Source organism: Zingiber officinale, chromosome 8A (assembly GCF_018446385.1).
Source record: "Zingiber officinale cultivar Zhangliang chromosome 8A, Zo_v1.1, whole genome shotgun sequence".
In the NCBI taxonomy this organism is placed as follows: domain Eukaryota; kingdom Viridiplantae; phylum Streptophyta; class Magnoliopsida; order Zingiberales; family Zingiberaceae; genus Zingiber; species Zingiber officinale.
Genome location: NC_056000.1, coordinates 3,807,438 through 3,879,526, shown reverse-complemented (window position 1 = coordinate 3,879,526; position 72,089 = coordinate 3,807,438). Strand labels below are relative to the sequence as shown.

General features: G+C 42.4%; 1 long non-coding RNA gene and 1 pseudogene across 1 annotated transcript; one reads left to right on the top strand and one right to left on the bottom strand.

Moving 5' to 3' along the window:
• The first annotated feature begins 40,701 nt into the window (after positions 1-40,701).
• On the top strand, positions 40,702-50,083 carry LOC122008554 (annotated as a pseudogene).
• Positions 50,084-58,582: 8,499 nt separating this feature from the next.
• On the bottom strand, positions 58,583-60,746 carry LOC122011581. The gene is made up of 4 exons (XR_006119978.1): positions 60,602-60,746; positions 59,592-59,652; positions 59,287-59,414; positions 58,583-59,138 (listed from the first exon to the last, which is right to left on the bottom strand). It is a non-coding gene; the product is annotated as an uncharacterized LOC122011581 (long non-coding RNA).
• Between the last annotated feature and the right edge of the window lie 11,343 nt (positions 60,747-72,089).

Genomic DNA, 72,089 nt, shown 5'->3' with positions numbered 1-72,089 from the left:
ATGGCTAAGCAAATGGGAGGACTCTCACTAAAAGATGAAGAAGAAGCGCTCTACACCAACAAAAATAAAGGCAACTTCAAACGGCACACTGGTGGATCTAAAAAGGATGGCGACAAAGGAAAAAACTATCATGGGAATGGAGGCTCTCGTCCAGGGGGAGCCTCGAAGAATTATGGTGATCGTAAAAAATTTTCTGGTGAGTGCTACAATTGTGGGAAGTTGGGCCACATGGCAAAAGATTGTTGGTCCAAGAAAAGGTTCGTTCAAAGCAACACTGCTACTTCCAATTCTAAAGAGAATAGCGAAGATGATTGGGATGCTGAAGCTTTGATGGCTACGGAGGAAAAAGACTTGGCTCTCACAACAACGCCAGAACAGATTGACTACAAAAATGATTGGATCGTGGATTCAGGCTGCTCAAATCATATGACGGGTGATAAAGAAAAATTGCAAAACTTATCTCAATACAAAGGAGCTCGTATGGTGGTTACAGCCGACAACTCAAGGTTACCAATAGCACATGTTGGTAAGACGGTAATTACGCCTCGATATAATTCTAACCAAGTGCCTCTTCAAGATGTCTATCATGTCCCAGGAATGAAGAAGAATTTACTGTATGTGGCCCAATTAACATCTTCAGGTCATTATGTTCTATTTGGTCCTGAAAATGTAAAGGTATATCGAAACCTCAAAATTTCAGAAACACCAACAATGGAGGGTCAACAATTAGAGTCGCTCTACGTGATGCCAGCAAAGTCTGCATATATAGACAAGATAAGAAAAAGTGAGACAGCAATTATATGGCACATGCGGCTAGATCATGTTAGCTATTCCAAATTAAACATGATGATGCAGAAGTCGATGCTCAAGGGACTTCCTCAACTAGACATACGAACAGACACAATATGTGCAGGATGTCAGTATGGTAAAGCACACCAATTACCATATCAGGAGTCAAACTTCAAAGCAAAGGAACTATTGGAGTTAGTTCACTCTGATGTATTCGGGCCTGTTAAGCAGTCGTCAATTAGTGGTATGCGGTATATGGCGACATTCATTGATGATTTCTCAAGGTATGTGTGGATTTTATTTATGAAAGAAAAATCTGATACCTTCTCAATGTTCAAAGAGTTCAAGCAGTCAGTCGAAGGAGAATTGGGAAAAAAGATATGTTGCTTGCGCACAGACAATGGAGGAGAATATAGCTCAAGAGAGTTCTCTCAATACTTGAGAGAAAGTCGAGTATATCATCAATACACTTGTGCCAACACACCACAACAGAATGGTGTAGCAGAAAGAAAGAACAGACATCTTGCAGAAATTTGTCAAAATATGCTGCATGAGAAGAATGTACCTGGACGTTTTTGGGCTGAAGCAATGAGGACTGCAGCTTTTATCATCAATAAACTTCCTCAACCAAGGTTAGAATTTATTTCACCCTTTGAGAAGTTATGGAACAAAAAACCTACAGTTAGCTACTTTCGAGTATTTGGATGCGTATGTTATGTATTTGTTCCTGATCACTTACGAAGCAAGTTTGACAAGAAAGCTATTAGATGCATCTTTGTGGGATACGATAGCCAGAGAAAGGGGTGGAAATGTTGTGATCCAACAAGCTAAAGATGTTACACTTCACGAAATGTAGTGTTCGATGAAGCATCTTCTTGGTGGACCTCAGAGAAGGAGGTCTTGCCAGAATCTAAAGACCTTGAAGATAAAGTACAACAAAAGATAAGGGAGCATATAGTTCAACTTCAATCAGGTTCAGATGAATCAGGAGGTCCAAATGATAATGATACAGAGCAAAGAGTGGCTCAAAGTCCTTGGCAAACCGGCATATATCAACATCCAATTGAAGAAGAAAGCCCTAATGAAGTGGAAGAATTAACTCCACAATCTCAACTCCGAAGGTCAACAAGAACACGAAGGCCAAATCCAAAATATGCAAATGCAGCCATAGTTGAAGAAGCAGTAGAGCCTGAGACGTTTGAAAAAGCATCACAAAGTTCTGAGTGGATGACAGCCATGAAACAAGAGATTGATGCACTGCAACAAAATCAGACTTGGGATCTCATACCAAAACCAAGAGATGTGAAACCCATTTCGTGCAAATGGGTTTACAAAATAAAGCGTCGTCCAGATGGGTCAATTGAAAGGTATAAGGCACGATTGGTAGCTCGTGGCTTCTCTCAACAGTACGGACTAGACTATGATGAAACGTTTAGTCCGGTGGCGAAACTTACAACTGTAAGTTAGTTGGTTACTGTGATGCTGACTATGCAGGAGATCATGACACCAGAAGGTCAACAACTGGTTACTTATTTAAGCTTGGTTCTGGAGCAATTTCTTGGTGCAGCAAGAGACAACCAACTGTATCATTATCAAGCGCTGAAGCTGAGTATCGAGCAGCAGCAATGGCAGCTCAAGAAAGCACATGGTTGATTCAACTATTAAATAACCTACATCAATCAGTTGATTATGCAATTCCAATATATTGTGACAATCAATCGGCAATTCGTTTGGCGGAAAATCTGATCTTTCATGCAAGAACTAAACATGTTGAAGTGCACTATCATTTTATCAGAGAAAAAGTTCTCCAAGAAGAAATTGAGATGAGACAAATCAGTACAGATGATCAAGTTGCAGATTTGTTCACAAAAGGCTTGAGCGCCAGCAAATTCAAAAGGTTTCGTGATCAACTCGGCATAGTACAAAGGGTTGGTGTTGAGGGGGAGTGTTAAATATCAACTCCAACCCAAATAAAGGATAAAACTTATCCAATAAAAGATAAAAGTTATAGATAAGATTTGATATTTAATTATTTATTTTTCTAATAGATAAAGATGACGACTTGGTAAAAGATAAAATTAAATGTGTGGTCAAGAGTGCTTTTCTCATTTCATGGATAAGAATTAGAATTTCAATGGCTAGGATTTAATTTAATTGAACGGTCCAGATTGTATGAAGAGTACTATAAATATGTTACCTTGTATTTAGTTTCATTCATCAATCAAGTATCAATTTGTGAGTCAAAGTTTTTTGTTTTTCTTCTTTGTCTTAGAATTGTGAGTGATCCACAAAAAAAAAAAAGGTGTTGTAGTGTTGTTATTGTTAGTGTAAGATAAGTAATTTATTTACTTGTTTGTTGGTCCAATTTTCAACAAAAGTATCTTCATATAATAGATGTATCGGGAACCGGATTCGGAGAGCTAGATATTCAATTACCACCATTGTATGAGGAAGCTCGAGCTCGCTCCACCATTGTAGCCAGAGAAAATATGAGTAGCATCCTTTTTGAACTCGGATAGTATTACCAACTTAGAACTGGTCCAGGAGAGAGTATTACCAAAGGCTATTTGAATATGAATACCAATGGCTAGACCAGATTTGTTAGATTCAAAAGAATAGGACCGGTACATCTGAGCAAGAAACGATGACAGGGAAGGAGTAACAGTGACTCACTCCGGCTAGCCCCTAGCACCAGGTCTGCATGCATTTACTCTTTGGTCGTAAATGTGACCATTTACCCGCACCAAGTCTACAATATATTGACTCTTAGCTCCAAGTCATGAATGATTCACTTCCTTCCTTTTCAGGTCGTTATGAACTCCTTTGGTGCGTCAGTAGGAGTAGATTCTAAAGTGAGAAACCAGGCTATTGATATACGAAAAAAGGAGTCCGGAAAGAGTCCACCTGGTGCAAAACCAATTCAATCTATGACTGAGAATCTAAGAAGGAAGAGAAGAGTTCACACTATGAATATTCATCTGACTGGGACTATTCATACTAATTGCATAAGGAATCTTAATCCAAATAGCAATAGGAATTGCGAATACCAATGGTGTCTGTGCTATTTAGCTCCTCTTAAGAAGACTTCCTACGCGAGCTAATAAAGTCAACACTTATATCTTCTCTCACCACTAGAAGTAGCACCCGAAATAGCTACCCCCCTCTTGAAATAGCGAATGCATTACGAGGTATGATCAACAACAGATGGGAAGGCGCAGAGGGCTAAAGCAACTTATAAAGATACTGAAATTGGTGCGCATCTGAGATAGAACTATATTGAAGTTCAGAAGCTCTATTAACTGAAGTTCTTTATCTAGACCTTAATATTATATTTGTTAGATCTAGGACTCTGCAAAGCGGAGCCTTCTATACGTGTTAAAGTTGACGAAACCCTAGTGAAAAAACACTCAGTATACCAACGTGGGAATATTCATACCAAGGGCAAAACAATATAAGAAAGAAGTTCTGTTTGGTCCACAAAGAAAGTCTATGAATACAAAGTCTATTCATTTTTGGTATATTAAAGTCTCTTCATACAAAGTGTATTCGACAGCAGGAGTTAATGAACCTCTGGTGCCAGAGTCCCATAAAGGAGGATACCATTTACGACAAAATACTGTCGATGGCTAGTAAATTCAATCTGGTGATAGGTACCTATTAGGAATATGAAGTATCTTCATTTTGGGTAGATGAATATCTTCGATAGCCGGAAGCCGGAGTTAACGACTGGTGCCGAAAAAAAGAGTGAATTAACAAAAAGATGAAAGACTTGGTGCTGGCTAGTAAATTCAATCTGGTGCGATGTCCCAGGTACCAGCTAGCTGCTAGAATAAAGTCTCTTCATAGAAAGTATATGAACATTAGAGCACGATGACAAGGAGTTATGACCTACAGGTATAGGAGTCGACAGATGGGGTCCCGTCCGAGCGGAACCAGAGATTACCCAGCCAAAGGTTTGGGTTTCCGACGCCGAAGCAGAACCAGAGCCGAGTGGCCGAGCGGAGGTGTCCGTTCGGCCGAGGATAGAGAGGCCGAGCGGAGGTGTCCGCTCGGCCGGAATCGTGGCGAGGGAACACTGGTTAGCCGAGCGACCTATTCGCTCGGCTCGGGATATGGTATGTCAGCAAAGGCATGATGATTAGACTGTACGCGAGATGACACTATTAAAGACCCCACCATCACGTCACGGAAAGGTGGATACAGTAGCAGTATGGTCTTATGGATGCCCTTCTGACAGGCCCATACCTGGGCATGGTCGAAGGCAGGTGACTGCTTCGATTGGTGTGCCCAGACTCCTTCGATAGGTCTATATAAGGCCTCCACTTCTTCAACCGGAGGTACGCAAGTCTACATTTTCTAAGCCACTTTCTTATTCCTTCGCCTGACTTGAGCGTCGCAGGGCCGTCGCCGGGAAACCCCCCCCCCCCCCGGCTCGGTTTTGTTGCAGGTTCGCCGGAGCACTCGAGGATCCAGCAGGGAGCGCCACATCCCCAGCGTCCGTTGACTCCTGGTTCGGACATGATCAATTACGAGCTCCGTCGTTAAACATCGAGAGCCGCGCCGACCGACTATAAATATCCGCGCCGACGAGCTCCGTCGTTAAAGATCGAGAGCTGCGCCGACCGGCTATAAATATCCGCGCCGACGAGCTCCGTCGTTAAAGATCGAGAGCCGCGCCGACCGGCTATAAATATCCGCGCCGACGAGCTCCGTCGTTAAATATCGAGAGCCGCGCCGACCGGCTATAAATATCCGTGCCGACGAGCTCCGTCATTAAACATCGAGAGCCGCGCCGACCGGCTATAAATATCCGCGCCGACGAGCTCCGTCGTTAAACATCGAGAGCCGCGCCGACCGGCTATAAATATCCGCGCCGTCGTTAAACATCGAGAGCCGCGCCGACCGGCTATAAATATCCGCGCCGACGAGCTCCGTCGTTAAACATCGAGAGCCGCGCCGACCGGCTATAAATATCCGCGCCGTCGAGCACCGACGTTAAATATCGAGAGACGAGCCAGCGTCTATAAACGTCCGAGCGGAAAACCGACGAGCCCCGTCGTTAAAAATCGAGAGCCACGCCGACCGGCTATAAATATCCGCGCCGTCGAGCACCGACGTTAAATATCGAGAGACGAGCCGGCGTCTATAAACGTCCGAGCGGAAAACCGACGAGCCCCGTCGTTAAAAATTGAGAGCCGCGCCGACCGGCTATAAATACCCCGGGCGGACGAACGAATATCAGAGAATAAGAAACCGCGGAAACCACAAATATTAAAACATTTAGGCCCGCTCAGGCGTTGGTCCTTCGATACTTTGCGTTTGGTGACTTCACATAGGCTAGATACGTGTAGAGCGAGTAGGCCCTCCCGCTCGGACTTTGTTAAATGGGTTAAGCTGATCGGCCGCGTGACGGAGAACACTTAGAGCATGACTGACTCTAAGCATAAACGTTAAACAAACAGAAGAATATTATGGATAATGATCAGGAAGATGTAGTCAAAGACATAATTGCATTAAAAGGAAAGCATGCCGAACGGCACGTAAAAAAAATTTTACATCCGCCGAGCGGATGAAATACAGAGTACTCGGAAGAACCCGCCTCACTCCGGATCCTCAAAATTAAAAAAGGCGTCCGGAATATCGTCAATCATGGCCGCCAGATCAGGAGGAGGAATGCTCAGGTTAGCGGGAAGGTGCCCCCCCTTCTTAAAGTACGCCGTGGTGACCTTGACCGCCTCGATGAAAGTTGAGGAGACATTGCCGCCGAACTTTTCGCCGAACCACTCCGAGTGGAGGTATTCTTGGCGCGCTGCTGCTATGCGATTCGGCTCTCCCTCCTTATATTTTCTGAGCGCCGCCCGGGAGGCAATTAGTGAATCTTGGAGAACTTTCTGGTCCACCTCCGCTTTAGTGCATTCAGCTGAGCGCCCTTCCCGTTCGGCAATTAGTTGGGCTTCCAGCTCCTTGGATCGCTGATCTAGGGCTCGGACTTCAACTTTCATCTTGTCCAGATCAGCGATCGTCTGCTTTTGTCGGTTACTGGCGCGCTTCACGTCTGCGTCGCGCTTCTTCACCAAGCCTTCAAGTCGAGCCACCTCTGTAGCCAGGTCGGCGGCCTTCTTCTGTTCGGCTTCGCGGGCTTGTTTCTCCCGCTCGACCGATGGACCCCCCGAGACTTGGAGTTTTTCCATAAGATCCTCCAACTCGGCCAGCCGATGGCTAGTGGCGATTTGCTCCGCCCAATGCTGTAAGTGAAATAATAAAATCAGGAACCGAACAGTAGCATGGCACAGGAAGAAAAATGAACCTACCTGAGTGGCCTGCTGCATGTGGTTATCGCCGAGCTGCTTGGGCGTCATGAGGGCCACCCGAATCTGGGCGTCCTCGAAAAGTTTGGCAAGCGGACCCGTCAAGGTTATTTCATGAACGGGGCTTGATGGCCGATCGGCAGACAATAAATATTCCGATGGGAATCGAAGGGTAGTCTTGATAGTCGGGTGGCCGGCCGGCATTTCCTCAGCCGCAGTCGCTTGGCCCGAGGACTCCCCTATGGTTGAAGTTTCGCCCAGTCGTCGTAAGCGACGACGAGTCCGTGGAGGAGAGCCAGAGGGCTGTGCGGTGGGCGAGGCCACGGGGGTCCCGATCTGCGACGGCGTGCGATCTGGCGAAGCGACCTCGATCGGCGCCTGTGGTTCGCCCTCTTGGGTCGGCAGAAGGCTGGAGTCTCTTCGACGTTTCCGCCGAACTTCCAGTGGTGAGTCCCTGACCTGGGGGACTCCCAGCTCGGCAGGAGCAGAGGAAACAGGATCCGTCTCCACCTCCGTTGAAGCGGATTGCGTCCCCCCCTCTCCTGCAGCTGCCGGGCGGCTGGGGATAAGACCCCGCTCGGCGAGTTCTTTTTTGGTAGCCGCCTCAATTTCCACGGCCTTCAATTTCAGATGATCGGTAGCCTTGGAGCGCCACATGACTTCAGCTGCAGTGGAAGAAATTAAAATCAGTTAGACAAAAAAGGCGAAGGGAGTAAAGAGTCCTTACCCATGCGGTAGGGGAGATTGGCCCGAACGGGAGATAATCCAAAAATGTACAACACCCCCTTGAGAAGCAACTGGTCGATTTTGTACCGCTGACCGGACAACCAGTTTGCCGCATGAAGGTAGGCCGGATTGCTTCTGGATTTGCCGAGCTCCGGCTGAGTCGGCACAGTAGTCTGCCATTTGGTTCGGAATGCTGGCCGCTCGGGAAGCCGTATATAGAAGAAGAACTCCTTCCAATGCTTGTTGGAGGTCGACATGTTCTCAAAAAATTTGAAGCCTATTCTACTTTGGAAAATAAAAGTACCCAACTCGGATTGTTTGGGATAGAAGAAGTAGTGGAATATTTTGGGTCAAGTGGGATACTGTGCAGCCTAAAGAGGACGACCATCCCGCTCAGTAGCCTAAAGGAATTCGGCACAAGTTGGCCGAGCGGGATACGGAAATAATTACAAACTTCCAAAATAAATCGATGGGTAGGAAACCTAAGGCCGCCCTGGAATTGGTCCAGAAAAAAACAAATGGTACCGATCGGTGGGTTATGGGGCCAGTCGGTCGGGCCGGCTATAACTATTTCATGGTCGTTTGGGATCCCGTAGGTTCTAACAGCGCGTCGGGCGCGCTCCTCATCGAACCTACTCTCCATACTCATATACCATGGACCGTGAACCTCGGTAGCGGGTGCAGAAGTGCTCGTTATGACTAAAAAAGGGAAGGAAGCTTAACAATACTCGGAGAAACAAAAGGACAGCGAAAAATCAAAGGAATGGGAACGAAAGAGAGACAAAACGAGTAGGGAAGACCTAGTAAACGAAGAAAGAAGGCTTACTGAGGAGGAGACGGGCGGAAAAGATCACCGGGGAGATGGTAGCCGCCGAAAAGTAGGAACTGGATCGCCGGAGGCCGCAGCGGCAGAGGAGGCAGAAGGAGAAAGCACGAGCAAGCGTGCGGCAGAGGAGGGGAACTAAGGCTTTATACAGCCGAGGCCGGTCAGCCTCCGCCGTCCGATCCAGGTCACGACAAACAAGGACGCCATCGGGCCGTCCATTTCAAACGGGGGCGTCCCATCGTAAGTGACGCCGCCGCCACACAATGGTCGACACGTGGCGCTCTGTCACCAAGCGCAATTAATGCGCCCATACCGCACACGCTTCGCCTTAATGATGAAAAAGACTTGCACGATTTTCAAGAGGATTTAGACAAGCAAACATCCACGTTGGGCACCAAGGCATGCAAAGCGAAGAGCCGAGCGGCTAAATTTGGCAGGAGGGCCGAACGGCTTAAGGGATATCAGCAGCAGCGATAAGGCGACGACCGCCCGCTCGGACATACAGTCCAGTTAGTCGGACTCACTGCCTCCTTCGACTAGACTTGAAGGGGAGGCAAGTGATCCGGCGGTAAGAATGGGGGACCCACAGATGGGGTCCCGTCCGAGCGGAACCAGAGATTACCCAGCCAAAGGTTTGGGTTTCCGACGCCGAAGCAGAACCAGAGCCGAGTGGCCGAGCGGAGGTGTCCGTTCGGCCGGAATCGTGGCGAGGGAACACTGGTTAGCCGAGCGACCTATTCGCTCGGCTCGGGATATGGTATGTCAGCAAAGGCATGATGATTAGACTGTACGCGAGATGACACTATTAAAGACCCCACCATCACGTCACGGAAAGGTGGATACAGTAGCAGTATGGTCTTATGGATGCCCTTCTGACAGGCCCATACCTGGGCATGGTCGAAGGCAGGTGACTGCTTCGATTGATGTGCCCAGACTCCTTCGATAGGTCTATATAAGGCCTCCACTTCTTCAACCGGAGGTACACAAGTCTACATTTTCTAAGCCACTTTCTTATTCCTTCGCCTGACTTGAGCGTCGGAGGGCCGTCGCCGGGAAACCCCCCCCCCCCCCCGGCTCGGTTTTGTTGCAGGTTCGCCGGAGCACTCAAGGATCCAGCAGGGAGCGCCACATCCCCAGCGTCCGTTGACTCCTGGTTCGGACAGGATCAATAGTATATGTTATGAGGAATGTATCCTCAAAATTTCACAATTTTTGGAATTTTATGTGATTTTTTAGGGGTTTCTGAATTTCGGGAGAAAAATCAGAAATTCCTATCAGAGGTTCGTGGACCGATCAGAAAGGAGCCTGATCGGTCCAGGTGAGTCTGGATCGGTCACTGGACCGATCCAGTGATTCTCTGATCGGTCTGGTGACCGATCAGTGCGTGCCAAATGCTGATTTTCGACCTGATTATCTGAAATTTCAGCATTAGGAGTTGGATTTTAGATTTCTAAAGGTTTGAAACTCTCCAAGACATTGTTGGTGCAATGGTCAAGGGGGAGTTGACCTTTATGGGGAGTTTTACCTATTGGTCAAGGGGGAGTTGACCTTAGGGGGAGTTTTACTAGTGATATGGGATTATCACTAAGTTGAGTGTTGTTTTGAGTATCAAGGGGGAAATTAAGGGTTTCAATGAAAGGTATGAGACTTTCATTAGGAGAAAACTCTTGACCTTGACTCACTTTTTTTGATGTGTGTCAAAAAGGGGGAGAATGATCGGGAAGAATGATTTGGAAGAATGACAATGATCGGGGAGAATGATTTGGAAGAATGTCCAAAGAATGTTTAAGGAAGAACATTGAAAAACCTAAGTTAGGTTTTCAGGTTAACCTAACTTGATTATGGTTTTTGTCAAACATCAAAAAGGGGGAGATTGTTGGTGCAACCTTAGGTCAAGGTTGACCTGGTTGACCTGACTCGAGTTGACCTGACTCGAGTTGTATTTTGATGTTTGACGAGAATAGAAAAGTTCTATTCTGATGTTTGACGAGAATAGAAAAGTTCTATTCTGATGTTTGACGAGAATAGAAAAGTTGTATTCTGATGTTTGACATAATACAAACTTGGGAGATTGTGGGTGCAATCTTTGGTCAAGGTTGACCTGGTTGACCCGAGGTGAGTCGACCTGATTCGGGAAAGTCCTGGTGAGTAAAGCCAGGCAGTTGGAAAGTCCTGGTGAGTGAAGCCAGGCAAGGGAAAGTCCTGGTGAGTGAAGCCAGGCAGTTGGAAAGTCCTGGTGAGTGAAGCCAGGCAAGTGAAAGTCCTGGTGAGTGAAGCCAGGCAAGGGAAAGTCCTGGTGAGTGAAAGTGAAGCCAGGCAAGTGAAAGTCCTGGTGAGTGAAGCCAGGCAAGGGAAAGTCCTGGTGAGTGAAGCCAGACAGTTGGAAGTGTGAGTGAAGCCAGGCAGTTGGAAAGTCCTGGTGAGTGAAGCCAGGCAAGGGAAATCCAGATAGGTCAAGGTTGACCAGACATCTGGTGAAAAGTCCAAGTATGGAGACTTGGCACGAGAAAAGTCCAAGTATGGAGACTTGGCACGGAAAAGTCCAAGCAGGGAGCTTGGCACGGGAGAAGTCCAAGTATGGAAGCTTGGCATGGGAAGTCGGAGAGGGCTTGGCAGCTCGTTCTCCGGACTAGGTCAGAGAGGGCTCGGGAGCTCATTCTCTGGACTGGATGAAGTCGGAGAGGGCTCGGTAGCTCGTTCTCTGGACCGGACGAAGTCGGAGAGGGCTCGGTAGCTCGTTCTCTGGACTAGGTAGGGTTTAGGGCTGAGAGCTCTAAACCTGGATCGGTCTGGTGACCGATCCAGTGATATGCTGGTTGACTGATCGGTCTGGTGACCGATCAGTAACCAAACAGTGTGTTTCTATGAATTACCTGATCGGTCTGGTGACTGATCAGAAGCGAAGAAGATCGGGAGAAGAAAGAAGGGGGATCGGTCTGTGGACCGATCCACCTGAGTCCTGATCGGTCCACAGACCGATCAGAGCTCTCACAGAGAGTGAGAGCAAGTGAGCTGATCGGTCTGGGGACCGATCAGCCTAAGGCCTGATCGGTCCACAGACCGATCAGAGAAGGTCTGGACCGATCAGGGTGGAGCCTGATCGGTCCAGCTCTAGCCGTTGAGTCACAACGGCTAGATTTCTGCTGTGTCTTCTGCCCTCTTCACAGGTTCGCAGGTTCAGGTTATAAAAGAAGTTGGAGGGCCTCTACAGTAGTGCTGCTTCTTCTTCCTCACTCTTGCGAACTGAGCTTTGCTGAGCTCCCTGTTCTTGAAGCTTCGCGTGAGCTCCCCTGCTGGTTCTCTAGCTGCTCTGCTTGGATCCGTGAAGTTGCTGCTTCATCAGCGGACTCCAGTCGACAACGAGAAGGCAAGCAAACTTGGTAGAGTGTATTTACATTCATATTATCCATTGTTTCTTGCTTTATTTCTTGTACTCCTTATTGCTGTTGCAAAGATTGTGGTGAGGTTTCTCCACCCAGAAGGAGATTATATTAGCCGGTTATCCGGGGTCTCATCCACAGACGGATTGATAGGCTTCGTCCACCTTACGGACACGCCGAGGAGTAGGAGTATCATCTCCGAACCTCGTTACATCGGTTTATTTGAGGTTTGTTCTTCTCGTTCTCATTTCTATTATTGTATTTCTGCTGCGCTAACTTGATTTGTAGAAAGAAACGATAAATTGGGGTCGGCTATTCACACCCCCCCTCTCTAGCCGCAACCGAAGGTCCTAACAGGAAGCCCAACGAACGGTCGGGTTGTCTATGCGCTGGCTCGAGAACCACATCGCCCGACCGGCCAGGGTATCCGGTCGGCGAGGGCTGGATGAGCTACCGGCTCGACCAGCTCCTCTGTTTGACCTTGACTTTGACCTCTACGTGTCGTTGACCTCAGCCCACATGGGCCCCCCAGTCTTACCGCGGGATCAACTACTTTTAAGCTATAAAATTATGCTTGCATACCAGTAATATCCTTGATAATATGCGAAGCGTATGAGCGAACCGTGAAGCGTATAAACGAACTTATTTACGACTACAAAAAGAGGGGTTATTTACAACTGACCTGGCTCGTGGTGCAAACGAAGAAGAGTGGCGATAGAGAGAACCAATCTGTCTGACAAATGTTCTTGAATACGAGAGAAAACACTCCTTATGAGCTGCGCTGGGTCAATCATTGAAGATAGCCGATCTGGGAAGGTACGTGAGAGTCGTGCTCACTTATAACTCGTACGGGGACGAGAGTCTGGGATAGCCGACCAGGAAGGTCGTTGGTCGTGAGAGTCATGCTCACTTATAACTCGAACTGGGGTGAGAGTCTGGGACAGCCGACCGGGAAGGTCGTTGGTCGTGAGAGTCATGCTCACTTATAACTCGCACTGGGGCGAGAGACAACCGACCGAGAAGGTCGTTGGGCGTGAGAGTCATGCTCACTTATAACTCGCACTGGGCGAGAGTCTGGGACAACCGACCGGGAAAGTCGTTGGGCGTGAGAGCCGTGCTCACTTATAACTCACACTGGGGTGAGAGTTTGGGACAGCCGACCGGGAAAGTCGTTGGGCGTGAGCGCCGTGCTCACTTATAACTCGCACTGGGGCGAGAGTCTGGGACAGCCGACAGGGAAGGTCATTGGGCGTGAGAGCTGTGCTCACTTATAACTCGCACTGGGGCGAGAGTCTGGGGCAACCGACCGGGAAGGTCGTTGGATGTGAGAGTCGTGCTCACTTATAACTTGCACTGGGGCGAGAGTCTGAGACAGTGGACCGGGAAGGTCGTTGGGCGTGAGAGTCGTGCTCACTTATAACACGCACTGGGGCGAGAGTTTGGGACAGCCGACCAGGAAGGTCGTTGGGCGTGAGAGTCGTGCCCACTTATAACTCACACTGGGGCGAGAGTCTGGGACAGACGACCGGGAAGGTCATTGAGCGTGAGAGTCGTGCTCACTTATAACTTGTACTAGGGCGAGAGTCTGGGACAGCCGACCGGGAAGGTCGTTGGGCGTGAGAGCCGTGCTCACTTATAACTCCCACTGGGGCGAGAGTTTGGGGCAGCCGACCGGGAAGGTCATTGGGCGTGAGAGTCGTGCTCACTTATAACTCGCACTGGGGCGAGAGTCTGGGACAGCCGACCGAGAAGGTCGTTGGGCGTGACTCTCCTTGGAAGGCCCGCCCGGGTAAACTTATTGTCGACCTGGTGATGTACTCCTGATCAGGGAAAAGTCGCTCGTGGTGTCCAGGCATGCTGACTCCACATTGTCTTCTTAACCCCGGAGTGTAGGAGGCTGACCCCCTGACCTCCTGTTTGCAATCAGACAATGTAAAATGTTAAAATCAAATAGAGGTTAAACAAGGTTTTGATCTTACGCCTTCCTAAGTGCACCGCTTTAAGGTTCAGGCTATCCAGTAGAAGTTGTGGAATTTGAATTGAATCCCGCTACCCTTTTCACCCTTTCCCGAGGTATTGCCTTTTTATCTTAATAGTTAAAGCGTCATTCTCTCTGAGTAAGGAAATTCTGCATGCATATCCACCTTTTTTGATTTCCCTGTCACGTTCATCATTAATACGGTTCCTCGCATGATGACATCTGTCTCACACTTTTACTGCTTACGCCATATGACGTCGCCCGCTTGACCCTTTTCGGTACACAACTTCCCCTGAGCGCATGCCCTTCTCTGATCCAACGGTGCTAAGGCGGCTTACCCAACAAATATACTCGGCTCTTCTTTCGATACTTTCCAGGAATATCCCGCTTTATAAACCCTAAAGGTCGTCCGCCGTCGTACCCCTACGATTTCCACTGCCTTGGCCCCTTCATCTTCTACAAATCCCTGTGAGGCTTCGTCTTCTTAAAGTCCTTGCGAGGTAGCCGTCCTGGTTCTTCCCTGCTTCTGACCCGCGACCTCCTTCTTTTTCTTCGATCCCCTACTTCAACCCTCTTACTTCTGACAATGGTGGATGGTAAGGAAACGTTTTGGTATTCTTATTATATTTCTGACCTAGACCGCTACGATTTGGAGACAATCCATTCCAACTTAAAACTCAACCCTGAATATAAACTCCACCTTCTTGCTCCCCATGAGCATCCTGCCTCGCCCCCTTAGGGCTTTATAACTATCTTCAAAGACCAACTACTTGGGGGTCTTCGCTTCCCCATCCATCCATTCATTTCTGCTATCGCTCAATACTTCGGTGTCTGCCTTTCACAACTCGCCCCCAACTTCTTCAGACTAGTATGTGGTACTATCATACTTTGTCGTGTTTACCGAATTCCCCTAACAGTCCAATTATTTCACCATTTTTATTCCTTCAAACGCTCAGAGCTGGGAGTGTTTATGGTGCAAGCCAATTCTGGCTTCAAATTTTTCTCTGACATTCCTTCTTCCAACAAAGGTTGGAAGTCTCGCTTTTTCTTCATTAATTTGTCGAAACCCCCAATATGGCCCCTGCCATGGCGCTCTGACCTTCCCTCTAATATCCCTGCACACCAACACCAGCCTTCCTGTCATGTTGCTTCGGAAGGACTAACTGGTGTGAGCGTCAAATCCTCCATTCTACTGTTAGAAGGCTTTTTGTATCTTTTTGGACTTAGCCTGGTCCCGACCAAGATAGGGGTTCCGCTTGGTAAGACTCTAAATTCTTCCCTACCCTTCTTCGCTAACTGAGGTATTTCTCTTTGATTTGCAGAGGCTACCATGTTGCGGGCTTACTCTTCAACCAAAAAACAACAATCTATCGCCCTCCTCCAAACCCTGCATGAGGAGCTTGAGCAGGAACTAACTGCCACCTCCACCGAAGCCAGGGCCAGTGCTCCCCCGACTTACCAAGCCGTGATACCAACTCCAGGTCTGGGGGAAATTACCGAGCCGGTGGTGCCACCGACTATTTCGGAGACTGACCCCTCTTTGCCAGTGCCCGTTGAAGAGGAAAGAGTCCCATCTCCTCCCCCAGCTACTCGACTGCGTTTGGAACACAAAAGGAAGAGGGTCATCCCTGCGACCCAAGCTTCTCCCCCACCTCCGAAGGCTCGTCGATCCTCGTCAACTCTTTCCCGATCTCCTCCAACCCCGACTGGGCCATCCCCTCGAGGGTCTTTATCGGCGACTGAGGAGTCCGACCTGCCGCTCAGGCTACAGGCTCCTACAAGCATTATCCCCAGAGCGGCTCCCTCCCCCTGCTGAGCAACCCGGGAGCTCGGCGCCCCCATTAGCTTCTTCTCCTGTCGCTGCTTCTCCTTCTGCTGCCAGGGTGAGGTCCCGATCTCACCGAAAACATTCCTTCAAGTCCTTTTGGAGACTTCCTTCTATCGCCGAGCCCTCTACCACCCCTGAGGACACCCCGCCGATCAGTGGCTTGATTCATCTTCACAGCGACCTTGCCACTTCATGGCAGTCAGCTGATCGACATTTTTGGAAGAGTGCCCCTTTGGATGGGCTTGACTCAGCTGTCCGGCGCATAGTGTCTGTAAGTCTCCCCTCTTCTGACCCAACTACCAGTTGTTATTTCTGATCCTTCTTTCATCTGTAGGCTTGTTCCGTTGGTTTAAATGCAGTGTAGCGCGCTACTAACCTCTATAGAGAAAATGAGGTGTTGAAGGCTCACATTCAAGACGCAGAGCTCCTTCTCACCCCACAGGACCCACTCCACTCAACGCTGGGGAGCTTGGAAGGCTACCTCCGATCCATTGGAGAGTCTGCCGATTTGGCCCGAGCTATCGGTCATGCCGCTTTTGATAAGATAAAGATCTTGGAGGCGTCTCTGCAGACCAGCGAATCCAAACTTACTTCTGAGGCAGAGCGTCATCGCTTGGTCGTGGCTGACTTAGCTGAAAGGGAGGTAACATTGAAAACTTTGCAAGAAACCAATGATTCCCTCCAGCAGGATTTGGCAGATGCTCGGGCTGAAGTAAAATCCAGCGTCGATCAGGTGAAAGCTCTTCAAGTTCAGGAGGTCACCAGCCAAGCTACCATAAAATCCCTGCAAGCTGATCTAAAAAAGGTCCGGGAGGAGGCTTCACAAGGTCAGAAGGATTTAGCTCTGGCCCGGGCTGAAGCTGAGAAGGCCAAGGCTGAATTGACAACATATCATGAGGGTGAGGCCAATAGGCTCAAAGCATACAGGGTATCATATGTCACCTCGTCCTTCTTCTTAGAGAAGTTGGGTGACTGGGGCAACTTGATGCTATGTTGCGGGGCAGCTGGCGACACTCAACAGATGTTTCGGCAAGGTCTCCTTCGATCAGCACCCTCGGCGGACTTCTTGGACACTAATCGTCTGACCAAGGAGCTACCAGAAGGATCTTTTCCTTCCTTCAAAGATGACGGAGCCCTGTTCCTACTCCCGGCTCCCCCTTCTGATCCCTCTGGTCCTTCTTCCGACAACCCACCACCTCCTTCTGATGCTTAATTTTTACTGTAAATTTATGTTCTGAACTTATGCTGCTGATGTTAAGCTGATGAACGTTGTCTGCCTTTCTTGCGTCACTGATTCTAGCTTCCTTTTCATGATATGCTGACCCTCCTTATGCACTTACCTTCCTTCAATCGATTATATTTTTGGTGAACTTTTGGTGAAATTCTGAACGTGTTCCATGACTCTGGATTGGCTTTTCCTAACTTGCATGTTAGTCTGAGCCACGCTCACCCCTGACCTGGCTTCTCCTTCCCTATTTTTATCCGGGATGAGCTTTCCCTTCTATCGATGATATTTTTGATGAAATTCAGCGTGTATTTCTCGACCCCGGCTTGGCCTTTTCTGATCCTCACGTTAGTCTGATCGGCGCTTTCCCCTTGACCCTTCTCCTTTTTCCTGAGCCCTTCCATCACGCGCTGTATCAGTATCCTTAGATAGGATAGAATGAGTTAATTACCATACATTGACAACTTGCATCTATCTTGAAGTTGAACTGCTCCGCACTTTTCATGAACAAGTGTCTGAGGAAGAAAGGAAGAGGTGCTAGATCAAAGTAGATCATTTTCCATAGGATAATCAAATAAGATAATTAGATAGGATCCATAAGAACATAAGAAGAAGAACTCAAATACCATGGTAGTCTCCAACAAGAAGTCAATAGCAGCAGGAGGTATTGAATTGATATAATCAAGTAGCTCATTTTCCAAAGGGGATATTAACTATATGAATCTTTTTCACTCAAGTGGCGCCAAGTGCGCCCCAAGTCTAGAATGCGTTGCCAGTGGAGACTCCTTCCCTTTTAGTAGGAGTTCTAGTGTTAACATAATCTTCAAGACTATATATATATTACTATGCATCTCACCAGACGAAATGGTATTGCCATTTTTTGAATAGTTGCTTTACCGAACCGCCAGAGAAAAAACAAAGTGGAATATTCAAGTTCAACTCAAGTGCAATAGGAATATTCGCTTTCTAAGAACTAGTTGCCCGTGAAAGTCCAGGAGAGTTCATTAATGATAGAACTAGGGCCCTAAAAGATATTTATATTTTGGGGAATTCTAATACCAATACTGAATAGGGGGCAAGCTATAATAGTCTCATCTCCGACCCGAACCCCCAAAAATCTAGTTATAACAATTTCTCTTATCCGACCCGAACCATAGATCTGACAGTTCATTAATTCACTACTTGACCCGAACCAGAAGTATACTATGTATGGATATCCGACCCGAACACAACTTAAGAAGTCAGAGAATTCTGAAGATTGATCTTTTTTTGTGAAGTGAATAAGTTCAATTTGAATTGATATTCGATTTTATCTACTTGTTGCCCTTACCCTTTCTTGTAGCTAATTTTACATGAGCGACTTTCTACAAGTGACTTTTAGACGAGAATGAAGTTCGAATTCTCTTTAGCCTCTTGTTCACATGGTATTTGCTCTCCTATGTATCCTATCTCATTGAGAATAAGATACTTGAGTGGAAAAGATATACTTAGCTATTTGAGTACTTTTCTGTATCTCCTTGCTGCTTAGAGGGAAGTTCAGACTGCTACTGCTACTTATCTTTATAATCTTATTTGCTTGGCATCCATAATGAAATTTGTTCAGAAGCGGATCTCCTTGCTGCTTTCCCAGCTTGAGTTCAAAGAAGTCTTATTTTGGTGAAGTTCAGACTGCTACTTATATAATTCATTTAGTTCAGACTCCTGCAATTCTTCGACATGATATACATGGTATTTGAGAGACATGACATGAATAGAAGCTAATACCATGTTGATAGAAGCTTCAGATTGAGTACTAGGGCTGCAGTTCTGAGTCTTCCATAAGTACCTGCTCATAGTTTAGTTGGAGCATGCGAGCAGAAGAAATAGGCCTCAAACGGAGATGCCAGGTAAGCAAGAGGAGTTCATGGCCCGGTCAATGTCAATTTGTCAGCAAGAGGGGTTCATTAAGTAAGTTAACTCTGACGTACCAGTAAATAATGAATGTTGGCTTCCGCCACTTCTCTTACTTGACTTATATAAGAAAGCTGTAGATTCCTCTTTCTTTCTACCCATAATTCAAATAGACCTTTAGCTGGATCCTTCTAAGGAGGAATCGACCCGGTCGAAGTTGCTCATCACAAGAAAGAAACCTCATGGTAAATCCTAGATACCGTTCTAAGATACCGATCTAAAGGGTCTCATCAGTTCTAGGGGGTGCACATTGGGTCAAAGTAACTTGCAGAAAATGAGCTACAGGTACATAAATTCAAGTAGATCAAATATGAATTCTCTTTACTGCAAGTGAAAGTGAAACTCAAGTCTAACTTCAACGCAAGCTAGCGCCAGTTCGTTCATTACTGACTTCTGGAACTCCAAGTCGGCATAGCTGCGCCAAGTCGTTCATGTAACTCCTCGCCTACCCTTAGACAAAATGAACAGTCTGAGATACGCACCAATTCATTATCTTATAAAGAGAAGTCGCTTGAGCCCTGCCTCTGCCTTCCCATCTGTTGTTGATAATTATATATATAATATAATATCTGTTTTATTGGTTTTTAACCGATTGCACGAGTGAAAGTAGACCCATGGAGCTTGGGGAGATTTAACGAGTGTCAATTCTCTACTACTTGATCTTCAGAGACTTTATATGAATCTACTTGATGTACCTAAGTTCTCCATTGGCATTTGTATTCCTTATACCATTTGGATTAATATTCTCAGTACCAGTCTTATGAATATTCATAGTTATGGATTCCCATTTGTATAAGTATGTATAAATAGCTTTCACCCAGGAACTCCGGCTAGCTAATCCACCCAAAATGAGTAATCCTCATATGCCCAAAATGAATCAACTTTATGTAATATTCCAAACCAGAATGACCAATTCCTATGATACCTTGGGTTCATAGCTTGAAGTGGGCGTACTTTAGACTTTAGGACTCTTTTCGTATATAAATCCTAAATAGGGTTGCTCAATTCCCTATAGGGTTGCTCAATTCCACGGATGTTCACTCAAGCTATAGTTGAATCATATATGAACAAAAAAAAGATCTGCCACAGTTCGGATAGCCGACTGGTGCGACGCCAGCTCTCATAGGGATGTAAGAGAAGAGTACTACGAGCTGCAAACTGGAAGACGTAGTTTCTTAACAAAAAAAGACAGACTGCTTACTACTTGAAATTCGCTTCTGTGCTAGCGGCAAGGCGAAATAGAAATACACTTATGAACTATAGAAATAGAGAGAAACCTATTCACTCTTAAGATGGATTCCGAATTCACTCTCTAGCAAGCTGAGTGGTTCATGGAAGAACGCTTCACCACTACTGACTCTAATTCTATTCATATTAGAAACTTATATATTATATAATATGATCTGGCTGCTACTCTTCGTACGTGGATTCGGCTGCAAAGATCCCGAGTTGGCCTCTTCCTGGCTATTGAGAGTGGCAAAGAATATTATGCGAATTGGTAAGGGGCTCGAGCACGCACCCGCTGAGATAGCGCTCTTTCTCTTGGATTCTCTGTTTCGTATTGAGCTAGCTCTTTTTAGAGAACTATCCTACTTCGCATCGTACTTATTTCGCCCAATTAGGTAGGAATTAGGTGGAGCATACATAACATACATATTAGGAGAAAACGAAAACACTAATGAAAGAGACTCCTTGACTGAGCCGCGAACTTAGGCCCACTCGAACGAGTACAAGAACCATTCCCTCTCTCCTACCTTCGGTGTCAGCTTCATATCTCTCGTCTTCGTCCCAGAACTCTAAAGGGCAGCTACTGAAAAGGGAGTGAGTTGCCCCAGTCCGACGCCCTCTCACTAGCTCCATATCTAGTCTAGTCCGGGGGTTTTGGGTAGGTGGGGAGTCAGCATACTAAAGAATAGGAACTACCTACAATAAGGTACGAGTCGACGTAAGAAGAGGATCTCTCGGTATGATGGGATCTAGTCTCATATGGGACTACTGGTAAACGAGTTCAGGGGATTCTCAAATCCCACTCTAGATCTGCCCGTGGGCAAATGTATTTCGTGAATGGCTTACTCAAATAGAAATGAACTCTACCCCTCAGCAACAGGGCAATAATTAATGTTGCGGCAATTCAAAACTAGATCTACTCGTTGCGCTCTTTCCCTCCTCTTATTCAGACGTCTAACTCACTGGTCCAGGTCTTGCTAGCAAAAATGAGTTCCCCAATAGACTCTACTCTTCCGAAAGCAACTCTTCCTCTGTTGAAAATTGGACCAACAAACAAGTAAATAAATTACTTGTCTTACACTAACAATAACAACACTACAACACCCTTTTTGTGGATCACTCACAATTCTAAGACAGAGAAGAAAAACAAAAAACTTTAACTCACAAATTGATACTTGATTGATTGAATGAAACTAAATACAAGGTAGAGTATTTATAGTACTCTTCATACAATCTTGACCGTTCAATTAAATTAAATCCTAGCCATTGAAATTCTAATTCTTATCCATGAAATGAGAAAAACACTCTTGACCACACATTTAATTTTATCTTTTACCAAGTCGTCATCTTTATCTATTAGAAAAATAAATAATTAAATATCAAATCTTATCTATAACTCTTATCTTTTATTGGATAAGTTTTATCCTTTATTTGGGTTGGAGTTGATATTTAACACTCCCCCTCAACACCAACCCTTTGTACTATGCCGAGTTGATCACGAAACCTTTTGAATTTGCTGGCGCTCAAGCCTTTTGTGAACAAATCTACAACTTGATCATCTGTCCTGATTTGTCTCATCTCAATTTCTTCTTGGAGAACTTTTTCTCTGATAAAATGATAGTGCACTTCAACATGTTTAGTTCTTGCATGAAAAATCGAATTTTCCGCCAAACGAATTGCCGATTGATTGTCATAATATATTGGAACTGCATAATCAACTGGTTGATGTAGGTCATTGTTTTTGTTGGTCAGTGACTCTTTGAGAATCTTGTTTTCGTCTTCAGTGGTGCGTAGTCGATCGACGAGAGCAACAGCACCCTTGCTTGATAGATCATAACAGTCCTCTAGAACCGTATCCTTTAAGTGGAAATCTTCAGCCATGGAGCTCGAAGCTCTCTTCCTTGTTTCAATGGACTCAACCTCGCTTCGCATTTTCGCTAAAGCTGTTGGTCCCGGCAGCCTCTTCCTGACCATGATACGCAATCGTTGGCACTCCGTTTCTAGCTTAGCAATCTTCTTAATGCTCCCAAGGTGTTGTCTATGAGCAGCATTTGCTGATCGATGGCTGTATTCCCTCTCCTCGTTTCTGATCTCAATCTCCTTCTGAAGCATGCATAGCTCATACTTCAGCGAAGCAATGAGTTTCTCAGATGAATCAAGTCTACTCATCTCTTCCGTGAGCTTTGCTTCTACATTCGATTTAGACTCACACATTTCTTTGAGCATTTGTTCTTTGACCACTAGAATTCTATTCAAGTTGCTAATTTCAACCATCGACTCGGTGAGCTTCTGATTTGTATCTGCTAACCTCTGTTCTAATGTGCGAATCTTCTCCTGCTCTCTCGATATCTTCAAGGAGGCATTGTTGACAATGAACTGCTGATCTTCCTTGGTCACATGAAGCTGTTGCATGCATTCTTTTAATGCTACATCTCTATCGGCTACTCTTTGTTCAGCAGTTCTCTTCTGAAGTAAAGCATCATCCAGTTGTTGCTTTAAAGAAAGGGCTTCGGCTTCGGCTTTTCGCCATCCTGCAATTGCTTCCTCCGACACTTTTGCTTGTTTTGCCAAGAGATCATCTTTAGTATTGGACTCGATGCGAACTAATGAAAGTTGATCCTTTAACTCTTCGAGGGATCTCTCTAACTCTAGAGTCCTCTCTTTCTCAATGTTATTTTCTAAAGATTTCCTCTTCCACAGCCATTGCTTGTTATCCATGATTCTTGAGTTGTCGGTTGTAACCACCATACGAGCTCCTTTGTATTGAGATAAGTTTTGCAATTTTTCTTTATCACCCGTCATATGATTTGAGCAGCCTGAATCCACGATCCAATCATTTTTGTAGTCAATCTGTTCTGACGTTGTTGTGAGAGCCAAGTCTTTTTCCTCCGTAGCCATCAAAGCTTCAGCATCCCAATCATCTTCGCTATTCTCTTTAGAATTGGAAGTAGCCGTGTTGCTTTGAACGAACCTTTTCTTGGACCAACAATCTTTTGCCATGTGGCCCACCTTCCCACAATTGTAGCACTCGCCAGAAAATTTTTTACGATCACCATAATTCTTCGAGGCTCCCCCTGGACGAGAGCCTCCATTCCCATGATAGCTTTTTCCTTTGTCGCCATCCTTTTTAGATCCACCAGTGTGCCGTTTGAAGCTGCCTTTATTTTTGTTGGTGTAGAGCGCTTCTTCTTCATCTTTTAGTGAGAGTCCTCCCATTTGCTTAGCCATAGCTTCTTGACCTGCAAGTAAATTTTCAAATTCAAGAAGCGATGGTTGTGTTGGCCATCCTTGTATAGCAGCAATAAATCCTCGATATTCTGGCCTCAAACCATGAATAATTATTCTTTTTATCCTTGCTTCCCCAATAGGAGCTGATGGATCTAGCTCTGAAATTTCGCGACATATCAACTTCACCTTGTGGAAGTATTGGGCAATCGTCTTGTCACATTGCGCTATTGACAATAGCTCGTTCTCCAGAAGTTGCAATCTTGTATCATTCTTCTTTGAAAAAAGTGTAGCAAAGATATCCCACACTTCCTTTGGTGTTTTGGCATCTCGGATGTGCTCCAACATTTCTTCTTCAATTGTGATCTTTAAGGCAAACATTGCTTTACCTGCCTTAATCTTCCATTTTCGCAAAATGCCAGCTTCACTACCACCAACAACCTCCCAAAGATCTTGACCTTGTAGGTAAGACTCCATGCATGTTGCCCACGTGTTGTAGTTTTTGTTGTTGAGCTTCTTGATACCTCCTACTACTTGAAGGTCCCCCATCACGTCGAAAAGCTTTGATTATACCAAACAAGTTTGATTAAAAAACTTGTAAAGCATAAAACTCCTCACAATCTAAGATAGCTCCACCAAGAATAATCCCTGATTAACCTGGCTCTGATACCAATTGTTGAAAATTGGACCAACAAACAAGTAAATAAATTACTTGTCTTACACTAACAATAACAACACTACAACACCCTTTTTGTGGATCACTCACAATTCTAAGACAGAGAAGAAAAACAAAAAACTTTAACTCACAAATTGATACTTGATTGATTGAATGAAACTAAATACAAGGTAGAGTATTTATAGTACTCTTCATACAATCTTGACCGTTCAATTAAATTAAATCCTAGCCATTGAAATTCTAATTCTTATCCATGAAATGAGAAAAACACTCTTGACCACACATTTAATTTTATCTTTTACCAAGTCGTCATCTTTATCTATTAGAAAAATAAATAATTAAATATCAAATCTTATCTATAACTCTTATCTTTTATTGGATAAGTTTTATCCTTTATTTGGGTTGGAGTTGATATTTAACATCCTCAACTGTAAAAGATCTGAACTCTTAGTAAGTATTAGTAGTTGTGCCATTCACTTCAATAAATTAACTGACTCCAGTTCCTAAGGCTCAACGAAAGAAATAGAAATGCTCGGGTAGTTATCACACGTTCGAACCATCACTCACTTCGACATGGTAGGTCGGATCACTACATAATTTCACACTCAGGCATGTTAGTGAGGCACCGACATCTACTTCTTGAGGGAAGCTAGAAAACGATCGCGTCGAATATTTTCTCATTCGCTCCTTTCTTTCCAATTCGCCCTTTCTACCCTTTCTACTCAGCTGTCTGACACTGTTTGATCTGTTGTTGAACATTGCCATATGTCTATTCCCAGCGCCAAGCGAAGAGCTACACCCATGCAGTGGATATGTCTTTAAGCTAAACTGCTCCCCTCGCCCGGTTATCCCGGTTGGACCACTTGTCGGCGACGACCGATAGGTTGGACGGTGGTCAAGAGCTTGTTCTTTCGCGCTTTCTCTTTAGCTTGGCTCTTTAGTAGGCTTGGTAGACCTATGTTTCAGGCTCCTAGTGACTCAAGAAAGGGAACCAAGACTGTGTGCTTTAATAGCGGGCTGCCATTGGGCTCGTTAAGGCCTTTCTCTCTGTCACCATTTTCTTGTGTGGTGTGCTGCTGAGGATGTATATCCCGATCGTCGTTTTCTAGACTACGTCGGTGACGATATTGTCATTGGGTTCAGAAAATAGCTCTGCGTTACAAACAGTGGTTTGCTGATCTGGGAGTCAGTGTCTCGATGCCGAATGGTCTCAGATATCGACGCCTTGGAATGAGCTAAGAAATTCTGTGTTAAGGGCGTTGATCTCTCTCATATCAATATCAAAATGAGTTGAGCTGCTACCCACGCTGTTGGGTCAGTAAGCTATGTTGCCGAAGCCACGATGCCACTCTGGTATATGATGGAACCCCATAAAGCAGGGGCTGGTTCCATTCCATCTAGCTCCAGAGTCATCGACCTCCATTTTCCACCTGATGGGAGAGGGCCGACCAAAGGGGTATGTTTAGATATTTACCTTTCTACATTTTCAATCAAAGGAGGTAAATGGAAAGAGTTCATTAGAAGAACGTCTCACTGCCCCGTGGGGTTTTCCTTAAAGTAGCTAATTCCTCCACGAAATTGAGGTTTGAGAGCTTTCCAGGGGTTCTTGTTCTAGGCCTAATCTAACTCAAGCTCTTTCTGACCGAGTCCTTTCTGTTCTTGATTCACCTAATCCTATGTATTCAAGAGTACTCAAAAGTGCCTACCTCGCGGGCAGCCAGTTTTCAAGGAGAAGAAAAGCGACTGGTAAGAGGGCTCTTGAATGGAATTTCCTAACCTTTCCGAACCGCAAGAAGAGGGACGGCTGAAAGGACAGGATTTGCTACTACTAATATAATAAATAAGTAGAGGGAAAATGCACAAAAGCTCTTTAAGTTCATTTATCGGAGTGAGACCTGCAGCTGCATATTCTTAGTCTGTTCCCGGTAGACCGACTCCACTAAGTCGTGCCTAGAATGACCCGACAATGATCATCTTCCGTAGTGCGCCTAGAAGAGCAGGTCTCCTTCCGCGTACAGGGTCTGATATATGCAATCTTAGAAGACGTGAATCTCAATCATTAATATAAGATGAAGGTGCGTAGCCAACTGATACCTAGAACGGCACAGCAGCTTAATTGAAGTCAATTTCGTCCCTGAACCAAAACTCAGAAGGGGACCAGCGTAAACATGGATGTTGTGCCAGAATGACTCCTCGCTTTATCCGGTGTGAATGCTTCAACTATATGTCATTTTTGCCGTACTCATGCCCTTTATTGAACCATTCTGAACCTACTCCGCGCAATGAAGAGAAAAAAGCGGTTTTAGTTCATTATACCCACACTACCATCTCATATTAGACTCATCAAAGGCAACGCTGCTAAGATATTAAGCTGCTGTATCTGCTCTTCTCTTTCCTTTCTCCCCTGGCACCCCATATGAGTTCTGCTTCTTAAGAGGCTTCGCTCCTGATTCTTGCTCGCCCAGCGGGACAGGATAGTAAAGATAGGCTCGACCGGAAAGGAGGAGGCCGAAAGCTCATCTCCTATCTCAGAAGAAGAGATAGCCACTCTTTCCAGCGTACGAAAGGAAGAAACTCAGATTGCCCGCTCAGGTTCAGCGAGAGGGCCGAGGAACGACGGGCTCGAGCGATAGCGAGAGGGCATGAGGAGTGAGAGTTCCCCGTTCGTGGCATAGAATATGAGTTTCTGCTCTGCTCCGAACCTAGGTAGTTCTCATACGCTCCCCACTCGGGTACGGAGAGGAAGGGAAAGGAACGAGGGACGAGAGAAGCGACGTGCTCGACCTTACTCTAATTTAAGGAGAGAGATTTAGACGTCTCGAGCGATTCTCTTGCTCGATTTGCGGGTTCAATTCATCCATCCCTTTGCTGCAACTCAAGGAAAAGCAAGCGGATTAAACTAATCAAGGAAGGTCGGAGCATAGCGAGAGGGCGACCAATGGGAGGGCTCGACCGTCAGGGCCGAAGTATAACGAGGCAGCGATCATAAAGGAGATTGTAGAACTGATAGGCTCGACTAATATATTTAAGGAGAGGGGCGAAGAGCTGAGTCGAAAAATGAAGGGGCAAAGTACAATAGAATAAATGCAGCGACCGATAGGTCGATTTACGAGTCAAGATAGAGCTCGAGCGAATATTATGCGAGAGGGCCGAGTGTAACGACGGGATCGACCAATAGGGAGATAGTAGGAGTAAGAATATGCTCGACTAATATATTTAAGGAGAGGGGCGAAGAGCTGAGCCGAAAGGCGAAGGGACGAATTAAGTACAACAGAATAGAGGCAACGACCATAAGGGAGATTGTATGAAGTAAGGATAGAGCTCGAGCGTATGCGAAAGGGCCGACAAAAGAGGCAGCGACCGATAGGTCGATTGTAGAGACAGATAGAGCTCGAGCGAGCTCGAGCGAATATTATGTGAGAGAGTATGTAATAGCTCGACCATAAGGGAGAGGGTATCGTCAGATAGCTCGAGCGTATACGCGAGAGGGTCTCATCCCTGATAGGCTCGACTAACTGGGCCAACTGAGTTGGGCAGATCTTGAGTAGTTTTGAATAGTCATTTACGCTGTAATCTGCTTGGGCCGACTACAAGAATAGTTGGTAGATCAGTAGTAGTATTAGTTTTGAATAGCCATTCACGCTGTAATCTGCTGAGAGAGAGGAACGATCTTACTTCCATAGGGTGCGATAGTGACGTGGCGGGCCATTTATACTCCTTCCATTTAGACAAAATACTGCTAATGGTGCATACTGCGGAAAATAGGCCACCGAGAGGGTTGGATAGAGCAGAGCGACGTGCGCATGATACTTTATCGAGCGAGAGAGAATGCCGGTGAGGTTGCGACTTATCACTTTCCCAATCTATCCTATTTTAGGGCATTGCCCAACCCCAAAGGCGAAAGCCCAACAAGCAATATAGAAGGGCAAAGCCCCTCAAGCAAAGGGGCCCCCTACAGACGAGCCAAGCCAGAATGCATGGTCGTAGTGGTCTCAGTCGAAGGCGGGTTCCATTCACTCCCGGTGCATGAAGGGAAGGGCATTGCGCCATTCACGACGAAAAAAAGCACATCATGTGCGTATAGACGAGTGAATGTGCTATAGTGTGCGACTCCTCTTATGGAAAGCGAAAGCTAACTGGAAAAGCACGAAAAAAGTGAAGTGAAAGTGCAAGAGAGGGAATATGCGATCGTATAGCGACGGGGACAGAAAAAGCACATCATGTGCGTATATCGGACTAGGCATTGCGTGAATGTAGAGTGAACCATTCAAGACAGAGTTGAAAACGGAGATTCCTTGATGTCGTTCGCTTGACGTGAGGTCATTCCGCCTATACCCATCATATGATGAGCTTTGGATCAAATGGTGCCTAGCCGGGTCTGTACACACCTTATGAGTCGAGTGTACCAAAAGAGATCGGATAAAAGCACGATGTGCGTCCAACAGCAACAAAGACCTTGACCTAGCTTTCCCACCTCAATCTCCTTGGATTCTTTCCATAAAGAAGAAACTAGCTTACTTTTTCCAACCTGCAGAATGCGGGCTCTAACCGGTGGGGTGGAGATCTCAATAAAATCTGCTTGATGCGTGTCCGAATATGGACTTTGCTTTCTTTATGTCTTCTTTCGACCTGCGCCTTGCAGAACTACATGATGCTCTCCTGAACTCTTCCTCTTTGGGCTCACTTGCTTGTGAAATGAAAGACGTGGCGTATGATATGAGATGGAAGCCCCTTCCCGGCTCACATAACAATAAGCCATGCACTTGTCTTGTCTGATACTGAAAGAAAGCAGGTATACCTCGCATAATTGAATGACCTGCCTTCTCGCTTCCTCTTCCTCATTTCATTGTTGTATGATTTCTATGTCATAATCGAATTCTCTAGACTATAAAATGAGTCTGATCTCTAGATTTGGTTGTTGGTAGACTGGAATTTCTAACAAGTGATGGGAGTAGCGCGCAGTGAATAGTGGAACCTGCCAAGAATCAAAGGAAAAGAGAAGATGAGAGTTCATGGCCATCCGCAACTTAACTTACTAACTCTAACTTAGGAAAAAACATATTAGTAGTCGGATAGTTTAATAATAAAAAGTTGGTAGATCACTTAAGATAATATTTTGGACTTCACTTATGCTTATATGTAGGCGTCATTTACCTCCTTATTAATACTTAAGTGTAAGAAGCAGCAACTCTATAACACCTAGAACTCTTTCCATTCACGACTGCTGCTCCTCATGCTCTAACTACTATAGCCCACCTGAATCCAACTTAAAGAACTTTCATTAATGGCTCTTCACTCTAGCCTATCCAAAGGCTATCCATCAGGCTCGAGCCTCTCATTCCTAGCCCTAAGAGCTCAACATTTGCTCAGGGAGCCCGGCATTCTCCCCTAGTGGTCGAGCGTATATCCCCTTTAGCTCAGGGGAGCCAGTCCAACCTCGAGCATTTCATGCACACTCGCCGGTTCGATCGTCGATCAACTTCCTTCGTCAATCGTATCAATCCCTGAGTTCTGGGCCTTCATCGTTCGCTGCGCTCGAAACGAGTGATGGGAATAGCTCTCACAGGGCTTCGATGGTCAATGGTCGATCCTGAAGTCGTCGAGTGATTTAATGGTTCGAACTCTCCCGTCCCACCTTGGCGATGGGGCTGGGGGGTGCCCTGTCTTTCGGACTCGGGATGGGTTTGGATGATGGGAAAAAGAGGGGTGCAGTAGCGCGCCCCTTCGTTCTAGCCTTCATCGTACGTAAAGGTGGGAAAGAATGTGAAGGGTGGTCTCGGGGGATGAAGATGGTCAATGAAGGAGGGCCTAGTTGAAAACGGGGTTGAGTACGGACGCCTCTTCGTGAAAACTTGAATCGTTTGCTTGGGGCAAAAAGAGGCATCAAGGTATGTCGGGGGTCGATGAGGGGTCTCGAACTGGGCGTGGAGAAGTTGGCCCAGGGTCTTTCGGGAAGCTTTTTGAGTCATGATTTGGGCGACCTCTCGGCAAATGAGGGTGAATTCATGGGGGGCCTTGTCTTGCTCTCGTTATAGCGTCGTATAGTACCATCACTCTCTGTTCGAGTTGCTCTTGCCCAGCAGGGCAGCCAGACAAGCACACTCAGGTAAGTTCTGTCACTTAGTTGGAACTTGCATGATACTATCTTTCCATATCTTATACTCGATTTCGCATTCGAGAGCGCCTCTTACTGAAGGGAGCAGTCACCTAATTCCAAGAAGCATTCAAAAGGAGTGAATGGTTAGCTTAATCCTAGTTATACTAAAGTGGCTGAAATATGGATAGTGTTGTGACCTGCCGGAGCAGCGGATATCGAGATCGAGAGAGCCTGATGAGAGAAGACCAATTGGAACTGCTTTTCCCTGCATGGGGAATAACGAGCACCCAGTCGCTCTTGCCCTCTCATACGTCTCGCCTCTGCCTAACGAGTTCCCTGAGCTCGACGCCATCTCACTTTAAAATGCCCTCAAGAAGGCCTAACCCGTAATCTCCGATAGTAGCACATTCAAAGTAAAGGAACTTGGATCGCACAAAGTTGAGATCGAGTAAATGGTCTTCAGTTCATTCCAAGCATTCCAAGATTGAAGTCAGTTCGAGAGCACACAAGATCTCATTCGTCAAAAAAGCACGGATAGGTGCGAGAAGAGAGAGTGAGAAAAGAAAAAACAGTGCGTATAATAGTCGATTCACTCGTACCACCGCACCAGTCCGAAAACTCGGACTACCTCGCACATGATATGATGTGCCTTAGTCGTTATCACTCGCCCCTATTCCACTTTCGCTCCTATCACTCTGTGCGGAGACGTTGCGTTGGTCTCCCTGGTTCAATTGTTGCCTTCTTCTGTCCCTCGGCTCCTTCTCCGGTCGTTATCGATCCCGTTAGCTGCCCCGTCATTACCTCGGACCTTGTCAGCTGACCCCTGAGTCCGCTCAATTGCCCTCTTCGGAAGCCAGGAAAGAGTAGCATCAGATCGGGTGTCCAGATAGTGCCAGAAAAGGATCGCTTTTTGCGTGTTCTGCAGGTCCCTCCGCATAACCAATAGGGAAGGTCGGGTTTAAAGGCAGTCGAGTACCGGCATACCTTTATTACAGATCAAGATTCGGGTCTGGCAGTCACTTTTGGATTGTACTTGCTGAAACAAAAGTACCAACCTTCGAAGAGTAAAGGCACGACGTGCCAATAATGGTGAAGGGATGTCCCGAACACCCTATTGTTGGTGCAACCATAGGTCAAGGTTGACCTGACTCGAGTTGACCTGACTCGAGTTGTATTTTGATGTTTGACTTAGGAAGATTGTTGGTGCAACCTTAGGTCAAGGTTGACCTAGTTGAGTTGTATTTTGATGTTTGACACTCGTGGAAGAGTTGTATTCTTGATATGGGCCAAGAATAGAAATTTGGGAGATTATTGGTGCAACCGTAGGTCAAGGTTGACCTGGTTGACCTGATTCGGGAAAGAGTCCAAATATGGAGACTTGGCAACGAAAAAGTCCAAGCAGGGAACTTGGCACTGGAAAAGTCCAAGCAGGGAGCTTGGCACGCGAAAAGTCCAAGTGTGGAGACTTGGCACGGGAAAAGTCCAAGTATAGAGACTTGGCACGGAGAAGTCCAAGCAGGGAGCTTGGCACGAGAGAAAGTCCTAACTAGGATGTTAGGCAGTTGGAAAGTCACGTGAGTGAAACCAAACGGGAAAGTCCTAACGGGATGTTAGGCAGTTGGAAAGTCTGGTGAGTAAAACAAAAGGAAAGTCCTAAGCTGGATGTTAGGGCAGTGGGAAGTCCCGTGAGTGAAGCAGCAAGGAGAAAGTCCTAATCGATGTTAGGCGGTTGGAAAGTCCCGGTGAGTCAAACCAGTGGGAAAGTCCTAACTGGATGTTAGGCGGTGTGGGAAGTCCTGGTGAGTGAAGGCAGTGAGAAAGTCCTAACGGGATGTTAGGCAAGGGATCCCGGTGAGTGAAGCCGGTGAAAGTCCGTGAGTGAAGGCCAGGAAAATCCAGATGGATCAAGGGTGATCGGACATCTGGTGTTGAGAAGGTCAAGTAGGTCAAGGGAGTGACCGGATACTTGACACGAAGAGAAAAGTCCAAGTGGGTCAAAAGGTTTGACCGGACACTTGGTGGGGAGTCTTAGCAGGTCAAGGGAGTGATCGGACGCTAAGCATGATGTACCAACAGGTCAAAGTTGACTGGATGTTGGTGTGAGAGACTTGGGACTTGGTTTGGGCAAAAACCAAGCTCTGGATCAATCAGTGGATCGATCCAGTGATATACTGGGTATCTGGATCGGTCTAGTGACCGATCAGTAACCAAACAGCATGCTGCTGTATGTTATCTGATCGGTCTGCAGACCGATCAGAAAGTGAACAGAAGGCAAAGAGAAAAGGAGGGGATCGGTCTGTGGACCGATCCACATGAACCCTGATCGGTGCACAGACCGATCAGGAGACGAACAGAGACTCTCTGTGAGTGGACTGATCGGTCTGGGGACCGATCAGCATGGAGTCTGATCGGTCCCCATGACCAATCAGAGAGACTCTGGACCGATCAGGGTGGAGCCTGATCGGTCCAGATCCTAGCCGTTGCGACACAACGGCTAGCTTCTGGCTTCTTCTTCGTTCTTTTCTGCAGGTTATAAAAGGAGATCGAGGCTTCTCTTCTGTTTCTTCTTCCTCCTTTTTTCTTCCTACTGAGCTACTGCTGTGTATTGAGCTTTGCTGAGCTCGAGCTTCGTGTGAGCTTCATCTTCATCGGCTGGTCCCTGCTGCTGTAGGCGTCTTGTGAAGCTGCTGCTTCATCCAGTTGAAGAGGAGAAGGCAAGCGAGTGTTTTTACATTTATATTATTCTTGTTTTCTTTCTCTATTGGTTGTACTCCATTCTTGCTGTTGCAAGAAGTAGTTGTGGCGAGGTTTCTCCACCCATAAGGAGCTCATATTTAGCCGGTTCTCCGGGGACTCATCCACCGACGGATTGGTAGGCTTCGTCCACCTTACGGACACGCCGAGGAGTAGGAGTTCATCTCCGAACCTCGTTACATCGGTTTGTTTTTCTTCTCCTTAGTTTCTTCCTTGTATTTCCGCTGCGACTAACCCTAACTGTAGGAAGAACGCGAGAATTTGGGGCGGCTATTCACACCCCCCTCTCTAGCCGAGTACGAACGATCCTAACAAGTGGTATCAGAGCCAGACCACTCTTCGACGGATCAACACCCGGGGGAGCACGGGCTAGAGATGGATCTCTATGGAGAAGATGTCACGATTCAACCCTTCTACGAGTCTCACGACAACTTCACATATTGGAAGGTAAGGATGATGTATTTTCTTAGGACTAATATGTTAAATTATTTTTGTGTACAAGAAGGGTTTTCCCCTCCGATGGATGAGGAAGGAAAACCTATCAAGAAGGAGTGGACGAAAGAGCAAATCCGACAATCCGAAATCAATGACGAGGTAACAAAAATTATTGAATTTGCTTTACCTAATAATGTTTTGTGCAAGATAGATAGGTACAACAACGCCAAGGAATTGTGGAACAATTTGGCAAAATTCCATGAAAAGGAGCCTAGTGAGTCAAGTAGCTCACATCATGGAGGAAGCAAATTGGGAGTTGAGGGTTACTCAACATCCAAGTAAGAAGAGGAGGAGAGCTCTTGTTCAAGATCGGAGCAAGAAGAGGCATCTACCTCCGGAGGGGATGAAGAAGAAAGCTCATCTACATCCACAACCCTAGGTAACTCAAACACTGTGATTTCAAGCAAATTACACATAATGTGTTTTGAGTGTAGGAAGTTTGGGCACTACAAGAGTAAGTGTCCAAAGAGGGTTAGAAAGACTCCACTGGCACCAAAGGTCAAGGAAGCCGGAGTCCCGACATGCAAGAGCAAGAAGCACGTGGTGTGCTTCCAATGCAAGCAACGGGGACACTATAGGAGTCAATGTCCAAGGGGGAGGCAACCTCACAAGGACAAGAGGCCAAACACATGTAAAGGGGGAGCTAAGGCAAACCCTAAGGTAACATTTAAAGCTCATTCTTGCAATTCTAGTAGGATGCATGCTAGTAGTCTTATTGCCATTGTCAATAATGATAAGCATGTTAACACTAGAAATCGATACATGTGCTTAGGAGCCAAGCATGTTAGCCTAGATAAGAAAAATTCTAGAAATGCTAACCCTAGAATTAACTCATCTAAGGCTAAGGAAAATCTAGATAGAAATCCCAAATCATCTAGACACATGCCTAGGAATACCTCAAAGAAAAATGATAAATCAAAACTTGAGGTATTAGAGAAAGAAAATCAAGTCTTGAGGTCAAGACTTGACTCTCTAGAAAAGGCTCTTAAGGATTTGACTCTAGGGTCTAGGGGTCAAAAACCCAAGTCCAAGGACAAGAAAGGTTTGGGTCACAAACCTAAGTCCCAATTGGTCAAACCCACTTATCATAATGTTTCATTCGATTATGGAACAAAACCTAGGGCTAGGAAGACCATTACCAAGGTCACAAGGAGTCACCCCTATAGTTGACCTTGATGAGACCCAAATGACCAAGGCTTTAAAGCCTAAGAGGGTCATTAGGAGGGTTGCTAGGGAAGTTATCCCTAGTGAATATTTAGTGAACCCAATGAGCTCTAATAGGTATTGGGTTCCTAGGAGCATCTTCTCTACCCCATAGATGGGTTAGAGAGTGTCAACTCCGATTAGAAGGGTAGTTAACCCAACTTTGAGGAAATTGACACTCAAGGAGCATTTTCAAGGTTTTGAGAACTTTTGAAAATGAAATGGAATTATCATTTACTCCTTTGAAGAGTTAAATGTGCCTAAAAGATTGGAAATTTCATTTTTAATCTCAATTGGCACAATTTGGAAAAATCTAGAGAACTCTCGAGGAAAAATGAAACATGCCAAGTTTTGAGGATAAATTTGATCTTTAAGTGGCATGAATTAATCTAGAGTTCAAGAAGTGTCAAAATTAGGATTTTGGCATTTAGGGGCAATCTAGGATTAATTTGAAGTTAGCCAAGTGGTTAAGGATACTTAGATAGGTAATCTAGGTATATTTATTTATGCTAAATCTTGCCATGATTGTTTGCCCTCACATGTCATGACATCATGTTTAGTTTTATTATCATTTGAAATGTCATGATAATGCTTAGGCTAGTTTTTATGTCATGTTTATTTAAGTTTCAAACTTTATGCCATGACATCATGACATTGACACATGTTTTCATTTATGATATCATTTTATGCCATGTCATCATCTCTTGCATTAATAATCAATTGAATTGATTTAAGGATGAAAAATACATTTTGATATTGAGATCAAATTTGTGTTTAGAAAATGCATGAGACCTTAGTCTAAGATACCTAAACCCATATCTCACATCAAAATTGTCATGGATGTGTTTGATACACTTTAGATGTGTGTGAGATATTAGTATCATGAATTAGGATCAAGGTGCATAGTTCTTGTACCTAACTGAGCATAATTCAAGAAATGGAGGATCATAGGGAAAGCTTGTGTACAAGTCATGTACATTTAGCCCTAAGATTATGGTCCTAAATTAAAAGGTTTAAAATCATTTTGAAATTGATTTGGAAAACCTTGATGAAGTCATCTTAGTGATTGCATTCATCATTGAACATTGTGATACAAAGTTGAGTTAAACTTGAACTATTTCAAAGTTTTTGAACTTTGTATCAAGATTGAAAAATGGAAGTTATTTTCATAGAAAACTATTTTTCCATGATAGTATATGTTATGAGGAATGTATCCTCAAAATTTTATAATTTTTAGAATTTTCTGTGATTTTCTAGAGGTTTCTGAATTTCGGGAGGAGAAAAATTCAGAAATCAGAATCAGAGGTCGTGGACCGATCAGGAGGTTCCCTGATCGGTCCAGGTCTGTGTGGATCGGTCACTGTGACCGATCCAGGGAATCCCTGATCGGTCTGGTGACCGATCAGGGCGTGCCAACTTGCTGAATTTCGACTGTTTGTCTGAAATTTCAGCTCGGGAAGTTGGTGTTTTGGATCTCTAAAGGGTTGAAACTTTCCGAGACATTGTTGGTGCAATGGTCAAGGGGGAGTTGATCTTTAGGGGGAATTTTACCTATGAGTCAAGGGGGAGTTGACTTTTAGGGGGAGTTACTCCTAAAGACTTGAGTGATATGGGATTATCACTAAGTTGATTGATAAGTTTAGTATCAAGGGGGAAATTAAGAGTTTCAATGAAAGGTATGGGACTTTCATTAGGAGGAAACTCTTGACCTTGATTCTCTCTTTTTGATGTGTGTCAAAAAGGGGGAGAGTGTTGGAGAATGGGAGATTGTTCTAGATAATGTTCAAGGAAGAACATTGGGAAACCTAAGTTAGGTTATCGGATTAACCTAACTTGATTATGGTTTTGTCAAACATCAAAAAGGGGGAGATTATTGGTGCAACCATAGGTCAAGGTTGACCTGACTCGAGTTGACCTGACTCGAGTTGTATTTTGATGTTTGACTTAGGAAGATTGTTGGTGCAACCTTAGGTCAAGGTTGACCTAGTTGAGTTGTATTTTGATGTTTGACACTCGTGGAAGAGTTGTATTCTTGATATGGGACAAGAATAGAAATTTGGGAGATTATTGGTGCAACCGTAGGTCAAGGTTGACCTGGTTGACCTGATTCGGGAAAGAGTCCAAATATGGAGACTTGTCAACGAAAAAGTCCAAGCAGGGAACTTGGCACTGGAAAAGTCCAAGCAGGGAGCTTGGCACGCGAAAAGTCCAAGTGTGGAGACTTGGCACGGGAAAAGTCCAAGTATGGAGACTTGGCACGGAGAAGTCCAAGCAGGGAGCTTGGCACGAGGGAAAGTCCTAACTAGGATGTTAGGCAGTTGGAAAGTCCTGGTGAGTGAAACCAGGCAGTGGGAAATTCCTAACTGGGATGTTAGGCAGTTGGAAAGTCCTGGTGAGTAAAACCAGGTAATGGGAAAGTCCTAACTGGGATGTTAGGCAGGGAAGTCCCGTGAGTGAAGCAGGCGGTAGAAGTCCTAATGGGATGTTAGGCGGTTGGAAAGTCTGGTGAGTAAAACCAGGTTGGGAAAGTCCTAACTGGATGTTAGGCGGGTGGAAGTCCCGGTGAGGAAGTGAGGAGAAAGTCCTAACGGGATGTTAGGCGGATGGAAATGAGTGAAGCCAGGTGAAAGTCTGGGTGAGTGAAGCCGGGCAAGGGAAAATCCAGATGGATCAAGGGTGATCGGACATCTGGTGTTGAGAAGGTCAAGTAGGTCAAGGGAGTGACCGGATACTTGACACGAAGAGAAAAGTCCAAGTGGGTCAAAGGGATTGACCGGACACTTGGTGGGGAGTCTTAGCAGGTCAAGGGAGTGATCGGACGCTAAGCATGATGTACCAACAGGTCAAAGTTGACCGGATGTTGGTGTGAGAGACTTGAGACTTGGTTTGGACAAAAACCAAGCTCTGGATCAATCAGTGGATCGATCCAGTGATACACTGGGTATCTGGATCGGTCTAGTGACCGATCAGTAACCAAACAGCATGCTGCTGTATGTTATCTGATCGGTCTGCAGACCGATCAGAAAGTGAACAGAAGGCAAAGAGAAAAGGAGGGGATCGGTCTGTGGACCGATCCACATGAACCCTGATCGGTGCACAGACCGATCAGGAGACGAACAGAGACTCTCTGTGAGTGGACTGATCGATCTGGGGACCGATCAGCATGGAGTCTGATCGGTCCCCATGACCGATCAGAGAGACTCTGGACCGATCAGGGTGGAGCCTGATCGGTCCAGATCCTAGCCGTTGCGACACAACGGCTAGCTTCTGGCTTCTTCTTCGCTGTCTTCTGCAGGTTATAAAAGGAGATCGAGGCTTCTCTTCTGTTTCTTCTTCCTCCTTTTTTCTTCCTACTGAGCTACTGCTGTGTATTGAGCTTTGCTGAGCTCGAGCTTCGTGTGAGCTTCATCTTCATCGGCTGGTCCCTGCTGCTGTAGGCGTCTTGTGAAGCTGCTGCTTCATCCAGTCGAAGAGGAGAAGGCAAGCGAGTGTTTTTACATTTATATTGTTCTTGTTTTCTTTCTCTATTGGTCGTACTCCATTCTTGCTGTTGCAAGAAGTAGTTGTGGCGAGGTTTCTCCACCCATAAGGAGCTCATATTTAGCCGGTTCTCCGGGGACTCATCCACCGACGGATTGGTAGGCTTCGTCCACCTTACGGACACGCCGAGGAGTAGGAGTTCATCTCCGAACCTCGTTACATCGGTTTGTTTTTCTTCTCCTTAGTTTCTTCCTTGTATTTCCGCTGCGACTAACCCTAACTGTAGGAAGAACGCGAGAATTTGGGGCGGCTATTCACACCCCCTCTCTAGCCGAGTACGAACGATCCTAACACCTATCCCTTTTATCGCTTGGTATTCTTCTTTTCTAGCAGATTCTTTCATCTTCCAGAAAGAGAAGCAAGGGGTCCGGTCGATGACCCGGGCAAGCCAATTTTAGCTTTGACTCTGCCAAGGATCTCTCCATAAGTGTGTATTGTTCCCCTAGGTTTCGGCACTCGAGAGTTCGTCGACCCCTTTACGATCTTGCCCTCTCCATAGCTCGACGGAAAGGACAAAGGTCTTAATTGCAAGAGTTGCCAATGCCAAGGATCAAAAGGCCAGGAGATGCCAGGACAGTGAACTACCTTCAATCATTCAGAGCTCCACCTCATCATCCATTCCCCGATGCTGAGTGGGCACAAATATGTGAATTGGTCAGGAACCACAGAATTTTGATGTACCTATCTCTCTTATTCAACAACAGATAAGCAAAGCTACAGACGAAAGATGTACATTCCTGGTTCGGAAAAGTCGAAATCTTCTTTTCTAGAGCTTAAGAGTCAATCTCTGAATTCATCCCTACCTCCCGCAGACAGACTCTCAACATCTCTTTCCATAGGGTGAAAAGCACTAGTGCTGATCCTCTTTCTGTGCTTTTGGAACTCTTATTTCACTTGCACCACTCAACTATTCGCAGACAGAGCGAGGCTCCTAGCCCCAAAAAAGAACATCATGTGCGATTGGGGAATGTATAAGGGAATGGTACGACGGAATTCAAAGAGTGAAAGAGTGCGTAATGACGGGAATTAGATGGAAGGGTCTGTGGCCTATTCGCTACAGTCTCACATGTTTAATGATGGGCTAGGCTAGCCTAGGGTCCCTCGAGCACTCAACCTCTACCTACTAACTTCAAGTAATGGCTCTTCACGATAGCCTATCAAACCTTATCCGGTGGAGCCTGGACTGGATAGCCCCAACTGCTCGACACCGGGGGTCCAAAAGCTTTAGCTCTCGCTTCAGCTTCCATCTTCTGTGTAATCGTATATTTCCTCGGCTTTTGCTGATCCTGATGCGCCTCTTTCGATTTCTTTTCCAGTTGATTCTACGGATGGGGATTCGATTCGTATGCTTCCACGGATGAAAGAAGCATCTTTGGATGATTATGCTGACTATTCTTCCCTTCCTACCTGCCCCTCCCTATCTTCCGACCGGGTAAAGGCACGATAAGTGTGTTTATGAGTGCTAAAATACTGTCTTCTTTTTCGACAACTTAAGTATATAGTATCAAGAATAAGTTGACAACGCCCCCTTCGCCTTTCGGCTCAGCTCTTCGCCCCTTCGCCTTTCGGCTCAGCTCTTCGCCCCTCTTCTTAAATTACAGTAAAACGAGCTCTATCTTAGGATACCCTCTCGCATGCGATAACGCTCGAGCCTATCGAAAATATCTATCTCCTTAACTATAAAACAATCCCTTCGACCCTTGCTTTCGGGCGAAGTGCTTTCGTACCATGCCTGTCATTATAGAGTAAAACAGTCGATTCCATAGGCAACTTGATTCGCCTGACGCTTCTTTCTTTGTCAGTGCAGTGCCATATCAAGAAGGGAATAATCTCATTCAACAGCTTACTAATAGAGGATAGGATTTTATGCGAATGAGGCTTTCGCGCACCACCCAATTTAGTCTAATATGAGGGTTGGAATGATCACCGGATCAAGCACACAGATAGGAGAAGACCAGCGTCAGCAGCAACGGTAGCAAGATGAGTAGATTTCAAGTGTTCAAGCAAGCCGAAAAGCACTCGTTCTCCAACTTAAGCTGTTCAGAGTGAATCCCTTTCTGTTCTGCTGCCGAAGTAGAGTCCCTTGAGCACCGATGGAATGTGATTCGCTGCTCTAATTCAGCTTGTGCATTTGGCTAATAAGTGGACTTTGAAGTAGGCTTCACTGTATATTTGTGCATGAGATATTGACGTTGGATGCCCTATGAAAAAGAAGGAACGAGTGATAACGACGTCGCCTATTATCGAATAAGTCTCAGTGTGGCACTAATCCTCATGATAATCCTCATTAATAGAATCTTCTAGAATGAACGGGATTCACACTATAAAATTCCAAAACTTGATTTTCTTACATCATGGAGAGCCCGGCAGGAAAGACACTTTTTACATAACCGAGTATGAGGGAAATATTGACACAGAAGTCGAAACTCTCCCATCTCCCATTATTATTATATATAATTATTAGTAGGGTATAGATTACTTTTTATTCATTCCGAGTTTGAAAGAGTTCCTTTCCTCTGGTTCAATCAAGAGGGGGCGACGACATGCTTTTCTCATCCACGAATCCTTGAAATACTATTGTCCCTTTCTGTATTGCTATCCTTTGTTTGTTGTATTTTTATAGAACATCTTTTTTCAGATAGAGTATAGGGGAAACCTTTCAAGGAATAATCTTTTTCGTAGTTATGCTTTTCCATGATGACTAAGAAGAGGAAAATAAAAAATTTCACTTCGAATTTCGGACCTCAACATCCTGCTGCTCATGGTGTTTCACGATTAGTATTGGAAATGAACGGAGAAATGATGGAACGTGCGGAACCACATATTGGATTACTCCAGTGCGGCATGAAGCCGCTGATGCCAAGTCGGCTCCTATGCTGTTAGCTATGCCCTACTTTGCTTGGTCCCCCGACACGGTGGAGTTTTTTTCCGTAGCACATCATGAACACCGAGCTAATGGGCGGTTGAGCAACTCAAGCAAACCACCAACATGGGACAGCAGGAATAAGGTTGTGAAGGTGGCCTCGTTATCCACATCTCTGGTTGAATGAAGGACTCAAACGGGTTTTCATGAGCGTTGGCGGGTCCTGGAGTGCCTGTCAAGAGCGCTAGCGCCCGGGGTGATCATCACCACCTGCACCTCACATCTCGGCGCAGTGGAACGTGTAACCCGCCTGCTGTCTCATTCAACTACATTTGTTCCTGTAATCTATAGCCTAACAGAACGCAGCAGCGAGTTTTTTCAGCGGAGAGTATGGATGGCACTTCTGGAAAAAGACCATCTAGCGAAAAGGCCGCTGGCGCGAAACATGGTAAGCTTTAGCCGTGAGAGCATAGGGAGCCCAGACGGTGTAAGAGCCAGGGTAGGCCGGTTGATGGAAAGAAAAAGTTTTTCCACTATTATCAGGCCGGAAGCATATTCATTCTTGGGGCGAAGAAAGTCAATTTCATACCATAAAGAGTCAATGGTACGACAAATAGCGCTACTTACATGTGAATTCGTTTCCGAGGTCGAGCAGTCTCAATGTCACTACAGGATTTCAAATGGCGTGAGCCGCATGCGAGGAAACCCGCACGTACGTAAGGGGATCTGGTCGAAAGAATGGACGGCACCCACCCGACTAGAGGAACTGAAAAATTAATAGAGTACAAAACTTATCTTCAAGCTTTACCTTATTTTGATCGTTTAGAGGGCGATCGCGTAGTCACTGAATGAAGTTCTCCATTTCTTTCGGCTTCGGAGGTGGCACAGTGAGGCATAGAAGAGAGGACTAAGTGACATATGTAAGATAAGATGTCGACGACAACAACATGTCTTAGAAGAGAAGAATAAGGAGATAACAGATGGAGCCCACTAACTACAACTACATCCCTGAGCGGCAGTCAAACGGAGGTATGAATGCAAGATGCCAGCGGAATGATCGACCGTACAGAAGCTAGGATAGGACTTTTTTTTCCTTTTATTTCGGAGATATAAAGCGAGTGCACCGGAAAAGAGGTCATTCTATGGCGAAGCATTCGAAGCATAACTGCAAACTCATACGATCTTATCTTTGAATTTTCCGAAAGAAAGGTGCATTCGATGGAACCGGTGAACTACACTTGCTTCTGGATAGATGTGTGGGACAGAGGGCTCATGATATCTACTGCCCAACTTTCCTACTTTCTCTTCTTTGATAATCGGAGAGTGGGCAAAAGATAAAGAGGCCCTCATACGGAGTCGCACACTTACTTGAGCAGTGCGGGAGACTGGGCAATGAAAAAACCTAAAAAACCTGTTAGGATTATCCTACCAGCCAGGTTCGAAGAGAGCCTGGCCTTCTGGTAGGACTCATACCAGGGAAAGTCGAAAGGCAAAAAAAAATGAAAAGCGCTTATAAATAAGGTCAGGTCAGGCAAAGGTAAGACTAAGAATGACGAAGAAAGGCAGCTCAGTAGGAAAGAAAATCGTCAAGGATGATTTCTTTGTTGGCGAAACGAAGGGCGCCAGTGATTCTCTGAGCCGGTCTGGACCTCAGGAAACTGATCGAGATAGATGACAGCGCCTTTTTCCTCTCTTCCTTTCCGGTTGGGCAAGACTCTCTTATGGCCTTTATCACTTCCGGCTCGACCCGAAAAAGAGAAGCTAGAGCCTCTTTTTCAGATCCATTCATTTCTGAAAGCAGAGGGGATCAATCCAGACCCACAAAAAAAACCTAAAACAGCAAGAATAAAAGTACCAAAAGCATATACGAGATGCTTTGAGCGGCTAAAATCTTGAAAAGGTGACCAGAAGACTAAAGACTAGTTGTTACACTGCTATTTTGAAGATCCTTGAAGAGCTAAAGTGACTAAGGGTAAGATAGTCAAGTAACTCAAGTGGGAGAGCCGTGTTATGGGTAACCTTATAGCACGGTTCAGAGAGCACTTGCGTATGTAATGCAAGTGAACGTATACGAAAAAGCTATATTTAATTTGAGTTCTTTGTTCCGTCGTCGACCCTATCTATGTTTCTATGATGGCCCAAGAACACGCTTATTCTTCAGCCATAGAAAGACTTTTGAATTGCGAGGTACCCTTACGAGCTTAATATATACGAGTGTTATTTCGTGAAATAACTCGAATTTCAAATCATTCACTTGCTTTAACTACTCATGCTATGGATGTGGGAGCATTAACTCCATTCTTGTGGGCTTTTGAGGAACGGGAAAAATTGTTGGAATTCTATGAAAGAGTCTCGGGGGGCCAGGATGCATGCCAGTTTCATACGACCAGATGGAGTGGCACAAGATCTGCCTCTTGGCTTATGTCGAGATATTGATTCCTTCACACAACAATTTGCTTCTCGTATTGACGAATTAGAAGAGATGTCAATCGGCAACCGTATCTGGAAAGAACGATTAATGGATATTGGCACTGTCTCTGCACAACAAGCAAAATATTGGGGATTCAGTGGTGTAATGTTAAGAGGTCGTGTGACATGTAAACATTGATAGTAATATGGGAAAAGTTCCCATCAAGCAACAACGGTTCTACCCGACCCTACGAAAGCATGCAGTTAGTGAAGACTTGGCATTATAAGAGCAAAAGGCCCATAGGGATAGGGTGAGCTGAGGGAGGGCAGCGTAAGTGAGCGAATGTGTGTAAGCCCAGTCAAATTCAATTTGTCCTACGGACTATGAACGGATTTCGTCTCTGGTCTCTGGGCACGTCGGAACCGCATGAGTTCACTTGGGTAGACCACGGTCCGCCAACATCTGCATAGATTAGGTGCTATTGATGGAACTGTTGGTTGCTACTCGGAAAACCTAGAGGTTCCACTGTACAAAAATTTTGTACAAAGGTTTGAACCTTTTCCTAGCTACCATGTGTTTTTTAAATTAAATTTTGGATCGCCTGCGGAACTTAACACATTTGATCCAAAACTTAATCTATTTGTTCTTTTAGGTTTTGACTTGGATCTCCTGCGGAACTTAACACTTTCGACCCAAGTCACCTTAAGTTATTAATTCCATTAAATATTAATTTCCATAATTGGTTCCCAGTACTGACGTGGCGAGGCACATGACCTTCTTGGATATGGGAGCAACCACCACCGACTAGACAAAACCTTTTATGGAAAGATAATATTTAATTTCCTAAAATAACTTTAGGTTAACCGAAAAGAACAATCAAATCACAAGGAAAAGAAAAAACAAAAGAACACAACATCGAAAAACATATTCGAAATACTAGAATCGTAAGCCTCTTGTATTTGGTATTATTTCCATAAATAACTAGTATGATGCGGAAAGGAAAAATTACTAGTTATACCTTCTAGAAAGACCTCTTGATCTTCTACCGTATTCCTCTTCTAACCTCGGACGTTGTGTGGACAACGATCTTCCGAGATGAAAAACCACCAACCACCTTCTCCTCCTAGCTAGGTTCGGCCACGACAAAGAAGCTTTACCAAGGATGAAGAACAAATCACCAACCAAGCTCCAAGGGATGCAAGCTTTCTCTCCTTCTTCTTCTTCTTCTCCAAGTAGTATCCGGCCACCACAAAAGCTCCAAGCCAAGAGAAAGGTTCGGCCACCACAAAGAAGAAGAGGGGAAGAGAGGTTGGCCGGCCACACCAAGGAATAAGAGAGGGAGAAAAATAATAGAGGTTGTCACCAATGAAGGCACCCCCACCCCTTCTTTTATATTCCTTAGCCTTGGTAAATTAGGAAATTTAATTACAATAAAATTTCCTTAATTTCCTTGACATGATTTAATTGAGAAAAATAAAATAAAATTTCCCAATTAAACTTGTGATGACCGGCCACAATAAAAAGAACAAATTAGGAGAATTTCAATCAACAATTAAAACTTCCTTATTTATCTTTGGAAATTTTAAAAAATAAAATTTCCTTTTAAAATCCCTTCATGGTTGATAAAAAGAAATTTCTATAATTTTAATTTTCAACATGTGAATAATTTTTCAAAGAGAAAAAAATAAAATATCTTTCCAATGTACAAATAAGGAAAGAGATCTAATCTCTTTCTTTTAATCTTTTGTAGATCTTTTTAAAGAGAGATATTTTAATTTTAATTCTCTGTAATAAATTATATCTTCCACATAATAAAAATTAAAATTAAAATTCTTTTTAATTTAATTATGGCCGGCCCCTCTAGCTTGGGTTCAAGCTAGGGCCGGCCACCCTAAACCAAGCTTAGGTCGACCCTAGCTTGATCCCCAAGCTAGCTTGGCCGGCCTCCTTTAAGTGGGTATAGGTGGGTATAGTACTCTATAAATAAGAGGCTACGATAGGGACCGAGAGGAGGAATTGGTTTTGGTCTCCCGATAAAATTAAGCATCCCGTGTTCGCCCCGAACACACAACTTAATTTTATCAATAATAATTCATTCCACTAGAGAACTATTATTGAATTACCGCACCAATCCCAAATTACATTTTTGGGCTCCTTCTTATTATGAGTGTGTTAGTCTCCCTGTGTTTAAGATATCGAATGTCCACTAATTAAGTGTGATCCTGTCCGAAAGCTGAGTCGGACGAAGGCTGGTCACGACGGACTGGTCGTTGACGGAAAGTCTCGGGCGATCTGGCTCCCACGGGCGGCTGACGATGCTACAGGTCCCTGCACACACTCAGACGATCCCCCTCATCACGTTAGAGACTAGAACCCAGGGAAAAATTCCCCGGATCAGGCCCTCCGACGCTCAAGTCAGGTACTTTTTCCCCAGCCAAAAAATGTAGAAAGAAGGAAAAAAACTGACTGAAAGTGAAAAGCTGTGGAAAAAAGGTGACGAGAGAGAGACAGTCTGTGTGTGCGTCTGTCTGTCTCGACGTCTATGCGTACCTGCGTACGAAAAAGTCCCTTCCTTTTATGCCTCCCCGCTTCTAGAACCTGCAAGCCTGTCAGAAAGCGTTAGACGCTAGGCTTTGTCGCATAGTCCCGGACACCTGTCCCGCTGCCACTGGTTACGAAAGCATCTTCTTGTTTAGGAACCTCCGCCTTTACACATAGGTTTTGTCTTGTAGTGAAGGACATCTGTCGCGTTGCCATTGGTTGTGAAAGCATCTTCTCGTTTAGAAACCTCTGCCTTCGCACTCATTGCTGGTATGTAATGATTACCCCTTGACGGTCAACTGTGCTTCTCCGACTCCCGCACGGCTTAGCTTATCCGATCTATTGTGGTCTGCTTCTACCTCGCCTCCTTTGATCAGACCCAACCCCTAAGCATCACCTGCCACCCAGGCTGACTCTGAACAGCTCTACCGATCCCGATCTATGATTTGTGACTTGTACTCCCGGGCCTTCGAATCACAGACCTGCCGGCTTGACTCGCCTCTACACAGCTCTACTACTTCCGACCTGTGCCTTGTGACTTGCACTTCCGGGCCTTCGAATCGCAGACCTGCCGGCTTGACTCGCCTCTACACAGCTCTACTACTTCCGACCTGTGCCTTGTGACTTGCACTTCCGAGCCTTCGAATCGCAGATCTACCGGCTTGTCTCGCTTCTACACAGCTCTACTACTTCCGACCTGTGCCTTGTGACTTGTACTTCTGGGCCTTTGAATCGCAGGCCTGGAGATTGAGCTGTCTCTAAGCAGCTCTGCCGATCCTGACCTGTGTTTTGCGCTTTGCCTGTAGTCTCCTTTTGTCTTTCAACTACTTTGCCCCCTTGATCGACACGTCTGCCTGACCTCTGACTGCCGCATATACTTGACTTTGACTGCCCAATCAGCTTGACTATTGATTGCCAAGTCACCTTGACTACTGACTGCCAGATCATCTTGACTTTTAACTGCTATATAACTTTGACCCTTCGCACCCCTTCCTTTTGGCCCCCTCCATCGCCAGCCGTATCAAAGTGAGTTACTGACAACTCATTTAATTAATATCTTAGTCCAAGAGTAGTATCACTCAACCTTATCGTCATGTCGGACTAAGTCCACCTGCAGGGTTTAACATGACAATCCTTATGAGTTCCCCTTAGGGACATTATCAACCTAGTATCTCTAGGACACAGTTTTCTTGTATAATCAACAACACACACTATAAGTGATATCATTTCCCAATTTATCAAGCTTATTGATTCATCGAACTAAATCTCACCCATTGATAAATTAAAGAAATAAATATCAAATATATGTGCTTGTTATTATATTAGGATTAAGAGCACACACTTCCATAATAACCGAGGTATTTGTTCCTTTATAAAGTCAGTATAAAAGAAACGACCTCAAATGGTCCTACTCAATACACTTTGAGTGTACTAGTGTAATTATATAGTCAAGATAAACTAATTCCTAATTACACTATGACCTTCCAATGGTTTGTTCCTTTTCATTTTGGTCATGAGCTACTGTTTATAATTTATAAGGTACTGATAACATCATCTTCTGCATGTGACACCACATACTATGTTATCTACAATATAAATTAATTGAACAACTACAAACAAATGTAGATAATTTGACCAAATGTGATTCTTTATTCAAAATAAATGTTTACAAAAGCTTAGGCTTTCAGTATACATTCTAACAGGAACATGGTAAGCCTATCTTTCTCCATATGGAAGTGCTACAGGCACATAGAGATGTGGATAGAGGAAGCCTCAAAAAGCGAAGGCCGAGCAGTAGGTCACGTTACTTGTACCGAGTTGGTGGCTGACTAGGCTTTTTCCTTGATCAAAGCAGATCAGCTCGCATTCTTGTTATCCAAAAGTCGGTCGAATCGGGTAGGTCCCTACCTAGAACGTCAAATCAAATTTTATATATATATATATATATATATATATATATATATATATATATATTTAATTTATATTATTACGTCAAATTGATTCTAGAAAAAAAAAAGGATCTGTTTAGTGTACTCCGCCAACATTTTCTTTATTCCCCTTTTACTCAGACTAAAATAGAAGCTAAACCAAAAAATTTCGTACAACTGTAGCCAAATTGTCTAGTCTGATTTTTTCGGTCATAACTATTCGAGCCGTATGAAGGGAAACTTTCACGTACAGTTCCTTTTTCTTTTTTGGGAAGGAACTCGGCAGGGTCACCCCATTTACTTCACTTAGGCCCAAGCCAAGTAAGTGGGGGCATACCCATCCCAACCAGGGGAATGCTGGAACTTGCGAAAAGCAGCACCTTACGATGTTCATGACCAATTGGATCCTGACGTACCAGTAGAGAGGAGATCGTTATGATTGTTATTGTCTCCGTATTAAAGAGATGCGACAAAGTGTTCGAATCATTGTGCAATGTCCTAATCAAATGCCTAGTGGCATGATCAAAGCTGATGATCATAAGCTATGTCCTCCATTACGATGTCGAATGAAACTATCCATGGAATCATGCGCCGTGTGAAACGTAAGATCATTGCCGTTCTTAACCGAGACTCAGGTTAAGCTCCATCTCGAAACCGTCGTAGGGTTTAGAAGTCAAGCATTCCAAAGTTGGCGCATCTCGTTGGGCGTATAGAAGCATTGGAATTTGAAACCCCTTGTTTTCCCAGCGCTTCCGGTTCTTCGGATAAATCATTGCCTTCTTTATTGATTTGTTTTGGGAAAATGATTCGTTACAGTTGGGAAGCTATACATCAAGTTAGTGGCTGGATGAGGATAACTAAGCTAACACGCAGGAGTTGGCTGCTGGCAGGTGTGCCTTACTGAACACGAACGAACAGTAGCGTTCGTGGTGGTGCTTAAGGATTCCAATGTACTCCATCTAAAATCAGAACGAGCTTGCCAACGGACCACTGCCGTCCCATTCTTGAATAAGCTTGAGTGCTGCCATCTTATCCACTGAATTAGCTAAAAACTCTTTACTTTGGGTCGAAGCATTAACTATACTTAACTAAAAAAAACCTGGAAAGGCGGCGGCATAGGAACCACGGGACCTCCACTAGTAAAGGGATATAAAGTTTTCTGGGTTTTAATGCCTTTCTTTTGACTTTTAGGTTCTGGATACGAGATCCTCCTAGTAGACTGCATAAAATCCAGCCGAGAGAGAGCAGTCTTTGAAAGTAACAGGTTGGGAAACCAAGAAAAGGCGAAGCATTATCTTTTATTTAAAAATTTGTCCACCTTCTGATTGATTATTCGTAGCACTAAAAGTTCGTTGTGTTGTGGTTACGCGCATTGGGAAAACGTCATAGTGACGGGAAATCAGCTCCATTAACTTGGAGTAGAAGCTGCAGAATAAAAACTCTTTTTTCCGAAAAGCGGAGTGGACTGTGTCTCTATAACTTCATTTTGATCTGTCATTTAGAAAAGAAATACCCGCTTCAACCGCTGCCCTGCGCTGATAAAGAAAAGCTAAAATCAATCTATGATAAAACAAATGGTTAGCAAAATGAAGACTCAGAAAAGCTGTAGTAGCGTTGAAATCCGATTTGACTCTGAAGCCAAGGACGCTTAGCCTTTATCTAATCTTAACGAAGACGCGTAACTTGGAAAAGAATCTATAGATAGAAAGCCCTATGATGGGAAACTACCAAGTTAGGTTTGGAGAGAGACCGTTATATTAAAAGAAAAGTGAAAAGAGGGGAAAGAAATTTAAGTTTTGATTTTAATAGCAGGTCCTGGCCAAATGACTACAAGATCATCGGTCTACTCTACCTCAATTCACCTTTTTGAACTTTATACAAAAGGTTTTTTCGTACCAGCTTCTTCTACCTATACCGCTGTTGAAGCACCCAAAGGGGAATTTGGTGTCTTTCTGGTCAGTAATTACAACAATTGTCCCTACCGTTGTCAAATAAGAGCACCAGGTTTTGCCCATTCACAAGGACTCGATTTTATGTCCAAACATCACATGTCAGCATATGTGGTTACCATCATAGGTACTCAATATCTTGTGTTTGGAGAGGTGGATAGATAGGACTACTAGTTGCTCGATCAGGGTTATAGTTTTATTTCGAGCCAAAAAAAACTAGAATGTGTGTTTTCATCTAAATTTCTGATCATTGACTTTTTTTTCGTTAGATTTCAAATTGATAAAAACATTCAACGTCGCTTTTGCTCGTACCTCAAAATTTAAATGATGAAAGAAACAGTTTCCTTCCAAGGTAGGCATGATAGAATAAATTGGATTGAGAAATATCAACACAAAACTTATGCATTCTATTCAAATTCTTAAGAAATTATAAATTGGATAGACAGAAAATTACGGAAGCGTACCAGAATCCATAGTATGAAGTCGATTTGGACAAGATCTTCAATTTGCAAATCTTCCTTAGTATCCAGAGAGTTTTGTCGATGAGGAAACAAAACAAAAACATGATATGCAAACTGGGACCATAACTCTTATTTATAGAAGCCTAAGTTGCTCATTTCTAATTTGGCTCCTCAACAAATTAGAAATTGCACATGGTATCCACATTAATTTATTCATAAAATTAAACCCTTAAGTCATATTCCTTAATCGTAAATTAGATCACATTAAACTATGACTTCTTTAATTGATGACATTAGACATTTATAATTACAATTATGGTCCCAAAATTCTAACAATCTCCCACTGGACCATATGTGTAAACTTATAAATGTTAACCTTAATGAGCTCATAACTTTTGTCATCATAGCTGTAGGGTTTCCTTAACAATCTCGTCCATTAATTATATAGACATAGGATCAATGTAGTCTTTGTTGTATCTTTCACAACTAAACCATCAATGGTCACGTACATCATATATAATCAAATGACATAGATCAATTATGAATATGTGGCATGAAAATTACATACAAGGTGATCTATTCATGTCAATTTTCAACTGGTCCTCCTTATAACCAAAGTGAGATCAAAACTTTAACTTAAGTTATACAAAGTGTAATGAAGTAAACATTGAACTTTATATCTGATCAGATAATCTCCAAATACATATGTTTCATCAACATAACCAAACATATATAGAAAACATATATAGTACAAACTCCCACTAGATCTAGATTTCACCAAACTGAATAACACCCATATGAGTGGTATGCTCATAGAAGACATTGGGTGGTAAACCCTTTGTAAAAGGATCTACAATCATGGAGATTGTGTCTATGTGTTCTATCGAAATCTGTCCACTTTGTACTCTTTCTTTCACAACAAGGAACTTGATATCGATGTGCTTCGATTTTGTCGAGCTCCTATTGTTGTTAGAATACAATACAGCTGATCGATTGTCACAAAATAACTTCAGTGGTCTTTCAACCTTTCCCAAAATACGCAGCCCGGTGATAAAATTTTTCAGCCATATTCCATGATTAGATGCCTCATAACATGCTATAAACTCTGCTGCCATAGTGGAAGAAGCTGTCAATGCCTGTTTGGCACTTCTCCAAGAGATGGCTCCACCAGCCAACAGAAAAACATAACCTGAAGTGGATCTCATGCTATCTCGGCATCTCGCAAAATCAGAGTCAGAATATCCCATGATCTCAAGAGTATCTGACCTCTTATATGTGAGCATGTAATCACTAGTTCTCTTTAAATATCTCATTACCCTCTTTGCTGCTTTCCAATGATCCATTCCTGGGTTGCTTAAATATCTGCCCAATACTCCAACAATGTACGCAATATCCGGACGCGTACAAACTTGAGCATACATAAGACTTCCTACAGCCGAAGCATAGGGAATCTTTTGCATTTCTTGAGTCTCAAGGCTTCCTTTAGGGCATTGTTTAAGACTAAACTTGTCTCCTTTAGCGACTGGGGTATTACTTGGTTTGCAATCTTGCATGCCAAATCTTTTAAGCACCTTATCGATATAGTTCTTTTGCGATAATCCAAGAATACCTCGAGAACAATCTCGATGTATTTGGATTCCTAATACAAAAGATGCGTCACCAAGATCTTTCATTTCAAAATATCTAGATAGAAATCTCTTGGTATCGTTCAACATACCTATATCGTTTGTGGCAAGTAAAATGTCATCAACATATAAAACCAGGAAGATATGCTTACTCCCACTGAACTTATGATACACACAATCATCTACCATATTTACCTCAAAACCAAATGAGATTATTATTTGATGAAATTTGTGGTACCATTGATGAGATGCTTGTTTTAACCCATAGATGGACTTCTTAAGTTTGCAAACCATACTCTTTGGATCTCCTAATACAAAGTATTCTGGTTGCACCATATAGATTGTTTCCTCAATGTCTCCATTGAGAAAAGCTGTCTTGACATCCATCTGATGAAGTTCCATATCGAAGTGTGCGACAAGTGCCATGATTGTCCTTAAAGAATCCTTCGTTGAAACTGGAGAAAAAGTCTCTTTAAAGTCAATCCCATATTTCTGAGTATAGCCTTTAGCTACAAGACGTGCTTTATATCTTTCCATATTACCATTTGAATCCCATTTGGTTTTAAAAATCCACTTACAACCAATGGGTTTCACACCTTCTGGTAATAGGACAAGTTCCCAAACATTATTATCTTGCATTGACTTATACTCTTCATTCATTGCCTCAATCCACTTTTGAGAATTTGAATCTTGCATGGCTTGACGAAAGTTGATTGGATCATCCTCCGCCATACCATCATTTTCCTCATGTTCTTGAAGTAGTACTATGTAATCATCCGAAATAGCACTCCTCCTTTCTCTAGTGGATCTTCGTAAAGGCACTTGTTCTACATGCACTAGTTCTTGAGGTTGTTGAGTTTGTTCTTCTGGGAGTTGATTAACAATGTCTTATTGTTCTGGTATTGCATTCTGATCACTGACAGGAATAAAATCCTGATCATTATTAGAAGCAATCATAGGAATATAAATCATTTCCTCTTGAAGAGTAGTGGGAATACATTCCTCCTCAAAGACAAGGTCAGTTACTTTATTCTTCCCCCCAAACTCAATATCCTCAAAGAACGTTGCAGTTCTCGTCTCAAAGATGGTCTTTACTTTGGGATCATAAAACTTATAGTCCCGTGATCGCTCAGAATATCCAATAAAGTAGCTACTTACTGTTCTGGAGTCCAGTTTCTTTTCATGTGGCCTATATGGTCTAGCCTCAGCTGGACATCCCCAAATATGAAAATGTTTGAGACTTGGCTTTCGCCTTGTCCAAAGCTCAAAAGGTGTTTTAGTATCTGCTTTAGTGGGTACTCGATTTAGAATGTAAGCTGCTGTCTTTAATGCTTCTCCCCAAAGTGGCATTGGTAAGGTTGAATGACTAATCATACTCCTTACCATTTCCTTAAGAGTTCTATTACGTCGTTCAGCTACACCATTCATGCTTGGTGAGCCTGGCATGGTGTACTGTGGGACGATTCCACACTCCTCTAGGTATTGAGCAAAAGGTCCTGGGCGTTGCTCACCTGAACCGTCATATCTACCGTAGTATTCACCACCACGATCAGATCTGACTTTCTTAATTCTTTTGTTTAGTTGGTTCTCAACTTCAACCTTAAATGATTTGAAAACATCCAATGTTTGAGCCTTCTCATGAATAAGAAATAGGTATGCATATCGAGAATAATCATCAATGAATGATACAAAATATTGTTGACCATTCCAAGAAGGTGTTGGAAATGGTCCACAAACATCTGTATGTATCAATTCCAATACTTCTGTAGCTCTATATGCACCCTCTTTCTTTCTTTTGGTCTGTTTGCCCTTAATGCATTCAACACAAACATTTAGGTCTGTAAAATCAATGGAGTGTAAAATTCCATCCAATATAAGTCGTTCAACTCTATTTCTAGAGATGTGTCCTAAACGTTTGTGCCATAAGGCACCTGAATTTTCATTATTAAATTTACGTTTAGTACCACGTGATTCCACATTCAGGGTTTCAATATAAGAAACATTTATATCAAGCATATATAGATTGTCATAAATCATAAGTGAACCAGTTCCAACAACAGTAGAATTAATAGATAAACTGAACTGACCGTTTCCAAATGAACAACAGTAACCTAATTTGTCCAAATGAGAATGAGACGATACAACAAAAGTATCTATTAAGTCTAAATAGTAACCAGTGCTTAATAACAATCTAAAATGCCCTATTGCTTCCACCTCAACCGACTTGCCATCACCCACATAAATGCATCTTTCAGCATCAGTTGGCTTTCGGTAGCTCAGGCAACCCTGCATTGAAACACTGATGTTAGTAGTAGCACCAGAGTCTAACCACCAAGTGTTTCTAGGTACTGAAGCTAAATTTACTTCAGAACAGACCAAAGTGAAAAATGTACCCTTTTTCGCACGCCATGCATGGTACTTAGGACATTCATTCTTGACATGATCAGGCTTGTTACAGAAGAAACAACCTTTCTTGTCTGTATCTTGCTTTTGTTTCTTCACATAAGGACCTTTAGTAGCTTCATTCTTTCTTTTGTTGCCCTTATATTTAGGGGTGCTTGCCAAATAGGCACTTTCAGCCTTGATTTGCTTCAACCTCTCTTCATCTTGAACACAGTATGAAATGAGCTCATTAAGAGTTCATTTCTCCCTTTGACAGTTATAATTGATTTGGAACTGACTGAACTGGTTCGGGAGAGATATAAGCACTAAATGCACAAGCATGTCATCTGACAATTCAAGATTAAGTGCCTTCAACTTTGATGCAAGGTGGGACACTTCCATGATATATTCCCGAATATTTCCCTTGCCTTTATACTTCATGGAAATCAAGCTCTTCAGAATTGTGCTTGTTTCTGCCTTATCGCTTTTGGCAAAGCGCTTTTCAATCTCATCGAGATATTCTTTAGCTTTTGTAACATTATTAGACACCGCGCCCCTAAAAGCCTCAGGTATGTCGCGCTTGATGATCATAAGACTCATGCGGTTAGAGCGATCTCACTTCTCATATTTAGTTCTCTGTTCAGAGGAACTAGTATATGTAGGAGCAGTGGGTTGCTCTGTCCTAAGCGCAAGATCCAGATCCATGCAGCCAAGAACAATTAGAATGTTCTCCTTCCAATCCTTAAAATTTGTACCATTAAGGATTGGTACTGAACTTAAGTTAGCAGAAATAGTAGCAACATTTGCTGAAAAGAGAACACAAGAATTATAACATAAATAACATGCTCATTTTGAATTAATTAAAAATAAATGGTAAATCCCATCTAAAGATATCTAGTGCAACAACAATATCAAGTCTATGGACAGTAATATTATTTACAAGTGGTACTCTTTCTGTAATAATCAAACACTAACAATAATGCATGACAAATAATAAACCTATCTTTGGATCGATTTATTATATGCATGAACTATAACAGATAAAATCTTATAATTGTTACGTGTTTATTATCACAAGTAAATGTATAATTTGTTAAGTATAAATCTTCCTTTGGGCCGATTAATACTCACATAAATATATACATTTACACTTTATTTAATACCTCAATAATATCTCAATATTTCAAATAGAATTAAATTCAAATAATAGAGGTCACTTTGGCAACATATAATTCAAATTTAATTTAATTTAAAATAATAGATATTAATAGAATCCATACAATCCAATTAAAGTTTAATTTTATAAAATAATTTAGTTAAATTATTTTATCCAAATAATTAAACTTAATGGAGTATCATCAAAGGGAATAAAATAAAGATAATTTAATAAAATATTCCCTAACTGTTAATTTTATTTAATTAAGTAAATAAATTATTTATTTACTCAATTAAATGCTTGTATAGTATTGATTTAAAAATTAATGATCGTGGCCATGCACGACAAACCACCACCAAAACGTGGCATTCACAACAGAACGTGAAAACTGGACATGGCCACGCACGAAACCACCCACGATATTTTCTGAATTGGTGCAAAAACCACCCAGTGTTCATCGTTGTCAAAACCGACGCACGATTTCTGAAATTTCGATTCACCGCCACTGCCGTCCCTTCCGCCGAACCACCATCAAACGACAGCAACCCATAAGGGAGCGAAAACGATGGCATACCGTAGCAGTCAGTCGCCGATCCTTTCCAATATTGAAACGTCGGTCACCCTTGTCGCCGACGTCTGCTTGTGCATAAACAACGAGAAGCAGCCAACTCGCTGTAGGAATTTTTATTTATTTTTCTCTGCCAGTTGCGACACTGTTCATAATGTTCGGCTTGGGAGCAAGCGACGAAAAATTGTGATGATAAAATAAAATTGCAATTGAACCAAAACCGAAATTATATAAAGATAAAACTTTGTACCCAGAATAAAAAAATTTTCCTAAGAAATGGGAATAGAAGACTCTGATACCAATTGATAGAACAAATTGGGTTGAGAAATATCAATACAAAACTTATGCATTCTATTCAAATTCTTAAGAAATTATAAACTGGATAGATAGAAAATTACGGAAGCGTACCAGAATCCATAGTATGAAGTCGATTTGGACAAGATCTTCAATTTGCAGATCTTCCTTAGTATCCAGAGAGTTTTGTCGATGAGGAAACAAAACAAAAGCATCATCTGCAAACTGGGACCATAACCCTTATTTATAGAAGCCTAAGTTGCTCATTTCTAATTTGGCCCCTCAACAAATTAGAAATTACACATGGTATCCACATTAATTTATTCATAACAATTAAACCCTTAAGTCATATTCCTTAATCGTAAATTAGATCACATTAAACTATGACTTCTTTAATTGATGACATTAGACATTTATAATTACAATTATGGTCCCAAAATTCTAACAAGGCATTCAAGCCATGTGCATACCACGGTCTTGACTACAGGTCGGTAATGTGCCTTTGAGATGGCCGTTTCCTGCTATCTTTTCTGTTGTGCCGGATTGTTCTTCGTTTTGTGCTCTAGGAACGTGCACGCTTTATTTTTCTATAGAGTTTTGTTTCCGAGTTTGATGCCCCGAAATTAACTTGTCTTCGTATAAAGTGCTTCTTGAGAGAAGACCGGCTTGTGAGGCTCACCTATCGAATGCAGTACCTAGATCTTATCTTGTGACATGTTTTGTTTTATGTTTTTTATTTCATCTTCTTGGAACTTAGGATGAATATTTTCTTTATCCTCATTTTTTCAGATAGCCATCAACTTCCCATGATTCAAAGCAAAAGGTAAAGGTAAGTGAGTGCAGCACTTCGGAATTCAGTGGCATCATTAGAATCAGTTCCATTCTCAACTTTATTCAAGAAAAGAACAGGTCTAACTCAACTGAAAAGTTCTCACTACAAGGATCAAACCCGCGAGTGGATTCTCAGATCACTCACTATGCTTCAGCAGCAGAAGAGCAGTTCCTCTAAGTGGAGTACCTCTCTTCACGGCAGTTCGTTTTCAAGCATAGGTGAGGTTCTTTCACTACAAAAAATAAGGCATTTTGGGACGAATTTTGGGACGAATTTTGGGACGAATTTTACAAAAAAATTCGTTGCAAAATTTTTTGGGACGAAATCAGGGACGAAAATTTTTTCGTCCCAAAATGTTTGATGCCAACTTTTGGAACGAATTATGATTTGTTGCAAATTCAGCAACGAATTTGGGGACAAAATTGGCAACGAATAAAATTTTCGTCCCCAAATTTGTCGCAAAAAAGGAACGAATAATTTTGTTGTTGCAAACTTAGCAACGAATTTGGGGATGAATTCAGTTCGGAGGAAATAATTTTTTGTTGCCAAATTTGTCCCTATTTTTGCAACAAAATTGGGGACGAATTCAGTGACAAATTATTTTTTGTTGCTAAGTTTGTCCCTAATATTGCAACGAATTTGGGGACGAATTCGGTGACAAATTTTTTTTGTTGCCAAATTTGTCCCTAATTTTGCAACGAATAATAAATTTGTTGCAAAATTTTAAGCATTTGCGACAAATTTGGGGACAAAAATACTAATTTAATTAATAAATAAATTTTCGTCCCAAAATTCGTCCCAGAATCTGGGACGAATTTTGGGACGAATTTGTGGATTCGTCCCAGAATTCGTCCCAAATTCTGGGACGAATCCACATATTCGTCCCAAATTCTGGATTCGATACAATTACGATAGAGTGGGAACAAATCGTTTTCGTCGCCAAATTCGTCCCTAATACTAAATTTTTTTCCAGATTAAATTTCTTTTTGCAATTCAATCCATAGATACATAAACACCAAATTCAAATAACATTTATATACATTCAACACATCTTAATTTCACATACAAGAGTAATAATTGAACTCGATCAACTCATAATTCAACAAATATAAAGATCTCAACAAATTTTACAAGATCTATCTTGTTCAAGCTTCTAGAAAATATTATAAAGTTCAACAATCAAATGTTATATAAGTCCATCATCCATCCAAGGACGTAAATAAACTAAAAATACATCAAGTCATCTTCGTCTGCCCAAAAGCTTTGCACCCCTTCAAATCTCCTTTGCCTACATAACAACAAACAAATAAACCAGATCATGTATAACAAGAAAGATTATAAATATAATACGAAATGCCCATGTAACAAGAAAGATTGGAAACAAGACATAACTGTGAAATTCCTTAAACATTCAAATAAATGTCCTATTTACCAACGATATGAACCATCCATGTCATAAAATTATAAGAAGTATCTTGAAGCTAAGTAAAAACATCGTAAATATGATACAACCTAATATAAATGGCACATCAAATTGTTATAATAATACCTATTTCACCATATCAATCAATAGCTACAAATATTCTATGTCCATGTGATCACATGGAGAGCATGAAAGATATTCTTAAAATTTCCTAACATATGAAAATAGCTCAAATGAAGAAAACACAAACTAATTAAACTTAATTTTTTTGTGATACAAGTGTTTTAGTAATCATGGTTACTTGGTTGTTAGGTAAACTCTAATCATAATTTGCAATTTGAACTAATAAAGCAGTAGTAATAAATTTCAATAAATTAAAAGCAATTAGAAAATAAATAAATAAATAAATAAAATTAAAAGTTTAACATGTTACTTAATACTTACTTTTTTTCTCGGACCTTTAGTTCGCCTCACCAACCCTGTTAAAAACAAATTGACAATATTAATTAAAATAAAAATTAGAAAAGTTAACAAGCCATTGATTAATGTGTAAAACAGTAAACATGAGACAAATAATCATCATACATAATTATGGGAAATTTCTTTAAATAAGCTAACAAAACTTACCCATCGTCAAAAATTAAAGTCATCATTATGATTATCATCCTCCTCCTCCTCCTCCTCCTCCTCTTCCTCATTCTGCATTATACTTGAATTCTTGTTATACATCCAACTTCGCTCATTCTGCATTTTACCTGAATTTAGCTATTTAGTTAAACATTATTAACAGAAATAAATCTTATCATTGAAGACAAAACAACAAAGAAAAGCTTATCAAAAAGAAGAAATACAATTAATCAACTATAAAATAATTATTTAAAGCTAACTTTATATACAGATCATTAAATGCATATTAATGAACTTAGAAATACCGAAAAGACGTGAACAAATACAGTTGTCTTCAACTACACTGAGATCATGCCAAATTGAAACCTGCACAAGCAACATTATCAATTATTATAGTATTATTCTAACAATTTTAATAGAGTTGAAGCAATTGTAATTAAATTGAAATAATAATATTTTAATGGAACAAAATTTGGAAAAAAACAAAATTACTCTCTATATTAGAGCAATTGTGGATCAGAATTGACATTTTTTAGATGAAAAATAAAATATTTTGATAAGGATATTTTTGAGATAAAAAATAGAATAGGGTCGCTTCTGTTTTTTTCTTTAAAAGAAAATCTTTTTAACAATAATAATAATAATGAGCACCCTTTGAATTTTGTATCAAAGAAAAAAAACATGTCAACTCTATTGTAATTTGTCCCTCCATTAATTAATTCCAATCTAAAAACTATCCTACAAGTATTTGTAATGATAAAGAGGATCAGTACACAGAAAATCAAAGGTAAATTTATACCTATGGTATACTGGAGCTCCCCATACATTTAGGATTCGAAACCCTAGTATCAAAATTTTGCCCTAGTGTAGTTGAGATTTTATTACTTCCACACCCCTAAACTGTACATCTATATACAAGAAGAACTACAAATCTTTATCCAAAAATAGCCCTAAACCCTATTTCACAGATCATTGGTCATTGACATCTAAGTGATCAAGAGTTGCAGTGCTTTTCTTTGTTAACAAACAAGAATGAAGCCCTAAATTTCACAGATCAGTACTCCACCATTCCAAATCTTGCGACATCAGTGCTAGCAGCGGCGACTCGCGGCCAACTGCCGCCAGCCACGGCCAGCCGCGGCCACGCGCGGCCAGCCGCGGCCACGCGCGGCCAGCCGCGGCCACGCGCGGCCAGCCGCGGCCACGCGCGGCCAGCCGCGGCCACGCGCGGCCAGCCGCGGCCACGCGAGAAGAAGTGGGCAGATGTGGGAGAAAGGAGAGGGAAGAGGGGAGAAGGGAGAAGGGCGAGGGTTACCTGTGCCGCAGCCGATCGGGAAGGAATCAGCCGCCGCAAGAGTTGCAGTGCAGTGAAGGGATGGGTGAAGGGGCAGATGGGTGGGAGGAGATTTAGGGTTAACTTATAAATTAAAAAATAGATTTTGGGATGAATCTAGGAATTCGTCCCCAAATCTGGGACGAATTCCAGAATTCGACCCTAAATCTGGGACGAATTCCAAAATTCGTCCCAAAATATAAAAAATTTTAAAAAAAATAAAAAATTGATTTGGAAACACTAAATATGAACTTAGAGATATCGGATTTCCGTGAAATAAGTTTCTATGGATTTCTAATTTTCTCGTGATCTTAAAAATATCTTCATCCATAATTTTAACATACTATATTAAATGCGGCAAATTTTTTTTATTATGAATTAGGTCAAATTCGGGTTAAAAAATCACCATACTAAATATATGAGGTTAAAATTATGGATGAGGATATTTTTAAGATAATGAGAAAATTAGGAACCCATAGAAACTTGTTTCATGAAATTCCGATATCGTTAGGTCCATATTTAGACCTTCCAAATAAATTTTCTTTTATTTCTTATTTTTTTAAATTCAGGACGAATTCTTGGATTTGTCCCAAATTTTGGGACGAATCCAGGATTCGTCCCAAATTTAAGAAAAATAAAAATTAAAAGAAAAATCATTCGGAAGGCCTAAATATGGACCTAACGATCTCGGAATTTCATGAAACAAGTTTCTTTGGGTTCCTAATTTTCTTATGATCTTAAAAATACCCTCATCCGTAATTTTAATCTCATATATTTAGTGTGGTGATTTTTTAACCCGAATTTGACCTAATTCAGGTAAAAAAACACGAAACACAATATATAATTTTAAAATTAAGGAAGAGGATATATTTATGAATAAGGGAAAATAAGAAACTTATAGACTCTTGTTTCATGAAATTCTGACTTTTGTAGATCTATATTTTTAGTTTTAAACACATATTCAAACATGCGTTATACGCTAACATACTTAATTAATACTAAACTATCTATGTTTCACTAAATATGGACCTAACGATCTCGGAATTTCATGAAATAAGTTTCTATAGGTTCCTAATTTTCTTATAATCTTAAAAATATATTCATCCATAATTTTAACATATTATATTGAGTGCGGTGAATTTTTTATTACAAATTAAGTCATATTCATGTTAAAAAATCACCACACTTAATTTATTAGGTTAAAATTCAGATTTAGGATATTTTTATGATCATGAGAAAATTAGGAATCCATAGAAACTTGTTTCATGAAATTCCGAGATCATTAGGTACATATTTAGGCCTTCAGAATGATTTTTCTATTATTATTTTTTTTTTAAAATCGGGACGAATCTTGATTCGTCCCAAAATCTGGGACGAATCCAGAAATTTGTCCCAGATTTTGGGACGAATCCATGATTCGTCCCAGATTTTGGGATTAATCCAGATTCGTCCCAAATTTAAGAAAATAAAATATAAAGAAAATTTATTTGGAAGGCCTAAATATGGACCTAACGATTCATAGAACAAGTTTCTATGGATTTCTAATTTTCTCATGATCTTAAAAATATCTTTATCCATAATTTTAACATACTATATTAAATGCGGTGAATTTTTTATTATGCATTTAGTCAAATTCGGGTTAAAAATCACCATACTATATATATGAGGTTAAAATTTTGGATGAGGATATTTTTAAGATCATGAGAAAATTAGGAACCCATAGAAACTTGTTTCATGAAATTCCGAGATCGTTAGGTCCATATATAGGCCTTCCAAATAAATTTTCTTTTATTTTTTATTTTTTTAAATTTGGGACGAATTCCAGATTCGAATCCAGGATTCGTCCCAAATTTAAGAAAAATAAAAATTAAAAGAAAAATCATTCGGAAGGCCTATATATGGACCTAACGATCTCGGAATTTCATGAAACAAGTTTCTTTGGGTTCCTAATTTTCTCATGATCTTAAAAATACCCTCATCCGTACTTTTAATCTCATATATTTAGCGTGGTGATTTTTTAACTCGAATTTGACCTAATTCAGGTAAAAAAACACGAAACACAATATATTATTTTAAAATTAAGGAAGAGGATATATTTATGAATAAGGGAAAATAAGAAACTTATAGACTCTTGTTTCATGAAATTTTGACATTTGTAGATCTATATTTTTAGTTTTAAACACATATTCAAGCATGTGTTAAACGCTAACATACTTAATTAATACTAAACTATCTATGTTTCACTAAATATGGACCTAACGATCTCGGAATTTCATGAAATAAGTTTCTATAGGTTCCTAATTTTCTTATAATCTTAAAAATATCTTCATCCATAATTTTAACATATTATATTGAGTGCGATGAATTTTTTATTACAAATTAGGTCATATTCATGTTAAAAAATCACCACACTTAATTTATTAGATTAAATTTCAAATTTAGGATATTTTATGATCATGAGAAAATTAGAAATCCATAGAAACTTGTTTCATGAAATTCCGAGATCATTAGGTCCATATTTATGCCTTCCGAATGATTTTTCTATTATTTTTTAATTTTTTTAAATCTGGGACGAATCCTGGATTTGTCCCAAAATCTGGGACGAATCCAGGATTCGTCCCAAAATCTGGGACGAATCCAAGATTCTTTCCAGATTCATTTTTTTCATTTTTTTCTGAAATATATTTCGATTCTTGAACCCACACTGGATTCGTCCCAGAATCTGGGACGAATTCTAGATTCGTTCCAGAATTTGGGACGAATCCTGGATTTGTCCCAGAATCTGGGACGAATTTTGCAATGAAAATAATGTTCGTTGGGAATTTGCGACGAAAATATTTTGTTGCAGATTTCGTTTCTAATTTGGATCAAATTTTGTGTTTGTCGCCAAAATTGTTGCGATTTTGGGACGAAAATTTTTCGTCCCAAACTTTCGTCCCTAAATTATTGTTTTTTTGTAGTGTTTTTCGTTGAGGGTTAGAACCAGCTTAAGCTTAAGTTCTATCCTTATATTTTCGATCCAATTACAGTCTAAAGCCTTCCAGCCAATGCCAGTTCGGAGGCGTCTTGTTAAAGACTTGATCTAGTATTTGAGGCCTTTGGCCTTCTCCCATCCAGTATATAGCCCTTCTTTAGCCTTCCATTCCTTACCCGTGGGATTCCTTATTTTATTAGCTATTTCTTATATGGAGTAAAGGCTTATTCAAATGAATAGTGCTCTATCTAGGTATGTTAGCTTAATTTGAGGATAGCAGATACGTTTTCACACCTTTACTTTACCGGGGATAATCAAGATAGTATCAGCACTTGTTATTGCAGTAGTCGTCCCTTCCAGCGAGTGCTATTTCCCATTGCCCAATAAAGCGACTTCTCCCTCAGCAGCAGTCTAACATGGCAATAGTTGTGAAGAAAAGAAACTACAAAAGATCTATCCCTGCCTCTAACTTAATTAAAGCGAGCTATCTTACGATACTAAAGTAGATTACAGCGAGAATGACTATAAAAAACTACTCAAGATCTGGCCCTGATTACTGACAGTCGATCCCAGCAGATTACAGCGTGAATGGCCATCAGCAAATTTAGTCGTAAATATTTATACAATTTCTTTTTCCTTTTAATACTATACTCAATTATTAAATTCAAGAAAATAATTCATCTTTAGTTAAGGGGGGATGGGAGTTATTAGGGAGAGAAATCTAATCTAGTTTTTATTATTCTTCCCTTCCTTTAGTCACACGTCGCTTCGCTCGTCCCTAAAAATCCATCATATGTATTTTGCCAAAACCCATCAGCATTTGCAGAAGAACCCTCCATTTGGCCCGTAGTTTTGATTATCCGATTTTGAAAGGCGAAGCCGCCCAGCCAAAATGGCCCAATTTCGATCAAGAGGAAGACCTGACCATTAGGCAGCCAAATAGACCCTGATCGAGAATATGTATTCAAGCTCGAGGATCGAAGGAGGATACCATTTCCCCCTCCACGAACGAGGGATCATGAGCCTCTCGCCCTAGACCTATCCCCATCAGTAGTATTTTGAGGAATGAAGCGTATACGAGTAGGATCGAAATGACCCTAGTCTTCTTTCGAGTCTCACGCCCCAACAATACCAATTGGACAACATACGCTTCGCTTCCTTTCAATCCATTCAGGCATAAACCATGAACACAGCTGGCAAGCCCGAAGCGGAAAGCACTCCGCTCTCCTCTCCCTAACCTCACCCTAGGCCATAAGTTCAATCATTCCAATAGCCGACGAATCCCAAGACGGAATGAAGGTGTGCCCTGGATCGATAGAAAACAGGGGCCTCATGCCATTCACACTCAATAATGTATGAGCCACTGAAGACCTTTATCCTGAAGATGCAGAGCGACTAAAGGAGACTCTTAGAGCATCTACATCAGATACTCTAAATATATATTTTACCTTAAATTTTACATTTTACCTAAAAAAATCCCTTGTATCAGATACCCTACTACTTCCCTAAATTTAGATTATATGAATAGTAATTCCCTAAATTTAGGGAATGAAAAAGCTCCCCTAAACATTAAATGCATAATAAAAAAGTATAGAGGAGAGAGAAATAATAATAAATAAATAAAGATATGGTAAATTATAGATAAAAAAGTATAGAGGAGAGAGAAATAATAATAAATAAATAAATATATGATAAATTATAGAGTAGCTGGTGTACCATGCATTGAAAAGAGATTTTCTAAATTTAATAAAGTTGATGATCTACCTTAAATTTTAGAGATATTATAGGGAAACTGATGTGGATGCTCTTAATGTAGTTCCAACTAAGATATCTGGCTAAGGTTAAATAAGGAAAGAGGAGCGGGCTAGTACTTTTCTGGCTCTTGTACGGTTGTACAGTGAAGTAGGGAGACTATAAGGGTGCGTTTGGTTCGGGGTTATTCTTGATAACCTTGGTTATCCATCCAAGGTTATCAACAAAAACCTTGTTTGGTTTAGGTATTCGATGATTCCCGAGTAATGTTCCATGCCCGACACGTCAGCAAAAGGGTCATGGAGCCCGGAATCGGAAAACTTTAGAAAACTAAGGTTTTTCTTGATTTCGGGGTTAACGAATTTTTTTTACCAAAAATATCCTCCGATAAGAAAAAATATAGAAAAAATGTAAAAAAATATTAAAAAATATAAAAAATAATAAAATGTTTAAAAAATTTTAAACTTTTAAAATTTAAATTTTTTTAAAAATAAATAATTTTTAAAAATATAAATTTTAAAAATAAATAATTTAAAAAAAATTTAAAAATTAAAAAAATTTAAAAAATTTAAAAAATTAAAAAAATAAAATAAAATTTAAAAAATTTAAAATTTTAAAAATAAAAAATTTATAAAAATTTTAAAAATAATTTTTTTTAAAAAAATAAATTAATTAAAATTTAAAAAATATAAAATATAAATAAATAAAAATATAAATAAATAAAAATATTAAAAAAAATAAAAAAAATACATAAAAAGTAAAAAAATATACTGGAAAAAAAAATAAAAAAAGCATAAATAATAATAATAATAATAATAATATGTATAGTTGATTTTGTAACTGTGGGTAATACGGTAAAATATTAAACTAGGGTATTCATTAAAACCTTCAAACAAATAAGTTTTTATTGCATTACCTACGTTGAACCAAAAAACATTTGGTTATATTTTATTCCCCATAACCTTAGTTATGTGATTATCTGATAATCACATAACCAAGATTATACATAATAATTTGAACCAAACGCACTCTAAGTACTAGTAATTAGAAAGCAAGCAAGATGGATGTATAACCAAAGCAGATGGACAAGAATTTGGTGCCGTGCCTGTGGCAGCAGATGGAATAGAGCCCAGAAGGGTCCGTTGACAATTCAAGAGTTGGTTCTGAGTCCCGTCTGGTTTCGATAGAGAGAACTCGTCCTACTCTCCCCTTCCTAAGCACTGTTGGATAGATACGGAGGCTTATAAATCTTGGTCAGATAGCTCGGGATCAGAAGGAAGAGAAATGTATGCAGGGCATAGTCAAAGGAAAGTTTGGGAGAGGAGCGGGAAACAAGAAGAACAGTAAACCAAGCTCTCAGAAGGAAGAGGAACGAGCAAAGCGACGTCGTGTGTAGGGCACGTGGAGTCTGGGCATCGAAGCATGAGAGGTCGGGCTTCGTAGCTAGAGAGGCACGGCAAAGGTCCAAGGCAGGGGACAAGAGCTGAACCAACGGGAGCTCTTGGGAGCGGCTTTCTCTTTATCTCTTTCGCTAGGTTGGAGAGTAGCAGGCGATGGACTCATTCTAGTCTGAGGGCAAGGCATCAGTCAATCTATGCAAGTCTGGCAAGTGCATCAGTCGCAAGTCCGTCAAGGCATGAGTCAGATCAGTCAGTCTACGCAAGCAAGTCCCAAAACCATCATTTACTTTTGTCTGAAGAATATGTGATTTTCTTTTTTCCAATGAGTGGCCTCGTCTAGTGGCACATCTATCAGCAGTAGGAGTAGACTATCTATGGTAAGTAAGAGGTGGCACATCTATCAGCAGCAGGAGTGGACTAGTAAGTAAGGAAGAGGACAGGTATAACGAGGAAGCGGGGACCAAGACTACTATAGTGGATCAGTCAGTTCTGCCATCAAAGAAGGATGTTGCAGAGCCGGGTTAACCTTTGTGTGTAATGTGAACTCGTCTAAGCACTCGTTACCCGTGACAGCTCTTTGTGGGCCGGTCGAGTTCACTTAGTGCACTTATCATATCAAATCTATGTGATTGCGTAGCCGACTCAAATCTATGGTCATTCTTGTCTGTAGCTAGCTAGATCTATGGTCATTCCATAGCCAGCCTACTTAGATTTCGAGTCCCGAACAAGAGAGGGCGCGCAGGCATAGTTCTTTCTAGTCTCATTCATTATCCTCTCTCTTCTAGTTCTAGTCTCTTGAGGTCGGGATGACATAGCTCTTTCTAGTCTCATTCATTATCTTCTCTTCCAGTACAATTATTCTTTATCTTCTCTTCTAGTTCTAGTTTCTTGAGGTCGGTAGGGCATAGTTCCTTTCAATCATATGCATTTGACTTGAGGTCGGTAGGGCGTAGTTCCCAATCATGCATTTTCTCTTCTAGTTTTTGAGGTCCTCTCATCATGTCAGACATCTGAAGTTTCTCTTGAGTGAGGTCCTTCGTGGTGTAAGACTTAGCTGCGCTTGACTCTGCTGCACTTTGCTTACTCGGCCCATCCTTAAAGAATCCCTTCCCTATCGAAGCAATCCATGCCAACCGCTGGCTATCGAAGCAATCCTAGCTGAGCTACTGCACAGAAGAGGAGAGTGTTGATACAATCTGACCTGGCTATTATTTTTGATGTTGACACTGATTTAAATTTGTATCAGATATTAATTAAACTCAGATTGATTACTGATCAAGGTTGATCAGATGGAAGAGAAAAGTCCAAGTATGGAAACTTGCCACGCGGAGTCGGAGAAGGCTCGGTAGCTCGTTCTCTGGACTAGGTCAGAGAGGGCTCGGTAGCTCGTTCTTTGGACCGGACGGACTCGGAGAGGGCTCGGCAGCTCGTTCTCTAAACTAGGTCAGAGAGGGCTCGGTAGCTCGTTCTCTGGACCGGACGGAGTCGGAGAGGGCTCAGCATCTCGTTCTCCGGACTAGGTCAGAGAGGGCTCGGTACCTCGTTCTCTGGACCGGACGGAGTCGGAGAGGGTTCGGTAGCTCGTTCTCTGGACTAGGTCAGAGAGGGCTCGGTAGCTCGTTCTCTGGACCGGACAGAGTCGGAGAGGGCTCGGCAGCTCATTCTCCGGACTAGGTCAGAGAGGGCTCGGTAGCTCGTTCTCTGGACCGAACGTGGAAGTCGGAGAGGGCTCGGTAGCTCGTTCTCTGGACTAGGTCAGAGAGAGCTCGGTAGCTCGTTCTCTAGACTAGGAAGGCTTTAGGGTTTAGGGCTGGGAAGTTCTAAACCTACATAGGCATTGGATCGGTCTGTTGACTGATCCAGTGATACTATGGTTATCGGATCGGTCACCAGACCGATCAGTAACTCTCTGTGAGAATTACTAATCGATCTGTAGACCGATCAGGAGGCAACGGAGTTCGGGAGAAAGGATAGGGGGATCGATCTGTGGACCGATCCACCTATAGCCTGATCGGTCCACAGACCGATCAGAGCTCTCCTGGACCGATCAGGCTATGGCCTGATCGGTCCAAAAAGGCTGGGGATCGGTCTGTTGACCGATCCACAATAATATTTCTCTGCAACTTCTGACTCATCTGATTTAACCATCTGCTGTGAGCTTTTTAATTTGCAGGTTGCAGGTATCATGCCAATGCTAAAATTCAAATTAAGATCCATCAGAAGAATAAGACAAAGTGTTCTTTCTACTGTGTTTCGCTGCAAATGGTGCAATTGGAGCATCAACGGTTACTGGCTGCGATCTGGCCACGATCAGCTGGCAATCAGCTTGACTCCTGCTTATTGGTTTGAGCTCAGAGATACCTGTGAAAACCATGGGTTCTATTGGTGTGAGTTCAGAGAACCAGATGAGGAGGAAGAGTGATTGGCGATGCCTTAGATGGCAGTAGTGATTCGGTGCAGGTTGACAGCGATTCGATACAGGCTGAACGCAGTGGAAAAGCAGAGGTAATAAGAAGAAGGAGGAAGAGATTTTCGAAAAAGAAAAACAGGGGAAATAAAGGGCTCTCTGTCGATCAAGCTAGTGTGAAAAACTTTGAGCTCTTGGCTGAGAAGCTGCTTCCTTCGTGTGCTATGCTTTCACCGTCGTCTTCGCGTGGCTGTGAGCATATTCTCCATTTTATTTAGCCACTGATCATTGTAAGTCTTGTACTTTATTTACATATCATCTGAGACTTTGTGGAGAGGTTACTCCACCGAGAAGGAGAAAATCTTTAGCCGGAAGCTATCCGGGGTGTGATCTACCGAAAGATCAAGGGATCGTCCACCTTACGGACACGCCGAGGAGTAGGGGCAAGTTATCCCCGAACTTCGTACATACTGGTGTTAGTGGTGTTTGTCTCTTTTTCTTGTATTATCTTTTCGTTTGCATATTTCCGCTGCGCTAACGATTTGCAGGAAGAAATTCTTTAAGCTTTTAGAGAAGGCTATTCACACCCCCCCTCTCTAGCCATCCGAAGATCCTAACAAGTGGTATCAGAGTAAGGTTCTCTTCATCCGGATTAACACCCTAAAGAGCAAGAAGATGGCTATGAAGGAAGGGTTTAGCACCAATCGTCCACCCTACTTCGATGGAGCGGACTTTTAATATTGGAAGAGCCGCATGGAATATTATCTCAAGACCGACATCTCAATGTGGTTCTCCGTCAAGGAAGGGTTTACACCTCCGAAGGACGAAGAAGGTAAGGAACTAGACTCATCAAGATGGTCCGCCGAGCAAACTTGCAAAGGACAAGCCGATGCCAAGGCAGTGGTCACTCTACAATGTGGGATAGCCAAGGACCAACTCGTCAAGGTAGGTCCATTCATGAGCGCAAAAGACTTGTGGAACAAGCTCATCGAGCTCCAAGAAGGAACTCGAGACTCTCGGATCGCCAAGAGAGATTTATTCTTAAATCAATTACAAAACCTCACCATGAAGGAGAACGAGACGGTAAGTGAACTACATGGAAGGTTCAAAGAAATTATCAATGGTCTTCATTCCATAGATGAACGCGTAGAGAATCGCGATCTTGTAAGGTATGTTCTCAAAGCCTTTCCGAGGAATGCCTTGTGGTCATCTATGGTAGATGCCTACAAGGTCTCCAAGGACTTTTCAATTGTTAAATTAGATGAATTTTTTTGTGAAATGGAACTCCATGAATTTGCTAACAAGGGTCAAAAAGAGAAAGGTATTGCCTTAGTTGCAGGAGAAAAGAGCAAAGATGGAAGAAGGAAGAAAGAAAAGAAGAAGAAAAAAGAGATTCCTTCATCCTCATCCTCCTCCGAGTCCGATGATGAAGGTGGATCATCATCAAGCGAAATGACCAACTTTGTAAGGAGAATCATGAGAAGGAGCCGGAGATACAAAGGGAAAGGTAAATCTATCGATCAAAATATTGATAAAACTAATGTCACTTGTTTTGAGTGTAGCAAGAAAGGACACTATCGGAGCGAGTGTCCAAAACTCAAGAAGAAAGAGGAAAGGGCCAAAAAGAAGAAAGCTCTCAAAGCTACTTGGGATGAATCCTCCTCAAGCTCATCAGAGGAAGAGAAGAAGGAGAAAAGCAAACATCAATTAGCGTTCATGGCAAGGGAGGAATCAGATTCCGGGAGTGATGGTGACACGAGTGATACCTCAGCCGCGGGTTCATCATCTTCGGATGATGAAGAGGCATTGGTCAAGGGGGAGCATCTATCAACTTGGTTTGTTGATAGTGGATGCTCCAAGCACATGACCGGGGACAAGTCACTCTTTACTACCCTTCAAAACAAAAATAGAGGTAATGTGTCGTTTGGTAATAATGGTAGCCTTAAGGTTATAGGAGTTGGAGACATTCATATATCCGAATGTCTCCAAATCAAGAATGCCCTTCTAGTTAAGGGAATGACCTTTAATCTCCTAAGTGTCAGCCAATTGTGTGATACGGGTTACACAATTGAATTTCATTCAAGTCAATGTCTGGTCAAACACATTGACACACTTGACACGGTACTAGTAGGCACAAGGTTAGATAACATTTATTAAGTATCTTTTAAAAGTGCTACTAATGCTTCTGCTAAGTGTTTCATGTCAAAAGAAGAAGAATCATGGCTTTGACATAGGAGGTTAGCCCATGTGAACATGAAGAATATTCGAAAGCTGGCCAACAAAGGATTAGTGCGAGGCCTACCAAGCATCAAGTACCAAAAGACAAAATTATGTGATGCATGTCAAAAGGGTAAGCAAACAAAAGCGTCTCATAAAGGTAAAAGCGTTGTAAGTACATCTACTGCTTTAGATTTATTGCATATGGATTTATTTGATTGTAGTAATGTCATTTCATTGAATGGAAGTAGATACTGCTTAGTGATCATTGATGATTTTACTAGATATACATGGACTTTTTTTTTTTGAAAAATAAGGATCAAACCATAGATATTTTTGTTTCTTTTTGTAGAAGAACTGAAAATGAAAAATCAACAACAATTAAAACAATTAGAAGTGATCATGGTGGAGAATTTCAAAACCATAGATTTTTAGAATTCTGTCAAGAAAAAGGATATAGGCATGAGTTCTCTACTCCAAGGACCCCACAGTAAAATGGGGTTGTGGAGAGAAAGAACCGAGTTTTGCAAGAGGCTGCACGAAGCATGCTCAATGAGTACTCACAACCGAGTTACTTGTGGACTGAAGCTGTAAATACAGCATGCTATGTGCAAAATCGAGTCTTGATACATAAGTTTTTAGGAAAGACTCCTCATGAACTTTGGTTTGGGAAACCCCCTACAATTAAACATCTTAGGGTGTTTGGTTGTAAGGTATTTA